Source organism: Chiloscyllium punctatum, chromosome 37 (assembly GCF_047496795.1).
Source record: "Chiloscyllium punctatum isolate Juve2018m chromosome 37, sChiPun1.3, whole genome shotgun sequence".
In the NCBI taxonomy this organism is placed as follows: domain Eukaryota; kingdom Metazoa; phylum Chordata; class Chondrichthyes; order Orectolobiformes; family Hemiscylliidae; genus Chiloscyllium; species Chiloscyllium punctatum.
The window spans coordinates 10,303,597-10,375,685 of NC_092775.1; positions in this window are offsets into that span (position 1 = coordinate 10,303,597).

Below are 72,089 nucleotides of genomic sequence, written 5' to 3' on the forward strand. Positions count from 1 at the left end.
CAGCAATCTCTGTTTTTGCTTGTAGCAAGTTAAGCTTCCCTGAGTTTGTGAACATGCATTTTTAAATCTGTCTGATGACCTTTCAAAATGCAACAAAACATTTTATACGAGATGACAAATCAGGATGAAATAGGACACAGAGAACGATGTATACTGTATTGTGCTGTTGTGAGGATGAAGAAACTAAACAAGTGACCACAAGATGGGGCTAATGTTAATGATAATGTCCTGACTGGAACTAATTGTCTTGTGTTAATAGGGTTTTACCTCTGACTGATGAACAATTGTACATATCCACAATCCATTCCAGCTATGCAGAAATGTAAAAGCAAAAGCTTCAAAATAAGGTTTACATTTTGTTGTGATCCCTGTCACAGCAAAAAACTATAAGACCTAAGTTTTCTGAATGATACCAAAAAGAAATTAGTAGATTAAAATTTCAGCATTATTTTAAACAAATAAATACGCAACTAACTAACAAACAATCAAACAAGAATAAAATAAATCGCGAATCAACAAGCAAATTATGATCAACTAAACAATAAATTACACTTTAAACAGCAGATGCAGAAAAAGATAGATCTCAAAGATGGTCAGCACCAATTAATTCTTCATACATGGCTCATGTAATGGGGTTAGTGGAATATTAGAGTAGAGGGTGACCTCCGTATTGGTGGGTCCGGTTTCCATGGTTTCAGTTACCTGTGGTTTACAGCAGCCAGAACATATTACAGGGAATGTTCTAGAAGCAGGGACCGGGGGCTGTCAGGAAGGTAAACTTCCCATTGAAATGAATGGGTTCGCTCCTATCCATGGTTTTGGCCTTTCGCGGTAGGTATTGGAATGTATCCCCTGCGGGTAAGGGGGGGACAACTAGAGTGTCCCTGTCTTTGAACCAGGAGGCCTGGGATCATGGCTTACTTGCTCTGGAGGGTTTGTAATAACATTGCTGAACATGTTGATAAGAAAGTATCTATATGGTACTTGTCAGGGAGGTGATGGCCTAGTAATATTAATGCGGGACTATTTAATCCAGTGACCCATGTATGTTCTGGGTTTGAATCATGCCATGGCCGATGGTGGAAATTGAGATCAATAAAAATTTGGAATTAAGTGTCTAATGATGACTATGAAAGCATTGTCAGAAAAACCCATCTGGTTCACTGATGCCTCTAGGGAAGGAAGCTGCTGCCCCTACTTGGTCAAGCCTACATGTGACTCCAGACCCATGGAAATATGGTTTGTTTTTAACTGTCCCCTGAAATGGCCTATTAAGCCACTTAATTGTAACAATTGTGAGACAGTCTAAAAAAATTGCTAGAATGGACCACCTGGCATCGACAATGGCAAGAAAAACACTGTTGAATCTCTTGTGGCACTGTGGCAATGTCCGTAGCTCTGAACCAGGAGGTCCAGGTTGAAGTCTCACTTGATCCTGAGGTGTGTCAAAGCATATCTGAACGCATTGATTAAAACTACCCATACAGCACTTGTGAGTGTTACTGTAACATGAGGACTACAGTAGCATGAGATGGTAGATCACCACCATCTTTTCTACGGCAATTAGGGACGGGCGAAAAAATGAGCTAGGCCTGCAAACCCCAAATCGCATGAACAAGTAATAATGACTTCATCCACAAAGTCCTTCAATGTTTTGAATTTCCTCCAGGGAGAATTCCAACTGCCTTTCTTTGAAATGTCAGCCACCAACTCCCATCCAACAGCAGAATGGCGTCAGCCAAGTTCCAGAAGTGTAATGGTCACCAAGCAACACAACGTTTCTGGCCTTTTTTTGGTTGTGTAATGACTTTCTCTTGCTCCAAGGTTTATACCTGAGCCTCATTTTCGTGCTGCTTAGGTTATGTCGAGATGATTTCTTCCTCTTCTTTGCTTTGCCAATGTTGCCTGATACTTGACCGCACACCACATTCTGAAGTGTGCAGTTACTCTTGATTCATTCATGGGATAAGGACATTGATGGCTAGCCAGCATTTGTTGTCCCTTCCTCATTGCCCAGAGGGCAGTTGAGATTCAACCACATTGCTGTGGGTCTGGAGTCACATGTGGACCAGACCAGGTAGAGATGTTAGTTAAGGACATTAATGAACCGGATGGGTTTTTCCAACAATTGACAATGGATTCATGGTCATCATTAGACTCTTAATTCCAGGTATTTATTGAATTCATATTCCATCATCTGCTGTGGTAGGAATTAGAACTAGGACCCCAAAATACTCCCTGGGTGTCTTGGTTTAATAATCCAGCGAAATTGCCTCCCCTATTTCTGTAGTTCTCAAATTAAAAGCCCATTGTGCACCCAATCAAGCACTGTCAGTCTAGAGTTACCCTGCACAGTTCCTACACTTGTCCCAGGCAAGGCAGATGGGTGGGGGTTGGAGGGGTTAGTATATGCTGCCCTGCTGTTTCAGCAGGGATCTTGAACTCCTACTGGACAGGGTGGTGTATAGGTGGGACCTCGTCTCCTCTCAAGGCTGGCAGTGGAGTCCACCACACCACACCATGCCAGTCTGGCCTGAGGTTGCCATCCAGGTTAAGGAGTCATCCATTTCAGGCACAGAAGAAGAGGAACTTCCTCTCTCAAAGGGTGGTGAACCTGTGGAATTCTTTAACTCAGAGGGCTGCAGAGCCTGGGTCATTAAGTATATCCAATACTGATATAGACAGCCTGTAAGGGAATCAAGGGTTACAGAGAAAAGGCGGAAAAGTGAAGTTGAGGATTATCAGATCAGCCATGATCTCACTGAATAGTGGAGCAGACTAGATGGGCTGAATGGCCTATGTCTGCTCCTGCATCTTAAGGGTCAGTGCAGTCTAGCTCTCTGGAGGAATACATAGCAGTGCAGGAAGAAAGTCAATGACCTTCTCCACTCTTCTAGGATAAGGATAGCTGCTGGTGTAGCCCGAGGTGGCATTGAAGTGCAGAAAAGTCCTGTTAAATGGATCCACATTGTACCATGTGGGGTCTTAGAGGCTGGCACTTGTCTGGTGCCAATGTCATGGATGTGGGGTGCACTTAGGCAGTACCCATGAATGTGCCTCATATGTTGGTGCCTGGTATCCAACATGGAGGTCATTCAGAGCAATTGGAGACTTGAATTCACCAGGTAGCCGGTCCGGTTTCCATGTTGAGATTTTATGATGTCCCGCTTGTTTGGGGATTTTGGTAAGATAGAAAGCTAAATATAAATGACATTGAGTTGGGCTACCAATGAGGCATTTAACAAGCTTTAATCACATCAATTTACGACTTGCTACTGCTTAGCGAGAATCACAACCCACTGGTGAAAAACATAAAAGATGATGCGATATGCTCCTAACATTGGGATAGTCCTCGCTGGACTTCTGGTCTTATTCTGCCCCAAATCTGACCATAACGCACATTGCTCAGAGCCTTGTAAGAGTCTGCCTTAAGTTTTCTGTTTGTGAGAGCTTGTTGTGTCTATTTTGGCTGCAATGTTTACCTTCAACAGCAATTACTCACTGCACATGTAGCTACTCACTGACTACACTTCAGGTGACATCCGAGTTGCTTTGTGAGCGTTCTGAGCACCTCGAGGGATTTTATAAATGCCTTATCCTTTCCATGTTTTCAGTGAGAGGTGAGAGAAGCGGAATAAGATTATTTATTTTGTCACCTCTGTTCTCAACAAACAACAATATTGTGAGTACAAAGCTTTTAATCAATATTATGAGTTTACTAACCTGTATCCTAGACACAAAATAAACAGGGCTTACAGTGGGGAACCTGTTTGCCTCAGCCTTTGGTTTTTAAGATAATTCCCCCGCCACCACCCCTAACACATTATCAGCTGGCTGAGTTTCCAACTGTTACAGTATGTTCCCTGGGCACCGTTGTGAAATTAACAACCAGATGTATGATGCCAGGAGGCCCTCTATTGCTTAGCTGTTCTGAGAAGGAAACAAACTTTTTGTCTTGAAAACAGTGCCTTATAAATCAAAAATTCTGGTCCTGCTGTGTGTGATGTGAAATGTTTTTTCACTTACTCGGAGTAGAGAATGTTGTCTCTCTTCTCTCCTCCCCTCCCCCCTCTGGGCTGACACAGTAAGCCATATGAGGAACACTTTCCAACACCGAAAACCAGAGATATATTACATATGCATATAAAATGCATGTGGTTTGATTGCTAGCACTTGAATAAAAAGCTTCTCAACACCTGCATACAAGATCTAGCTTGAAACTCAAGCGAGCGCTACACTGTCAGCCCTATTCCCTCTAATTTACAAATGTATGAACAAGGAACAAGAATAGGCCATTCAGCAAGTTCATGGCTCTGATTTTAACCCCATTTACATTCCTGCGTATCCCGGCAGGCCATTTGGCCCATCAAGGCCACACCAACCCTCCAAAGAGCATCCCTCCAAAGGCTGATGCCCCCCATTCGCCACACATTTCCATGGCTAACTCAGCCAGCCTGCACATCCCTGTACACTATGGGCAATCCACCTTACCTGCACATCCCTGTACACTATGGGCAATCCACCTTACCTGCACATCCCTGTACACTATGGGCAATCCACCTTACCTGCACATCCCTGTACACTATGGGCAATCCACCTTACCTGCACATCCCTGTACACTATGGGCAATCCACCTTACCTGCACATCCCTGTACACTATGGGCAATCCACCTTACCTGCACATCCCTGTACACTATGGGCAATTTAGCATGGCCAATCCACCTTACCTGCACATCCCTGTACACTATGGGCAATTTAGCATGGCCAATCCACCTTACCTGCACATCCCTGTACACTATGGGCAATTTAGCATGGCCAATCCACCTTACCTGCACATCCCTGTACACTATGGGCAATTTAGCATGGCCAATCCACCTTACCTGCACATCCCTGTACACTATGGGCAATTTAGCATGGCCAATCCACCTTACCTGCACATCCCTGTACACTATGGCCAATCCACCTTACCTGCACATCTTTTGATTATGGGAGGATACCCCCAGAGACACAGGGAGAACATACAAACTTCACACAGTCACCTGAGGGTGGAATTGAACTTGGGTCTGTCGTGCTATGAGGCAGCAGTGCTAACCACTGAGCCACCCACATTGCTCATGCTCTTGATAATCAATCATCTAACTACCTTTGCCTTCCAAATATTTAAAGATTCTGCATCCACTGCCTCTTGAGGGAGGGAATGCACAACTCTCTAAGAAAAAAAAATGTTTCTTCATCTATGTCTTAAATCAGTGATCCCTAGTTCTACATTCTCCCTCAACATGAAACATCCTTTCGACATTCCCCTGGACAAGTGTCCTCAGGATCCAATATGTTTTAATTAATTCACCTCTGACCCTTCTAAACTCCGGAAGGATACAGGACCATCTGGTCTAGCCTTTCCTCATAAGGCCATCCATTTATTCTTGGACTTCTTTAGCCTCTGAGGTATGTAGTGGCCGGAGAAACCAGAAGTGAATGCGTTGGCATGCCAATCAGCATGTACCTTTGGAGTAACCGTAAAGTTTAGACAGAACACTGAGAGTCAGAGGTGCATCTTTGAGACAAGGCCCTGTCTGGTGCATCTGAATACTCCCCAGACTTTATTTCAAAGGAGAACAATATTAATTCCTCAAACAACATTACAAGAATTACCCAGTCATTATTATATCGCTGCTTGCGTAGTGAGAACTTTGGCAGCCATGTTTCCTACATTGCAAAGAGTACTTCAATGGCCTTGTGGATTCTGAGGCCGAGCTGCTGCTGTTTCTGACTACTCTTGCCAGGCAATCTTCCGTCAACGTGCATTCACACTCATCTGTTTAGAAAGATCCTCATAAATCCACTCGCAGTTCTGAAGAAAAGTCACACCAGACTTACAACACTAAGTCTGTTTTATTCCCTTCACAGATGCTGCCAGCGATAAATTTCTCCAGCATTTTCAGTGTTTGCCCCAAAACGCCACTGTCTGGAACCACTTGACACCCATCAGCCAACACGCCAAAGACCCGTCTTTCTCAATCTCCTTCCAATTTGCCCTGTAGAAGGAATGTCTGTAGCTTTTCAGCTCTGACCAAATACTGACATTTTACTTATTTCTTTTTAGAGTTCCTCTCGCTTTTGCAAATTCAAACATCTTTTCATTTGTTTTATGGAATTTTAAATTTATGCTTCACAACCATTCCAAACAGCTCTGTTTTCTGGCATGGATCTTTATTCCTTGCCCAAGTTTCATCTGAGACCATGAAGGATGCTACATAAATGCAATTCTTCCTTTTTCCTGTATAAATAATTATTTTTCAATTCTGATGTCCCAAACAGTGGAAGCCCACAGTTCTCATACTTACTGTTCCCTAAACCTCTGCAAGATATGTGTAAAGCCAATGATTTAGTCTCAGAGCTTTATTTCTGTGCTCTCATTCCCTCTGGGAAAAGCCAGGCCAATTTGAAATTCCCTGCTTACATCAACATTGAGTTAATTAATTGAGTGGGACATCAGTCGAGCTTGACTGTGAAGATGGAGTACTATGTTAAGCAAATGAAGATAATTGGCACAAGGAGAAGAGGAAGGGTGAAAAGAATTGTTTGGTAAAGTGAATTGTTGTGATCTGGAATTTGCTGCTTATAAAGTTAAAAATCACACAACACCAGGTTATAGTCCAACAGGTTCAATTGGAAGCACTAGCTTTTGGAGCGCTGCTCCTTCATCAAGTGGTTGTGGAGTACATAGTTGTAAGGCACAGAATTTATAGCAACGTAGTCCACAGCCACCTGATGAAGGAGTGACGCTCTGAAAGCTAGTGCTTACAATTAAACCTGTTGGACTATAACCTGGTGTTGTGTGATTTTTACCTTTGTACACCCCAGCCCAACACCGGCATCTCCAAATCATGATTGCTTGTAAAGGTGTTGGAAACAGGTTTTGTAATAACTTCCAAATGGGAACTGATAAATATTTGGAAGAACAAACTGGGTTATGGGGAAAGGGTAGGGGGAAGGGAAGTTCAATTGGCGCAGACGCAATGGATTGACTAACCCTCTTCTGTGGGTTTCAGTTTGTGATTTCACACACCAGGAATCCAATTTATATTCTGCGCTTTTTAGGAGTGCCTCTTGAAGAACAGAAAGGGATTTCATGATTATTCGGCCGCACATTCTGCAAGATAAACAGCACTAATGCAGGCTTATGAACTCTGTGGAGACGTTTTACAGTGCATTGTATGATAGCTTAAAAAAGACAACTGAAATGTTGCCTGGAGACACAGAACTGTCACAGTGTATTATTTTTGGGCAGCCCAGTTCTCTGTAACCGTGATGCAAAGGCTGTTGTTTCTGAGGCAGTCAATCACATTGATATTAATTGCCACTTAGCACTGCCACAATCAGTGAAGCATAATTTGTTTAGTCTCAGGAATTAATTCAATTTTGTTTAGTATCTCCATGCTCTCTGACAAACAAAGGTTGTCACTGTGTTATGACATTAGTTCTGACCTTCCCAATCAATATTGCTTTGTGGTAGTGTATTCCAAGTTCTATCCTCGAACCCAAACAACATAGACATATTTTTGCCAAGAGTTGTGCCCTTTTCATTTCATTCACAAGGTGAGGGTATTTATTGCCCAGAGGGTAGTTGAGAGTCAACCACATTGCTGTGGGTCTGGAGTCACTTGTAGGCCAGACCAGGTAAGGATGGTAGTTTCCTTCCCTAAAGGGCATTAGTGAACCAGATAGGTTTTTACAACAATTGATTCATGGTCTTAATGTGCTGCTAATTTAATAGACTCTTAATTCCAGATTTTTAAAAATTGAATTCAAATTCCACCATATGCTGTGGCAGGATTCAAATCCAGGTCCCTCGAACATTATCTAGGTCTCTGGATTAACAGTCCAGTGATAATACCACTAGGCCATTGCCTCCACCATATTTAAGAAGCACCAAACACAGGGAATTTTGCAACAGTGATGAGATTAATTCAAAACTGTCCTTAATGGCCATTCACTTTCCATCCTCTGCTGACTGTATCCTATCTTGTCCTAGATGGCAGAAGAAGCAAAGCCAAGCATTGAAAGCAGAATATCATCAAAAAGTCAAAGCTAAGGGGCACACTCTTTGAATACACGCAGCTTTTGCAATAAGCTAGATGGCCTAAAGGCACAAATAGAAAGATGTGAGTCTGATCTAGTTGCCATTATAAAGAAACATAGTTGCAGGGTGACCAGCGCTGGGGAGTGAATATTCAAGGAGATTCGACATTTAAGAAGGATAAACCAGAAGGAAAAGGAGGTGGAGCTTCATTGGTAATAAAGCATAGTAAATGCCGATCTCGGATCAGAAGAACAATGTTTTGGGTAGGACTAAGAAACAACGAGGACAGCAGACACTGTTTGGAGTTATTTGCAGGCCATCACAGAAATGGTAGTGTGGGGAATGATAGTAAACAGGAGATGAAAGAGGCATGTAACATGGACAATAGTTAATTTAATTAACTATTTAATTTTGCATATAGACTGGGTAAACCAACTGAACACCAAAGCTGTGGAGGATGAGCTTCTAGAGTTTGTTTTTCTAGAGCAGTGTGTTGAGGAGCTAGTTAGAGGGCAGGCATATCCAATCTAACATTATGTAATTAATCGAGCTGAGTAATAATCTTATTGTAAAAGAGCCTTTAGGGATGAGTGACCACAAGATGATAGAATCTTACATTTTATTTAAAAGTGAGGTTGTTCATTCTGAAGCAAGATTTAAATTTGGATACAGTTAATTATGAAGATGTAAGGCACAATTTGGCTGAACTGGACTGGGAAAATACATTAAAAGGCATGACTGTACATAGGCAATGGATAGTTGTTAAAGAATTATTACACAACACACAGCAACTATGCAGTTATCAAGGTGCAAAAACTCAAAAAGGTCAGTCAATTGTGGCTAACAAAGGGAGTTCTGGATTGTATATGATAACACGAAAAGGCCTACAAAATTGTCAGAAATAACAATAATTCTGAGGATTTTGGAGTTTAAAGAATTCGGCAAAGGAGGATTAAGAAACTGATAAGGAAAAGCAAAATGTAATATAAATGTAACCCAGCAAAAAAACCACAAAAATGCTGTGTAAAAGCTTCTATAGATTTGTAAAAAGCAAATATTTGGCGGAACAACTGTAGTCCATGATAAGCAGTGTCAGGGAATTTGTAATGAGGAATAGAGAAAGGACAACTTACTATATGACTCTAAATGATTACTTTGTGGCTGTTTAATTACGAAACATAAAGACATCTTCAGAACTAGTTGTAGTGATTGTAACAAGTTCAGCGAGCATAGAATATGAGTTTTACCGACTGGGTCTGTGAATCTGGTCCAATCAGGGAGCCCTGGCTGACAGATATAAACAGGAGTGTCAGACGTCCTGTTCACTCTGACAGCTGGCTCTGCCGAAGCTGCATTAGTGTCAAGGACTCTCTGTGTGTAAATCAAGGGGGACTTGGTGACAGGATACCGGCCTCTGGAATTATTTCACTCATGGCTAGGGAGAAGAAAGAGTCAAAGTATATTAGCATCAGTAAAATGATTGTACTGATGAATTTAGTGAGGCTGAAAGTTATTAAACATCCCAGGACCTCATGGTCAATATCTCAGAATGCTGAAGGAGGTGCATCTGGAGATGTTCGAGACATTCTTCCAAATTTCTATAGATTCTGCAATGATTCCCACAGATTAGAAAGTAGCAATTGTCAGCCCCTCTATTTAAAATGTTGGTGAAAGATTAACAGTTCAGTTCGCCTTCCATCAGTAATCAGGAAAATGCTAGAATCTGTTATAAAGGATGGGACAAGTAGATGCCTATGTGATAATAATCTGATTGGGCATAGTCAGCAGGGGATTTGTGAATGGAACATCATGTTGATGAATTTGTTGGAGCTTTTGAAGATGTCACAAAATTGATGAAGGAGAGCCGATGAAGGTAATTTACTTAGATTTTCAGAGGGCTTTTCATAAATTTCACTACAGGAAGCCAGTTAGAAAAACTAAAGCACGTGAGAAATGAGATAATATACTGCAATGGATTAACAATAGGCTACCAGACAGAAAACAGAGAGTAGGAACGAATGGATCACCCTTGTGTTAACAGGCTGTAAAGGGGTACTGCAAGGATCCGTACTTGTGGATCACAAATATATCAACGATCTGGAGTTGGGGTCCAAGTGTAATAGTTCCCAACTTGTGAATGATACAAAGCTAAGCAGCATTGTGTGTTGTGAAGAAAATGAAAAGCAGCTTCAGGAAGATCTGGACAGACTTAGTGAATGGGCAAGCACATGGCAGATGGAATATAATGTGGATAAATGTGAGGTTATCCACTGTGGTAGGAGAGAGAGATGTGAAGAGTATTTCTTAAATGGTAGCAGGTTGAGAAAGTGGAGATATGCAAAGGAGTCCTTATCAATAGGTCACTGACTGGTGTCAGTGATTGAAGGGCAGGCATCAGGAAAGGATCCCACTGAGAACCACACACTGCTCTTACTGATGGCAAACCTCATTGCATAGCTTGCAAATCCCACCTGATGAATCTCCTCTTTGTGCCCTGAGTCCTTTAGTTCTCACAGGCCTTGAGTGGGTGCAGTATCCACAATAGCCACTGCCATCCAGTTGGAGTGGCAGTCAATGAGGAGGTGCCTGCCACTGATTACTCTCAATGGGGGAGTCCTTCCCTTAGGATCCTTGATGGAAAACTGCAGTTCAAGAGGAGAATATCAAAAATGTTGCTAAAGAGATTTAAAGAATGTCTTAAACGAAGAAAATGAGACAGGAGGGAATTCCAGAATTAGGGCCCAGGCGGTTGATGGCATGGCCAACCGACACATCTCCAGCTGATGGGCAAGACCCCCCCATCTGTTAAATATCGTCCGCTGAGATTAGGCTTGTACAACTGGAGGCTCCAGGGAAATATTCGAGGTTTTGCGACCTTAAGGTGCTGGTAGTCTCCCAACATTTCTGGAACTGCATCCCAGCAAGGAATATGTTTGGGATAGAAATGCAATCTGTGCCAAAGTGCCTCTTGGCTTGCAGTACTCATGTGACCTCAGCCATGACACTGATCAGGGGACTGCCAACTTGCAACCAGTTTCATAAAGTCACAGTACAGGTTGGACTGTTACTTGGAAACCTCATAAAATGGAGCTGTGTCAGAGAACTGTAAATATGTACAGCTAGTGACAGAGATACAGGTACGTTCCACACTGTGAAAGCTGATGCAAGCAATTGAAAAAAAAGAATAAAGAAACAAGCCCAGATAACTGAAACACGGGGCAAGATATAATGGCTGCAACCATTCTCTTCCCAGCTCCGACTGAAATGAAAAGTGATATGAAGCAGAATTAGGAACTTCTCCACATGCAATGGCAAAACTACAGAGTTGTAACAGAGCAGCTTATCAAACCAGAGCAGTTACAAATATCTGTACACTTATCACTGTTGTCAAGACACTGTTTCAGTGTATTACACACCAAATCTCTCAGAACTACAGAGAAGCAGACAGCAGAAATTTTGGAAGTCTCAAAGGCCCCAAGTGAATATAACTTATGGTACGTGTTCAATATTAGAGCTCAATATGTAAAAGAATCCATTGATCAGTATGTGACTTCATGAACTGAACTCACAGATTCCTGCAAATTTGCACAACCAAAAGGTGATCTATTTAGAGATGAGATTATAACAGGGATAAGAGATCCTGCAGTGAAAGCACATCCACAGAGAGGGGAGAAGCTTACATTCAGGAAAGGAATTGGCATGTGCAGAAGTCAACAACTAGAGCACATTCATTGCTGAACAGACGAGACTTTGCATTATTCTGTTAGATTTTCCAGGTCCAAAGCACAGGACAATGAACAGGTTGAAAATACTATGGACGACATCATGCAAAAGAAATGAAAACATGCCATGTTGGGTAAGCAGTGTTCTCACTGCAAGAAGCTGAGTCATTTTGTACACAAAGAATAGCTAGAAGGATGCACAATATACAGATACAGAGACTCATTGGAGAGATATCAGCTGAAGGTTCTGATAAATCACTTTACACTGTACAACAAGTTGGTTCAGTCAGACCAATAGGTGATAAAAAGCTTGCAACTACTGAAATGCTGGAATTATTGCAGTGTGACACCTGTGAGACAGTGCTGGAGCAGCTCTAATGCAGCACGGACATTCTGTTACATTTTCATTTAGGGCTCGGATGCTTACAACAAGAATGAATGCCTGGCCATTGTCTTTGCAAGTGAATATTTTCATCAATACCTATTTAAAAATAGACAGAATGACAGGCTAATCTGACCACAAGTCTCTTCAAAGCAATTTCCTTAAGCTACTGCTATCTGTTCGAAAGCATGTGAAATGAATGTTATTCCAGCTACAGAGATATCATTCAGATTTGACATATAAGCAAGGGGAAAAGGTGCACATCACCAACTTGCTGTTGAGAGCAGCATTCCCAATGAAAATGTAGAGAATGCTGTGACAGGGTGTGAAACCTTCCATATCTAACATGCAGTAGTAGTTCAACATACTCTGGAAGTCATTCACCAGATAGTAACATTGAATTCAAGAGATAGGTGCCTTGCTCAAATCAAATCCCAACCAAGGAGATGATGGCACTAGGCATGAAGCCCAGGTTAATGTCTGGAGACATGGCTTTGAATCCACCATGGCAGTTTGTGAAATTTAAATTCACTAGTATTTTGTCAATGGTGACAACTGTTAGAGTCATTGAGATGTACAGCACAGAACAGACCCTTTGGTCCAACTCATCCATGCTGACCAGATATCCCAACCCAATCTAGTCCCATTTGCCAGCACTTGGCCCATATCCCTCTAAGCCCTTCCTATTCATATACCCATCCGGCTGCCTTTTAAATGTTCTTTGTACCAGCCTCCACCACCTCCTCTGGCAGCTCATTCCATACATGCACCACTCTCTGGGTGAAAAAGTTGCCCCTTAGTTCCTTTTAAAATGTTTCCCTCTTACCCTAAACCTATGCCCTCTAGTTCTGGACTCCCCCCTCCTCAGAGAAAAGACCTTGGCTATTTACCATATACATGCTCCTCATGATTTTACAAAATCTCTATTGGGTCACCCCTCAGCATCTGACACTCCAGGTAAAAATGCCCCAGCCTGTTCAGTGTCTCCCTATAACTCAAACCCTCCAACCCTGGCAACATCCTTATAAATCGTTTCTTGAACCCTTTCAAATTTCACAACATCCTTCCGATAGGAGGGAGACCAGAACTTTGCCTTGGGAAAAAAAAACTAATGACTGCCATCCTTACCTGGCTTGGCCTACATGTGACATCAGATCTGCAGCAATGCGATTGAGACTTAACTACTCTCTGGACAATACTGTAAATGCTGACCTAGCCAGCATTGCCTGTATCCCTTGAATGATGAAAGTAGTGATGAAAGAATGCTGTAAAAGCATTAAGTTTTCAAAACGACACACCTGTGGCTTTAAAAACATAGTGGTCATATAGAGATGAATTGACATCCCAAGATGTCATCTTGATAAAGGAATCACAAAGAAATTGAATAAATCCAGCAGAAGGCAATCCTTGAGTGGAGAAATACACTTGTTGAAGGAGTGAAGAGTAGTCCAGTACAATGGCTAAGATCACACTGTCCCCGAGCCACTCTTCCAATAACAAAAATGTTACCTTTACCACAGGTAGTAACAAGCTTGAGTGATAAAACTATGGTGAAGCAACAGAAAAACAAATTTCATTTTGTTAAAGCTGCCAAATCATTGCCAAAGTTGAGCACTGTAGAGCCAGCAAGGGTACAAAGCTTCAACGTTCTCAACAAGAGTCAGTTTAAGTGGTAAGTTGACATTTGTGTAGAGCAGTTGTCACCTTAATCGTAAATGATAAAAGTGAACAACCAGATATACCTCTGCTGCTGTGGCCAATCAGGAAGATGTAGACACACCACCTGCATGGTACACAAATCGACCATTAGATCCGGAGGTCCACAATACCATAACAACAGAAATGGGACAACAGCAGATAACTTCAAACAACCCAGAACAACATATCCCTTGGAAGGAACATCATGTGCTATTCATATACAGGAACCGAGATACATTAATAACTGCAAATACATGAGCGCAGGCATGTGTATTGTGGGCAAATTGTATGACTTAAAATGCAGATTAAAGTGCATGCATTTTTTTCTTGTCATTTTCGTATGAAAAGGGGAATGTTTGTGTTAGCGATTTGTATCAATGTGCCTCCTGAACTGCCATCATCATATCACTTTCAACACGAGCCATTGACACGGTTGGGGTAGGAGGGCTGCCATCTTGCAACCAATTTAAATAAAGTCATACTAGTTGCCAGACTGTTATCTTGAAAGCTCTTTTTTGTATTCACTCGAGAAATATGGGTGTTGCTGGCTGGGCCAACATTTATTGCCAGTTCCCCAATTACCCTTGAGAAAGCGGAGGTGAGATGCCTCCTTGAACCACTGCAGTCCCGAACATGGTAGGTATGTACTCTGTGCCTTGAAGGAAAATGTTGAACTAAGACCATAGAATTCAACTGGTTTCCCTCTTCACATGTGACAAAAGTGAAATGATACCTTTGCTCTACTGACCTGCCTAATCTGCGCAGGATAGTACAAATCCTGAAAACTAATTTGCTGATCTTCTCAGCTCATTGTTCCATCTGGATAAGAGTATATTTGACCCAATATCCTCCAGTTCTTAATTTTATTGTATCTCTTTTCAACAGAAGTCAATTTAATGTACTGTGTTGTCACATTCCATTAAAGTATATGGAGTGTCCTAAAGTTATTAAACAATTTAACAGTCAGCCATTACTGCAGCATAACATGTGCAGTGGACATGCAATTTCCCAGAGCAATGAGGCTGAAATTATACTCCAATATATCTTTCACCAGCAATGTGTCGTCTAATACAGAGCCTGCCAAACCTATACCATGAGCTTCCGAACAGTGACAACATTCAGATGTCGAGCAGCCAAAAATTCAAAATATGGGCAAGGCCCAAAACCCAAAAGCATGCTTAATCGTATTTTTCCTAAATAACCCACTAAAGTAAAACAAATAGGAGGAACAGCACCACTTACTTTATACAGTGCCATCAGCATGATGAAATGTCTCTATTCACCACAAGTAAAGCAAAATATGATCCCTAGGGACATAAGGACATTAAGTCAGCGATAAAGAGGAATCCCAGAGCTTAGGGCCCAGGAAGCTGAAGAGATTCATGGCCCTGGCAAATTCAAAATTTACAGCTATGTGCTAATGGTTACATTAAAGCTTTGGGGTAGTTGTCATTAAGTGCAATGGCGAAAGGCCCCAATCTATTGAGGGACTCGTAACTGTCAGCTGTAAGTTTGTTATTCAATCCATACAGTAAATGTCCCTTTTTTAAATTCCTTCATGTGGTGGGCTGTTGTGCAACATTTATTGCTTATTTCTAATTGCCCCGACAGAAAGCAATAGTAGGCTGCCAATTGCCATGGATTGCAATTGTATTGAGGCCCTGCAGAATGCATCATTTTAATGGTAAAAAGTTGCACTTTGTAATATCCAATTTGAAATGTTTGGAATGTACTTTTAGTTATTTTATTTTGGCAAAAGATGGTGGAGTGAAGTCATGGGTATGCAAGGGAGCAATTTGAAAACTACCAATCAAATCATGGTGATCTGAAATGTTCTTTCCTGAGCCTCCCTTCCCCAATGTCTGTTTGGTTAGATTCCAGGCTTCACATGCTCACTTTTGCTCAATTCTTTTTTTTATCTAAGTGACCTTCTCTTCCAACTCTGTGGTTCAGATAATTTCTGCCTCCCAGAGTTAACCTGGTTCTGGTTATTCTTGTCTTCTGGTGACTATGTTTCAGAATTTCAGGGACTGCTTTAGGTCATCCTGAAGTCAAGAAACACACATCTTTCTTTTCTTCATGAATCCATCTCTCTGATTTTTAAATATCAATTACAAGTCACCCACATTAACAACTCACCCACCTCCCTTAACTCTTCCTGATCAGCTCCATGAAGTTAGGTTCTCCTTTTTGTCAGTTTAAACATTGAAGTCTTTGCTTCAACCAAGGCACTGTCTTAAGGTAATCTGGTGTTGGGTTTTGTGAAATCTCCCCTTACACCACAGAATGTGATAGTGTTCGCATCAGGAAAAAAAGCAGTAAAATTGCCCAATAATACTTGGAAATGAGTGTATTGGTCACAGTAGAGCATTGTTCTGTGGTATGCAAAATAAGTCAGACGAATGTCCATCATTCACACATTTCATTGGTTTCTCCTACTGGCTGATAGTTAGTTACGATTGGACTTTCGATTCTTCATTGAATATATTCAAGATTGAATGGGATAGATTTTGGATTAACTTAAGGTATTAAGGGTAGGGGGAACAGGCAGAAAGGTGCAGTTAAGGTCACCAAATCAACCATGACTTTAATGAAGGGAGTACCTGCTCCATTTTCTTATGTTCTTATGGTTATCCTCCCATTCCACCACAGAAATGGCCTAAATGATTTCAAAGCCCTGGCCTCCTTTGATCTCCCAGATAAGAGTTGGTTACTTAGTTGGTAGGACAGCTAGTGAGTGACACCAATAGCATGGGTTTGATGGCTGAAGTCACCATGATGATCTTGCCTTCTTAACATTGCTTCTCACCTTATATATAGTGACCCTCAGGGTCAAGTCACCACCAGTTGTCTCTCTTTAGTGAGAGAGTGGGACAATTGTGACTCTCCTTTAGGGGAAGGCAAAGGTGGTGTTATCACAAGACTATTAATTCAGAAATCCAAGGAAGGTTCTGAGGACCAGGGTTCAAATAGTGGCAGATGGTGGAATTTGAATTTAATGCAAAAAAAATCCATAATTAAGGTGTCTCATGATGCCCATGAAGCCATTGTTGATTTCCAGTAAAACCCATCTGGTTCACTGCCATCCTTACCCCTACACTGCCATTCCTATCCCTACATGTAACTGCAGACCCATAGCAATGCGATTGACTCTTAATTACCCTCTGGGTAAGTAAGGATGGGCAATAAATGCTGGCCTGGCCAGTGGTAGCCACATCCTGTGAACAAATAAAAAAAAAATTTCCTCTTGAAAGTTCAACGTCGACCTTTAAGGGGCTGTAGAACTGATGGCAGTTTATGGGGTGTCCAAACAATTACATAGAACATAGATCTGTACAGAACAGGAGTGGGCCCTTCAGTCCATGACATCATGCTAGAAATGACACCAAATTAAACTAACCCCTTCTGCTTGCTTTTGGACCTTTTCCCTCCATTCCTTGCACATTCGTGTGCTTATCTAAAAGTCCCTTAAATGCCCCAATTGTGTTTGCCTGCACCACAATGCCTGGCAGTGAATTCCAGGCTATCACATCTCCTTTGAACTTTCCCCCTCTTATTTTAAATGCATGCCCCCTAGTTTTCAACATTTTAGCTCTGGGAAAAAGATTCTGATGGTCAGCCTATCATGCAACACTACCAATTCCAGACTAAAATGGCAATTGGGACCCCATATGTTACTGGACCCTAATTCCCATTTATGCTAAATTTGCCAAGACCATCAGATGCATTGGACATGTGCACTCTGTGTTGCCACATTTATGAGTTTAGAATCATAGAGACCCTACAGCATGGAAGCAGGCCTCTGAAGAAGACCTTCACCCAGACCCAACCCTATAACCCCACATTTTCCATGGCTAATCCACTTAGCCTGCACATCCCTGGGCAATTTAGCATTGCCAGTCTACCTAATCAGCACATAGACTCATACGGCATGGAAACAGACCCTTTGGTCCAAACAGTCCATGCTGAACATAAGCCCAAGCTAAACTGGCCCCCACCTGCTTGCTCCTGCCCCAGGCCCATATCCCCCTCAATCCTTTCCTATTCATGTACTTATCCACGAATATTTTAAAATATTGTAACTGTACCCACATCCACATCCACCACTTCCTCAGGAAGTTTATTCCACATTTTTGCACTCTGGGAGAAAACTCACGCAGACACAGGCAGAATGTGAAAATTCCACATAGGCAGTTGCCTAAGGCTGGAATCGAGCCTGGATCCCTGTTGCTGTGAGGTATCAGTGCTAACCACTGAGCCACCGTGCTACCCTACTGGGGGGAGGGGGGGGGAGGAGGGGCAGGGGTGCTAATTCCCATTTTGAACTCATCAATGACCTGCTAAAGCTACATAAATCATTATGCACAAACTGGTAAATGGCAAATCAGGAAAGAGTTTAAGCTCAATGCAACATGAAGCTCAACTAAAAAACTTTTGCTCTCCAGCTGTTGCCTCTGTCCTCAATCACCGCATCCATCCTCCCCTCCCTCTCCCCCGTGCCACAATGGAATTATGTTTGAATGGAAAGAAACACACTGACTCAACCCATTGCTAGTAACATTGGTATGTGAGTGAAATCCAGAGCAAATTTCCACAGAGCACAGCAGATTGTGAAACTGGACCGGGTCCAACCACCATCTGGAAACAAAACTGAAATTCGTTGTTGTTTGGATTTAATTTCTGCTTGTCCTGGTGAGTTTGATAAAGATTTACATTGTTCACTCCTCGTATTAATCTGTTCAGAAATCTCTGAGATTGTGTAAATGACGTTATGGGCTTGATATCACATTGTCCCATTTTTAATGAGTCAATGACATGGTTTTTTTCAATACATAAGAAACAAGTGAGAGGCAAAAGTAGAGATTGGGCCACTCCAAATTGATGCAGGAAGGCTATTGATGGGAGATAAGGCAATAGGTGAAGAACGTAATACATACTTTGTGTCATGTCTTCACAGTGGAAGACATGAATAATAACCCAACAATTAAGGAGAGTCAAGCGGCAGAGTTGAGTATGGTGGCCATTAGAAAGGAGAAAGTACTTGATAAGCTAAAAAGTCTAAAAATTGATAAATCTCCTGGCCTGGATGGGCTACATCCTAGTGTTCTGAGGGAGGTGGCTGAAGAAATAGCGGATCTGAGGGAGGTGGCTGAAGAAATAGCGGAGGCATTGGTTGTAATCTTTCAAAAATCACTGGAATCAGGGAAAGTACCAGATGAATGAAAAATTGCTGTTGTAACCCCCTTGTTCAAGAAAGGATCAAGACAAAAGATGGAACATTATAGGCCAATTAGCCTAATCTCGGTTGTAGGTAAAATTCTAGAACCCATCATTAAGGATGAGCTTTCTAAATTCTTGGAAGTGCAGGGTTGGATTAGAGCAAGTCATCATGGATTTAGTCATGGGAGACTGTGCCTGATAAACCTGTTAGAATTCTTTGAAGAGGTAACAAGTAAGTTAGACCAGGGAAACCCATTGGATGTTATCTACCTAGACTTCCAAAAGGTCTTTGAAAGGGGCCTCATGGGAGGCTGCTGAGTAAGGTGAGGGCCCATGGTGATCGAGATGAGCTACTGGCATGGATTGGGGATTGGCTGTCTGACAGAGGCAGAGAGTTGGGATAAAAGGTTCCTTTTCAGAATGGCAGCTGGTGACAAGTGGTATCCTGCGTGGTTCAGTGTCGGGGCCCCAGCTGTTCATTTATATATTAATGATCTGGATGAAGAGACTGGAGGCATTCTGGTGAAATTTGCCAATGATATGAAGTTAGGTGGACAGGCAGGTAGTTCTGAGGAGGTGGGGAGACTACAGAAAGATTTAGAGAAGTTTAGGAGAATGGTCCAGGAAATGGCTGATGACATTCAATGTGAGCAAATGTGAGGTCTTACACTTTGGAAAAAAGAACACAGGCATAGACTATTTTATAAACGGTGAGAAAATCCATAAAGCCAAAGTACAAAGGGATCTGGGAGTGCTAGTAAAGGATTCTCTAAAGGTTCTCTTGCAGGTTAAGTGTGTAATTAAGAAAGCAAATGTAATGTTGTCATTTATTTCAAGAGGGTTGGAACATAAAAGCAGTGATGTGCTACTGAGACTGTATAAAGCTCTAGTTAGGCCCCATTTAGAATACTGTGTCCAGTTTTGGGCCCCACACCTCAGGAAGGACATACTAGCACTGGAGCGAGTACAGTGGAGATTCACACGGATGTTCCCTGGAATGGTAGGCCTAACATACCATGCACGGCTGAGGATCCTGGGATTGTATTTGTTAGAGTTCAGAAAGTTGAGGGGATAAGATAATGTGTCGCTTAGAAAGGGTGGACACTGGGAAATTGTTTCCGTCAGGCAGGTATACTAGGACTCGTGGGTATAGCCTTAGAATTAGAGCCGGTCAATTTAAAATGAAAATTTCTTCAGCCAGAGAGTGGTGGGCCTGTGGAATTCACTGCCACAGAGCACAGCGGAGGCCGGGACATTAAATCTCTTCAAGGCAGAGATTGATAAATTTTTAGTCTTGCAAGGAATTAAGGGAAATGGGGAGAGTCCGGAAACTGGAGTTGAAATGCCCATTAATCATGATTGAATGTTGGAGCGGACTCGATGGGCCGAATGGCCTTACTTCCACTCCTATTTCTTATGGTCCTATGGTTAAAATGATGAATGAAGAAATTTCATATAAACTGATAAACAAACAGCAGGCACTCAATAAATAACAATGAGGAGGTGGATTTTACATTACCATGGAAGATATCCTCTGCTCTGAACTAAATGTCTGTCAACACTATGCCAACCAGTCACCCTGCAATGATATTGCATTACAGTGTCCTGTGGAGCGTTTCTGTCCCTCAAGTATGAGACCTCAAGATTAAGGTCAGTCAGATTGACTCAAAGCTCTGTAGTTGCAGCAGCACGAGAGGACAATATAGTACTTATTAAAAATCTGTTCATGGGATGTGGGTGTTACTGGCAGGACCAACATTCTCGGCAGTAAGCTTCAAATGCAAATCACTCGCATCATCCACCTCGCTTTTGCTTCTTTTGCAAATCACTTTAAAGTTTGGTCTTTCTTTTTTGATTGTTTTATATGTGGGAACAGTTTCACCCAAGCTAATTCAGTATCTCTATGGCCTTTCTGATTTTTGAAAACTTCTATCAATTTTCTCTTAACTTTGTTTTCTCCAACAAAAATAGTCTTAACCCCTTCAATCTATCCTAATACTGGAAATACCTCATCCCTGAAACCATTTTGTCAACCTGTTGTAATGTCTTCTGCATGCACTCCAGTGCATTCTCATCTTTCCATAATGCAGAGTCCAGACTATACACAGTACTCCAGCTGAAATCTAACAAATGTCTTATACAAATTCAACATCCAATTCTTGCTCTTAAGCATTTATGCCCCATTAATAAAAGCGAGAATACTGTATGCTTTATTAACTCTCTACCTGCACTGCTACCTTCAGTGATCTGTGCATGTCCTTCTGCACCTGCACCCCTTTTAGAACTGTAGCCCTCATGTTATATTATCCATCCATGATCTTTCATCTATTTACCCCCTTCAACAACTTGCCTATATCCTTTTGGAGCTGCACACTATCCTTCTCACAGTTTATAATGCTTCCAATTTTCATACATTTTGCAACTTTGAAATTGTCCCCAGCATCAGGAATAGCAAAGATCTCTGCACTGATCCCGGGGGAATCCACTGCAAACCTTCTTTCAGCCAAAAAGTAAATCCATTGATCGTTACTCTGTTTCCTATCACTGATCCCATTTTGTATTCACATTGTCACTGTCCCTTTTATCCCATGAGCCTGAGGTTTTCTCACAAGTCTGTTGTGTGGAATTGTAGCAAATGCCTTCTGGAAACATGTACACCATATCAACAGAGGTACCCTCATCGTCCCTTTCCACTACCTCTTCAAAAAACTCTAGCAAGTTCTTTAAACATGATTGCTCCTTCAGAAATCTATCCCTGTCTTCCTAATCAATTCCACCTTTTCAACAAACTCTAAATTGTGAAAATTGTTTTCAGAAGTCACCCCATTGATAAAGTTGGAACTGACCAGTCTGTAATTGCTGGGCTTATCCTTATGTCTTTTTTGGAACATGAGTATGAAGTCTGCAACTTTCTAGTCTTCTGGAATCTCCACTGAGTCTTGGGAAGACCAAAGGATTATGGTCAGTGCCTCTACAATCGCACTCTCACTCCCTTCAATATCCAGATCCATTTCAGCCAGTCCTGGTAGCTTTGAGCATGGACAGTCTATCCAACACTTCCTCCTCTCATCAACTTTGAACTTTCCTCTGAGCCCATCGCACAGTTAGTTTTTCTCACCAATCTCTCTCCAGTCTGTCCTGCTCAGCTCCATTCTTGCCTGATTAAAGTCAGCTCTCCGCCAATTGATTTTTCTTACTCTGGATTGACCAAATCATCCTAAACCTTATGACACAATGATCACTGTCTCCTAAACATTCCTGTACTGACACTTGACCCACTTGGCCCATCTCATTTCCAAGAACCAAGTCCAACAGTCTTGTTGGACTGGACATTTAATAGTTGCAAGATATTGTCCTGCTCACAATCTAAGGGTACTTGCCCTTCACTGCCTTTTACCCCACCAGTATCTCAATCATTGTTTGAGTAATTAGAGTCCCCCATTATAACTATTCCATAATGTTGGCATCTCTCTGTAATTTCTCTACAAGAGTTGTTGCATGACATCCTCTTCATTAGTTGGCAATCTACAGATTGCACTACCTTTTTTGCTCCTCAGCTCCAGCCATATCAAATGTGTCTTTGAATCCTCTGAGACATCTTCTTTTTCTCCCAGTGCAATGCTCACTTTAACCAATGCAGTCACTCCTTATCCTTTCCTTCCTTTTCTTTTAGGAACACCTCATACTCAGCCATCTTTAATACTAAGTCTTGTCCTTCTTTGAGCCAGGTCTCTGTTATTGTCACAAATATTCTCTGACAAGATGTCAAATTTGTTGGCAAAGCCAAATTTTGTTGCCAATTCCTAAGTGCCTTTGAGAAAGTGGTAGTGAGTCACTTTCTTGAATCACTTCAGTTCATTTAGTACATTTGTTGTTAACAAGGGAGTCCCAGTGACAGTGAACGAATGGCAATATAGTTTCAAGTCAAGATGGTGAGTAACCTGGAGAGAAACCTGCCAGTTATGGTGTTCCCAAGCATCTGCTGCTCTGTTCCTTCTGGGTAGTAGAGGTTGTAGGTTTGGAACTGCTGATGGAGCCTTGGTGAATTGTTAGAGTTTTGTGGAAAGTACACATCGCCGCGACTGTATGACGATCGTGGGGTGAGTGAATGTTTAAGGATGGTGGATGGAATACCAATAAAATTGGCTGCTTCTTATTGACGGGAGGTGGAAGACCTGGAAAAACGGTGCACTGACAACAACCTAGCTCTCAATGTTGGCAAAACCAAGGAACTCATGAGTGACTTTCAGCGGGATGTCACTAATGCACCCCTACACATTAACAACAAAGAGGTGGAATAGGTGGAGTGTGTCACGCTCCTGGCAGTGGTCATCCACAACAAGCTTTCTTCATGTGGATGCATTCATTACAAAGGCCCAATAACGTCTCTTCTTCCTCAGGCAGCTGAGGAGATTTGGCATGACAGCGAATACCCTTGCCAACAATTAGACATGAGCCATCGAGAGCATTCTGTCTGAATATACCACTACCTGTATGGCAACTGCATCATTCAAGATCGGAGACGGTTACAGAGAGTGGTGAATTCAGCCCGGACAATCACAAAGGCCAACCTCCCATCTATAGAATCCATCTACCAGGCCCACTGCCAAAGAAAGGCTGCCAACATTCTCAAAGATCCATCCCACCCTGGCAATGTTTTTCGACAACCTCTACCATTGGGGAGAAGGTACAGAAGCCTCAACGCATGCACTAGCCAGTTTTGTAACAGTTTCTATCCTACTGTTGTTAGAATACTGAATGGACTCACAAACTCTTAACATTCACCTGTACCTGTGTTTTTGCTTTTGCCGCTGTTTACCTATTATTTACTATCCATGCTACTTAACTCTGAGATCTGCCTGTATTGCTCACAAGACAAACCTTTTAACTGTGCCTCGGTACACATGACAATAAATTTAATTCAATTCAATTGGTTTGTGTCAAACTTATTAAGTGTTGTTGGAGCTGCATGTAGCTAGGAAGTGTAGGGTTTCTCGCACACTATTGAACTGTGTTTTTGACAGACTTTGGAGTCAGGAGATGAGTTGTTCACTGCAGATCTCCAAGCCTTTGACCAGCATTTGTAATCATTGCTTTTATATAGTTGGTCCAATTCAGTTTCTAATGGGATGCCCCCATTAAGTTAATGGTGGGGAGATTGGTCAATGGCAATCCTATTGAATGCCAAAGGGAGATAGTTATATCCTATATGGAGATGGCTATTGTCTGGCACTTGTGTATGCAAATATTGCTTGGCACTAATGGAAGAAAAATTATTGATGATGAGAGGCAGGCTAAAGAACTCCATGTAGCCTACATTACACTAATAAGTAAACTTCAAAAATTTAATTGGCCATAAATGGTTTTCGGACATTTGGCAGTCATGAAGTCAGCTATATAAATGCAATTTTTTCATTCAAGATGCTCAGCCTTGGTCTAGTTGTCTGGCTGTGGTGATGATAGTGTCATTCCAATTAGTTTTCGTGGCAACAGTAAATCAGCACAGTGGCTCATTAGTTAACACTTCTGCCCCACGGCGCCAAGGACCTGGGTTCAATTCCATCCTTGGTCTGTGTGGAGTTTGCACATTCTCCCTGTGTCTACGTGGGTTTCCTATGGTTGCTCAGCTTTCCTCCCACAGTCCTAAGATGTGCACATTAGGTGGATTGGCCAAGCTAAATTGCCCATCGTGTCCAAGGATATCCAGGCTAGGTGGATTAGACATGGGAAATGTAAGGTTACAGGGATAGGGTGGGTCCAGGTGTGATGCTCTTCAGAGGGTTGATATGGACTTGATGGGTCGAATGCCTGCTTTCACACTGTAGGGATTCCATGAGTCCAATGTTTGTGATAGTGGGGATCTTTGTGATGATGGTGGTGGTTGGAGATGGCTGGTGTTTAATGTGTTGGAGCTAGTGGCTGTCCGACACTTACATGAGTCAGGTGTTACATGTTGGCTCAGAGTCCAAGCTTGATTTCCTGCTGAGTCTTGCTGCAGAGCTGTTACGTTATCAGGGGAGTTCAGAATGAATACTGTGGAAATGTCAATGGGTTGTCCCCACGTCTGACCTCAGAATGCAGGGAAAATGAGGCAAGTAGTTCTGCTGAATACAAAAGCACCCAATGAAGATATTTTCTGACCAACCTGCTCAGTGATGTTAGTACGCACCTCTTGAGCTGGTAGGAGTTGGACTCATTCTTCTGGCCCAGCATTGTGTAACAACAGCTCTGCCTAAAATCCAAATGCTTGTTTCTGGGCACTGATGGGGATAGATGCCATGATCTAGCCCTGTCTCCTGACACCTCCTTCTTCTTTGGTGTTATTGTATTGTCCTTAACAGGCTCTGTGTGTAAACTGAACAACTGGACGCACTGGTGATGTAATGGTGGTGGTTAATAGATGGAAATTGCAATAGGTGGTTTGGTGATGGGAAAAGCCATTTGGCTCTGTCAATAACACTTCTGGAGAACGATAAAAACAGTCCTCTGGTCTGGGGTCAATGGGAATCAAGGGCCGACTGCAGCTAGGAATGTGGAGTTTCATAAGATTCACAAGGGATGGAATGAGTAAATAAATAACACCTTATCAAGATGAAATGCAGGGACAAAATTGTTAATCAATAGCTGCAGTGTCTATTCTTTTTCATAAGGGTAAACTTTGCAAAATTCACTTTTCATGATTATTTTAGATATTTTGTTGTCAACTTCCAATTAACAGCAGAATTATCCCATAGATGCTTCATGTAGCAGTAACCTGGAGATTCCTACAGACTCCAGGAGAAGTGAGAAGGATAATGAATAAAAGAAATGTAAGTACATGGGGAGTGGGACTGGGGTAGCCTCAACATGTTATCAAAAAGTAACTCAGTTCAGTGCTGACTCCCTTCTGTGGGATCTTTCTTGAGCAGTGGGATGAGTAATATTGCAGCATCTACCTAGAAACTATAGACCAGTAAGCTTAACATCTGTGATAGGTAAGTTGCTTGAGAAGATTCTGAGAGATACGATGTACATGCATGTGAAAAGACAGGGTTTGTTTAGGAGAGTCAGCATGGTTTTGTGAGTGGGAGATCATGCCTCACAAATTTGTTAGAGTTCTTTGATGAAATGATCAGGAAGGTTGATGAAGACAGGGCAGTAGACATGGTCTATATGGATTTCAGTAAGGCCTTTGATAAGGTTCCACATGATAGACTGCTGTGGAAGGTTAGATCGCATGGAATCCAGGGCGAGCTGGTAAATTGGATACATAATTGGCTTGGTGGTAGGAAGCAGAGGGAAATAGTGGAAGGATGCATGCCTGACTGGAGGCCTCTGACGAGTGGAGTGCCTCAGGGTCAGTGCTGGGCCCCTGCTGTTTGTTATCGGTATCAGTTACTTGGGTGAGAATGCATAAGACATGATTACTAAGTTTGTAGATGACTCTAAAGTACCAGGTATCATGGACAGTGAGGAAGGTTATCAGAAAGTTCAGCAGGACCTTAAGCAGCTGTGGAAGTGGGCTGAGAAATGACAAATGGAGTTTAATATGGATAAGTGTGAGGTGTTGCATTTTGGAAAGTCAAATCAAGGTAGGAGTTTCATGGTGAATATTAGGGCCTTAAGGAGTGTAGTGGAACTGCGAGACCTTGGAGTTCAGGTGCATGGTTCTCTGAAAGTGGAGTCACAGGCAGACAGGGCAGTGAAGAAGGCTTTTGGTACACTGACCTTCATCAGTCAGGGTATTGAGCATAGAAGTTGGGAAGTTATGTTGAAGTTGTACAAGATGTTGTTGAGGCATCATTTGGAGTATTGTGTTCAGTTTTGGTCACCTTGCTGTAGGAAGGATGTTACTAAACTGGAAAGAGGGCAGAAGAAAGAACATTGCCAGGACTTAATGGTCTGAGTTATCAGGAGAGGTTGGACAAGCTAGAACGTTTTCCTTTAGAGCGTAGGAGTTTGAGGGAGGATCTTATAGGAGTGTATAAGATCATGAGAGGCATGGGTAGGGTGAATGCACTCAGTCTTTTTCCCAGGGCTGGGGAATCGAGGTTTAGAGGGTCACAGTTTAAGGTTAGAGGGAAAAGAATAAAAGGGACCCTGAGGGCAACATTTTTACACAGAGGGTGGTACATATATGGAATGAGCTGCCAGCGGAAGTGTTTGAGGCAGGTACATTAACAACATTTACAAGGCATTTGGACAGATACATGGATAGGAAAGGTTTAGAAGGATATGGGACAAGTGCAGGAAAATGGGGTTAGTGTGGATGGACATTTTGGTTGGCACAGACCCGTTTGGTCCAAAGGGCCTGTCTCCGTGCTGTGGGACTAAATGACTCTATCTTTCATGTGACAGTAACTCTTTCAGGCAGAGAGTCTTATGTTGCATAAGGCCACTGCTATGCTCTTCTCATCCTGAGATAGCTAATTTCAAACGTTTTCAAATAGCAGAAAGAGAAGGGCATACTGATAGAGTATGCTGCAGTAAAGTGTGAAGATGCTTATATGGACTGTAAGAACTAGCACAGACAATTTGGGCCAAATGGCCTGTTTCAGAACTATCGGCGTATGTGTTGTGATGCCAACCACTACCAGCTAGCAACTAGGGGTAATTCAATGCCACCATCTCCCTTCCTTGACTGGGGCCTACTAGATTTACAATGGCAGAGGAACAACTGTTGGTGAGTCTTAACAAGAAGAGGCTCCTGTCATTAACAAAATGTAATTTGTTGCATGACAGCAATCAGGAATGAGTTAGGCATTTTACTAAGATTGTGAGGAAACCTAGGGTATCTTCAGGTTGTCTTCACTCGACAAAATTCATTGCTCCCTTGTTTTTCCCTATCCAAGTCCTTGTGACACTGAAGGGTCTGTTTCCATGCTGTACATATGACATCTCCAGATGGGGTGGAGTTAAACCAAAAGAGAAAATGCTGGAAAATCTCAGCAGGTCTGTCAGCATCTGTAAGGAGAGAAAAGAGCTGACGTTTCGAGTCTAACTGACCCTTTGTCAAAGCTAAATGCTTGTGGAACTAAATGCTGTCTTCAGCATTAGCCCTTTCAGAACCTCATACAAGAGTATGTTTGACACATTTCTGTATAAGAGGACATGAATTTCACTATAAGCAGCAGCATTCCTTTCCAATTATCACTTGTCTACCTCTGTCCCATTCCTTGAACTAGCGGTGCAATTGATTAAGATGTTAGGATGGATAGAAGATTGGTTGGCTGACAGAAAACAGAGAGTATGCACCATAAGGGTCTTTGACTGATTAGTATGATGTGAAGAATAGAGTCCGGCATGGCTCTGTGCTAAGCTGTAGGACATTTCACAGGTGTATAAGAGGTAAAATGACACCTCAGACAGTACTGTACTAGAATATCAAGCTCGATTGTGTGTTCAGGCTTGAACCCACAGCCTTTGATATCAAAGAGAATTGAGGTACTCACTGACCTAAACATAAAAAATTGATACCACTGCCAAAGACTCATCTAGACTCGAAATATTAGCTTGTTGTCTCTCCATGGATGTTTCCTGATCAACTGTGATTTCCAGCATTTTTGTTTTCAGTTAAAATTCTCATCCTTGGCTTTGCTCCCTCTATGGCCTGGCCTCTCCGCATCTCTGTCATCTTCTCCAGCCCCACCATGCTGTGGGATATCCACATTCCACTGACTCAGGCCTCTGTGAATTATTAATGGCTTCATGAGAGGTGACCTGGCCTTCAGCTGCCAAACTGGATTCCCCTTCTCTGCTGCTCTATTTCACTTTCCCTTTTTAAGTACTGTTCAGACTTGCCTTTTTGATCAAACTGTTACTCATCTGACCATATCTTATTTAGCTCAGTGTCAAAATTTAGCTGTTGTCTTACTCCTATGCTACACCTTGAGTCATTTTATTACATTGAAGGTACGGGAAATGGGAACATGTCAGTCAAGGATAGTGGAAAGAGAAGGGACTTGAACTATGGCACAATGCAGTACTGTGGATATTAGAAACCTGAAACAAACACAGGGATTACTGGAGAAACTCAGCAGGGCTGCGGAGGAAGTAACAGTGAACATTTTGAGATTGGTATGACTCTTCCTCAGAACTGGTGCTGGAAAACCTGTTGAGTTTCACCAGCATTTCCTGAGTTTGATGGCTCCTCCTGAGAGCTGACACAGGCACTATAGGCTGAATGGTCTCCTACCGTACATGCATTTTTATATTGTTCACCGCACGCAATGTTGTGACACAAGCAAATTAGCCCTCACACTTGCTTCTGAGCAATTCCTTAAGCAGCCTATGTTAATTTAAGCAAATCATTTGTAACAATTCTTGGCCCAATGATCAATTCATCTAATTTTAATCAGACAGCTCTCTCAAACCAACATTGTTGATACTAAAAACGTCTCACAATCAGACACATTGGAGTGAGCAGATAACTCATTATCTGTCACTTCACCCCTGCTAATAAAAGCCTGTGGAAAGAATTATTTCTCAGATCTCTCCACACGTCGCCTGACTCCTATGAAGCTGTTAAAAACCTCCTGATGTCCTTTCCCTGGCTTCTGTCAGCGTGTCCTTTGTTTGAAGTGAGAAGGCAAGCTGTCCAGAATAGCAGGTCACCATGTAGCACTGTGCTGCAGAAATACAGCAGGAAGGTCAAGCTCTTGCCCTGGCTTCAGTTAACTGGCTTTACTCTGGGAAGCTTGGAGGTTCTTCAATGTCTCCAGCTGGACTAGTTACCTTCTGTACTTACCACCTATTGAGGGCTTCAGGACTCCAATCAGACAAGGGTTCTGAGACTGCGTTTGCTGGCAGTGAGACACCCAATTCGGAGGCAGTTTCTCACTTTGCCCCTTTCCCATTTAGTGCCCTGTTAAGGATGACAGACCCAGTGTTGCATGCCCAATCAGAGAACCGGCCACAGGTGAGACAGGTAGGTGCTGTTAAGGCAAGTCAGAGACCTGGAGGATGATCAACGTGGTGGTGTCCTTAGAGGGTCATCCAGAAATCATTTATCGCAGGAGCCAAGGCTGGTGCCTCTCTCAATGAATCATAGGATCATACAGTACAGAAGAGACCATTCCGCCCATCAGGTCTGTACTGCCAAAATTATGCTACTACTTACACTGGTCTCACTTTCCCACACTGGGCCTATAGCCTTTAATGTTATGACATTTCAAGTGCCCATCCAAGTACGTTCTAAATGTTGTGACTACTCTCCCAGAAAGTGCATTCCAGACCCTCTCCCTACATCTGGCTGAAGAAATATTTGTCGAATCCCCACTAAACCTCCTGCCTTTCACTTTAAAATGATGGCCCCTAGTTATTAGCAGCTTTCTTTCCGCCCTGTCCATGCCATTCATATCCTATACACCTCAATCAGGTCCCCTCTCAGCCTTCTCTGCTCTGCAGAAAACAGCCCAAGCTTAATCAGCCTCTGTTCATTTAGCCCGAGGGTGTAACCTTCCTGACTGCAGCCCCCCTGTTAGTGGATGGGCTGTCTGGATCTGATAAGTCTGCTGCAGGGAAAGCTCCTTCATTGAACTGGTGGCTTTTGTACTTGAGGTGGGTTAGTCATCTGGCAGCAAAATGCCATAGGATCACCACCCCCCCACCCCAACACCTGGGGCTTTAACCATGTTAACTGACTGCCTACCTTCGGCTAACTCGAGAAAAGATCTCAAACCAATTTAGTTTTACCCGACCAGCATAACCTTTCACTCCCCAACCAGATTTCTGCACCTTTTTCAACCTTCTCCTAATCACTGATCAAATATTCTGAGGTTGTCAGAAATATTGAGAAAGGACGATTTACCCAACCTTTGTGTCGAAGCTTTTGTCAGATTTTATTTTTATTAAACTGGATCTTTCAGGGATGTTGTCATGACTGGCAAGGCCATCATTTGTTGCCCCATCCCTCATTGTCCTTGGAATTGAATGGCTTGTTCAGTCATTTCAGAGAGTATTTAAGAGTGGGTCTGGAGACACAGATAAGTCAGACCAGGTAAGGATGGCAGATTTCCTTCTCTAAGTGAAACAGATGGGTTTTCCAACAATCAATGATCATTTTGGTGGTCACTATTGCAGAAGCTTGCTTTGAATTTCAGATCATTTATTAATTCAGTTTGGATCTCACTAGCTTACCTGGTGGGATTTCAACCTCAGCATTAGCCTGGACCTGTAGTCCATTCACACTCCCATTTGAGGCACGCCGAAGTACCAGAAGCAATTTGAAGATCCAAATCTTTCCCATTTACCTCCTCCCTCCTCACCATCCAAGGCCCCCAGACACACCTTCCAGGTGAAGTAGTAATTTACCTGCACTTCATTCAATCTAGTCTGTATTCACTGCTAGATTGAATTTGTTGGAGAAACTCAGCAGATTTGGCAGCAAATGTGAAGAGAAAGCAGAGTTAGCTTTGTGAGCCCAGTGACTCTTCTTCAGAATTGATCCTAGAAGCTTGGGATAATTTTTATGGAACAGGACATAGGTGTTTCTTGAAGTGGTCGCCCAGTCTGCATTTCATTACCTCAATGTAAAGGAGACCACCTTATGAACAGTGAATACAGACTAGATTGAATGAAGTGCAGGTAAATTACTACTTCACCTGGAAGGTGTGTCTGGGGGCCTTGGATGGTGAGGAGGGAGGAAGTAAATGGGAAAGATTTGGACCTTCTGAGATTGCAGGGAGTGGTGCCGTAGGGGTGTGGGGTAGTATTGGAAGTGGAGGAGGAGTGGACCAGGGTGTCCCTGAGGGAACAGTTCCTGTGAAAGGCTGACAAGGGAGTTTGATGCATCTTGAAACAATTTGCAAGGGCAAGGTTCCTGATACAGCTTCCTTAACCTTTCGACTGGTGATTGGCCAAGGGCGCCAGATCTCTCTCAGTTGTGTTGTTTTCATAACACCTTGCAAAATAATGCTAAAAACATGTAACAAGTTCAACAAACATCAGAAATTGCTTTATTACTGCAATGTAAACACTTCAAAACTAAAAAAAGACCGTTAACAAATGATTAATAGATTAAACAATAATTAAAACATCTGCTGTTTCTTTTATCTTCATTACTTGGTCTCTATTTAACTTTTTTTTTCCACCTGACCTACATTTGTTTCTGAACTTTGGTCTTATTTTCTGTCTATCTGGTTAAATCTGCCATAAATGTTGATTGAATTATGAGCAAGGAGACTATTCAAACCATCGTTCATCATCTAGTTCTTTGCAGGAACTTGCCAGTTGGTCTCAATTCCCTTTCTCTTACCATGAAGGACTCTCCTTCTCAATCTGCCCCCTGCCTGAGACTTGGTGACCCTCAGGTTAAATCACCAGCAATTTGCTCTCTCTCTCTCATTATGAGAGATCAGCCCCATGGTCTGGTAAGCCTGTGGCAACTTTATCCTTTGCTCCGTAGCCCAGTTTTCTTTCCTTTGCAATCATTTGTCCACTTCCTTTTGCAAATTTTAGAATCTGCTTTACTCATCCTTACAGACAGTAGATTACAGATTACAATAGTTTAGATCAGAGTGGTGCTGGAAAAGCACAGCAGGTCAGGTAGCATCCGAGGAGCAGGAAAATTGACGTTTTGGGCAAAAGCCCTTCATCAGGAATAGAGACAGGAAGCCTTCAGGGTGGAGAGATAAATGGGGGTGGGGCTGGGGAGAAGGTAGCAAAGAGTACAATAGGTGAATGGGGGTGAGGATGGAGGTGATAGGTCAGAGAGGAGGGTGGGGGAAGATAGCAAAGCGTACATTAGGTGAATGGGTGTGGGGATGGAGGTGATAGGTCAGAGGGGAGGGTGGGGGAAGATAGCAAAGCGTACAATAGGTGAATGGGTGTGGGGATGGAGGTGATAGGTCAGAGGGGAGGGTGGGGAAAGTTAGCAAAGCGTACAATAGGTGAATGGATGTGGGAATGGAGGTGATAGGTCAGAGGGGAGGGTGGAGTGGAAAGGTTGGATTGGAGATTGGCAGGTAGGACAGGTCATGGGGATGGTGCTGAGCTGGAAGAGATTACAGATTACAACAACTTGGTGCATAAAAATAATCTTCTCATTTCTCCATCTAGCTTTTTCACAAAACAGTTTTGGTTAGCAAATTAAATATTTCCACAATACAAACTCTCTTTTTGCTCTTACCTTTTATTTTGGAGGCGGTTAGACCACACCCTGAGCCCTGACATTTCTAGTGTCTTTACATCAGGAAGGAAATTGGAAGGCTGTTATTAAACTGGAAAGGGTGCAAAAAGGTTTATAAGAATGTTACTGAGACTGGAGGGTTTGAGTTACAAGGAGAGGCTGGATGGGCTGGGACTCTTTTCCCTGGAGCATTGGAGACTGAGGGATGGCCTTATAAAGGTTTATAAAGTCTTGAGGGGCATGGATAGGATAAATAGACAAAATCTTTTCCTGAGGTGGGGGAGGCCAGAACTAGAGGGCATAGGTTTAGGGTGAGAGGGGAAAGATTTAAAAGGGACCTAAGGGGCACCTTTTTAACACCAAGGGTAGCGCGTGTATGGAATGAGCTGCCAGTAGAAGTGGTAGAAGCTGGTACAATTACAACATTTACAAGGATGGTAAAGGTACAGAGGGTATGGACCATACGCAAGCAGATGGGGCTAGCTCAGTTTAGGCAAACTGGTCAGCATGGCTGAGTTGGACCGAAGGGTCTGTTTCTGTGCTGTATGAATCGATGATTCTATGATATTATTGGCACAAAGGGTTAGCAAATATGCTCCTGGGATGGTAGGACTTTCCAACCAAGAGAGATTGGGCACACGAGCCCCATATTCTCCAGAACTTGCAAAAAATACGAGGTGATCACATTGACACCTACAAAATACTAAAAAGGAATAACAGAGTAAATGTAGGCTAGGTGTTTCTCCTTGGTGCGGGAGTCTGGAATCAGGGAGAACAATTCACAGTAAGGAGGCTGCCATTTAGGGCTGAGGGGAAACCCTTTTCCTTAGTGCGAGGTAAATCTTTCGAATTTTCGACCCCGAAAGTGCTGGGGAAAGTTCAGTCTTTGAATGTTTTTAAAGTAGCCTTCGATATATTTTTGATTATCAATGGTATAAAGGGCTCCTGAGAGAGTGTTGCTAAAAGACAATGTTTATTCAGCCAGGATTGTGTTGAATCAGTTCATTGGGCTGAATGGCCTGCTCCTGTTCTTATGTTCCTATGCCGACGAATTTTAAAAAAGCTTCTTGAGGCAATTTCTGCAAAGAAAGACGTGCTGCTATCTGGTGCCACGCCTAACAACCATCTGAATTGTAGTCACTGCCGGAATGCAGGAAACACGGCAGCCAATTTGCACACGGAAAGCTCCCACAAAATGACAGTGTCATGGCAATGATACTGAATTTATAACCGACAGGCCTAGACTAATGCTATGTAACACAAGTTCAAATCCCACTATGGTAGCTGGTGGATTTTAAATTCAGTTCATAAATCTGGAGTGAAAAACTAGTCTCAGTCTGTGAGAACAATCATCCATCCTTGCAAAAGCTTTTTGGTTTACTCACATTATTTAGGGAAGGAAATCTGCTATCCTTATGTGGTGTGGTGTAGATATGGCTCCAGACCCACAGCATGTTACTTGACTTCTTGAAGGTACTTGGTCCATGGGTACTTAGGGACTAGCAATGAATGCTGGATTTGCCAGTTATGCCCACATCTCATAAAGAAAGAAATTGTTGGTTACTCTGTTTTTATTGATGTTGGTTAAGGGACATACATTGACAAGGAGATGCAGAAAAAATCTCTGCTGTTCTTTGAATAACACCATGGGAGTTTTTGCACACACCTGACCCATCAATTGGGGCCTCCATATGGAACTCATCCATGTCCCATGACTGTTCCATTTGTGCCTGCTCTTGTGTGAAGCTCCAGTAATGCTTTATAAGGTCTGCAGTTACACAGGCCTGTGTGTTCATGTGCATCCATTGTGTACGTCTGGGCCTGGGTGTGAGATAAGACACAGCTTCTCCTGGTGTCCCATTAATAACTCCATCATGCACTTCTCTTATTCTTTCACAGAGATGGCTGGCCAAGGCAGCATTTATTCATAGAATAGAATCCCTACAGTGTAGAAACAAGCCTATTGGCCCAACAAGTTCACACTGACCGTCCGAAGAGTATCCCACCCAAACCCATTCCCCTACCCTATTAGCTTATATTTACCACTGACTCATGCACCTAACCTACACATCCCTGAACACTATGGGCAATTTAGCATGGTCAATTTACCTAACCTGCACATTGTTGGACTGTGGGAAGAAACCGGAGCACTCAGAGGAAACCCACATAGACACAGGGAGAATGTGCAAACTCCATACACAGTCATCTGAGGCTGGAATTGAACCCGGGTCCCCTGGTGCTGTGTGACAGCAGTGCTAACCACTGAACCACCGTGCAGCCCCATTTGTTGCCCATGTATAATTGTGCCTTGAGGCAGTAGTGGTGAGTCTGTCTGGTTTAGATTGACCTATAGTGCTGTTAGGAAGGGGGTTCCTGCATTTTGATCCAGTGCTGGTGAAAGAACGCTGATCTATTTTCAACTCTGGATAACGTGTGGCTCGGAGGGGAACTTGCAGGAGCTGGTGTTACCACGTATCTGTTGCCCTTATTTTTCGAGATGGAAGAGAGTGTGGGTTGATGCTATTGAAAGGGTCTTTGTGAATTTCTGCAGTGCATCACGTAGACGGTACACACTGCTGTTTCTGAGCGTTGGTGGTTGAGGGAATGGATGGTTAAGGCTGTGGATGGGACATCAATCAACGACGAGCTTGAGCTGCTCACTTTGGTCTTTTTAAACTGGGCTTTCAGGAACATACCTTTACCACAGCAATGTGACCCATTTGTAATAACTCAGGAACTAGGAGATGGTGAGGAATGCAGATGTTGGAGAGACATTGTAGATAGAGTCTGGTGCCGGAAAAAGTGCAGCAGGTCAGGCAGCATCCAAGGAGCAGGAGAGTCAATGTTTTGGGTAGGGCCCTTCATCTGAACCCGATGAAGGCTTATGCCTGAAGCGTCGACTCTTCTGCTCCTCAGCTGCTGCCTGACATGCTGTGCTTTTTCCAGTATCAGTCTCTATCTACAATGACTCTGGAAATGGGAAAGAAACATAATTTATTGTTGAATGCCAAAATGCAGCCAACCCTATAGGCTAGTTCCAACCTGGGAAGGACCATTTTGCAGACCAATCCCTGGATCTGTTTTTTTAAAGACTTTAACGTATACTTCTAATCCACCTGTTCAGAGATGTTATTACACGGCTCTGGAGCAGATGGGTCTTGAACCTGGGTCTCCTGGTTCAGGGATAGGGATCCCTCCATAGCACCATGAGTTCTGGCTGGGCAAGACATTGCTGATACCAGGGGAACTTGTACTTAACCTCCACATGGAGCTTAATTAATGATTTGCCATGGGGCTTGTAGGGATTATTGCACAGCTATAATCAAAGTAGGTTCACTGCATCATTTTGTTTGCCTTTGCATCTCTCTAGCTCTATTTGAGCTCTTAGCTGTGTGTTGAACTGAGCTTCCTTCACTTAGTAAGTCAACCATAGTGAGTTGAAATTGAGTTATGCTACATACAGCCATAAAAGCTGAAGCCAGTTGTATAATATCCCCTTGTCTGTTAGTGTTATGGGTTAATGCCTGTTAAAGTAGAATACAATGGAATCGCATATGAATATGCTCAGATACCACACTAACATCTGTCAGCTCCACTTCACCCTTATAACATTACTCAATGCATGGGGTTTTGGGATGAGTAACATTTGGGTATCTGTGGAAGTGTGCTAGCAAACAAATGCTTAATGTCATCAGAGACAAGACATTAAAACAAATGGGTTAATGTCTCTGTTAAACAGAGACAACCCCTTGTCGTGTGGATGGGTTGTGCTGTGTGCTAAAAATGTAGTTAAATTTTAGTCTTGCCCTGGGTGATCTTTTCCTTAAACATAACCTCCAATATTTCAGGCTTGTTGGAAATTCTTAGGAATGCTTGCTGGTGGACAGGCTCCAATCAGAATATTTATAGACCGTAAACAGGCCTGGTCGATCCTCTTTACTGACCCGAGTGACATTTCATATTTCACATGTTTTCCATTTTAAACAACTCGGGTTGGAAGTGCCATCAATCTGTTGATGGAGGTCAAGAGTGACAAGGAATGACATTCTTTACTGTTTGGAAATCATGTAGGCAAGCCTGGTTGCTGCAAGGACAATATCTGCTGCATTTCGCAACATGGGAAATCTCAATCAATGTCAATCAAGGAGCAGAGTACAGCATCCAATGATTTTAAAACACTACAATTAAAATGTTTTTGGAACCTGATTTTATTTTCTTTCTTGTCCATTTTCTACTTGTTGACTGGTTATGATACACTGGTGAAGTAAAGGCCAGAGCTGATGTCCCTGTGGGCGTGCCTGATTCTGACACTGGGCAAAGTCCAACTGGAGAAAGGTGCGCTGCTCAGCATCAGCATCCACTGTCTGGTCACATCAAGAACCACAAAGGGTAGTTCTCACTGGAATGGAGTGTGGCAAGATAATAAAGTTACCGAATATAAACAGTTGTTTGATGGTGCAGAAGTTGATTATTCTTCTGAAAAAGAACAGGATCCACGTACACATACACCACACTGCAAATAATCCACAATTGGATGTCAGCATATTCTTCACACATTTGGGATTGTTTTACAAATGTTGTCCGAGGATTGTCAATCAGGCTCGATGCCTGGGTTACACCAGAGCTGTATATATCGATTCTCAGTACCCTGTCCTTTGCAGACAGGAAAACTATGTACACATATTGGATCGGTTTTAACTCAACGAAACAAGTGATAGCCATTTGCTAGGGCATTGCATTGACCAATCAGTAAACCTTCCAGGTTCAAAATATACTTAAAAGCTTGGCAGTTACCTGTCAGTCATTATCTATCTAATCTAAGAAATCTAAGAAACTGGATGCATTCTCCATGACAATGTCTCTGCCAAACAAAGTCCATTTGCAAACCAATCAGCGCCCTCCTCTCATGCAGCACAAATTTTGATTTCCTTTTACACTGGCTTTCCTGCAAATTGTCTTAATGAGTACAAAATGGAAAGCTTAATTTCAGCAATGAATTAATGACCTTGTGTAATCTCCTGATTAGGCACATATAACTTTGTGGGCTCAGCATTGGCTTCAACTACTTCAGAATATGAACTCTCTCCTCCATTTCGATTGGCTTGGTTTGCCAAGTGCCAGTCTAAATCTAGTTTTCATGCTGTTGCGTGCGCACAGGGCTGCTCCTTACTCTGACATTAACACTCTCCCTGGACCAATATTTGTTTCTTTACTTCAACCACTTAATTGTGTCTGTGTGGAATTATCTTTCCCGGAAAGTATTGGAGGCTATGTCATTCAAACAGGATTGGACAGACTTGGAAAGACAGAGGAGTCGATAAATTTGGGATATGGGGTGGGGGCCTGAAACCACAGCTAGACCAATCATGATGTTATTGGCTGAGGGTCGAATAGCCTAATCCTGCCTACAAATCTTATATTCCTAAATTATTCCATGACTGCAGCAAAGCAAAAACACTGACTTATAGAAGACTGCTGGGGCAGGAAAGAGTTAATTGGAAAGAAGTGCAAAGGACTACACTCGCAACTCATCCTCTTCCTCAACAACATTTATTGTACAACACTTTTCTTTAATGTGTTTAATATCATACTTTCCATTGGCTTCAGCAGTCTGCTCCAACTTTCCGTAATTAGTGTTCCGATTTCTCAGCATTCAGCAGCAGCAAGGGACCAGCTGTAAACTTCTCCAGAGTATTTCTATAGTTTAAACATATGAACCATCTGGAGGGCTTAGCAATCCTGACACATAACACAGAGCAGTCAGCAATTGCAGAGGTAGTCCATGACCCACCCAAAGTAGTGATGGGAAAGGAGGAAAACAGACATGGAAACCAAGGGTGCTCAACAGGAAACTGAGCTGTACAGACCGGGGTCAGTCCAGGGTTTAATTTATCTTGTAAGCAGGGGCTCACTCAGCTGATCCGAACAAGGGATTTCTATGCAGTCCCTGCTAGAGCTATTGACACAAGGATAAGATTAATTGTTGCTGTTAGGTGATAGTCTATGTGGTTGAATATCTCATTGAAGCACTGTCTAAAGGCCAAATAATCGTCATTTATATTTGAAGTACAGAGTGGACGTATGGTACCGTGCTCCAGTAAAGAGCAAAGGAAATGAAGCACAAAAATAGATCAGATGGGAAAGATAAACAATAGCAAGAGCTACTTAAGGAGTTCCTGTGGTGTGATGGGTAGCATTCCTGCCCCTCAGTCAGATATACTGGGGCTAGTTGGCCAGTGGGAGTGCATCTGTAACACAGCAAACGGGTTTAATATCAACATTTAAATCCTTCCAACGCACACCGATGACAGGCAGGAAGAGGAGAGATTCTTAGTCAGATGTGTGATGGAAGGCATTTAGAGTTTGCACCATCGCTACAGGGTACATGATGAGTTGTTAAGAAGACCTCACAGTTAATCGTTTTTGTGACTTGGTATTTGAAGGGATGCGGATTAACTGGTTGGTTTATTTAAACGGATCAATGAAGAGTTTTTTTAACAAGATGTTTCTTGAAAGTCACATGCCTTGTGGTAGCTGCTTCCTTATTGGCTGGTTTATGCCTGTCAGGTTGCAGCTTCTGCGGTGGAGACATTTGGGATTTTCAATTGGCGGCCCCTGGTGAAGTTGAAGACCCTCCTAACAGGCTCTTTTATTTCTGGAAAAGTTATCGTTATGATCTGGTCCAGTTTGAACCTTCGTTGTCCTCCTGAGCAACATTGGAAAGAATCCTTGATATTGTGTTTCCATTTGCTTTGAAAACAATCTTAGAACTTGCATATTGTGACACATGTGTCAGAGTGTTAGACCACTGTCAGTCATTGGAACATTCCACAGCTTAGTTTCTTTTTACCTTCACAACCTAAGACTTATTTGGCCAAAGTGCTTTTTTTCCCAAAGTGAATCTTTGCAGAGAGAAATCCTATATTTCCCTTTTACTTAGTGCATGCTCATCTTTGTTAGGTTTTGGGTTATTCAAAGGTGACAATGCTGTGGCTTGAAGAAGTTATTTAGTCCTGGTTTGTTTGTGAAAAGAGGTCGTAAGGCAGAGGAATGGAGCTGTTTAACAAAACCACTACAGTAAACATTTTGTGAGGCATCGGATTTTTGTTTAAAAGTTGGAACAATAGAGGCAGCATGGCTGGGTGTAAGCTCACACAGACCAGGCTTGCAAGTTTATTTTAATTTTTAGGTTTAGCTTTAAGTAGTGGCCTTGAAGAAGTAGTAGCTATCTTTTCCCTCTCTCGGTTACAGCTCGAAGCTGGGGTTTCTTTCTGCTGCTGGGTTATCTGGGAGACAAATCTATTTTTCTGAATTTTCCTTTTTGCCAAAGGGTTGTGTTATTGGGATGTTACTATATTGGAACAGTTAATTAGTAATAGTTTATGTATCTATTATTCTGTTAAGTTTTCCAATAGCGTTGTTATTCTAAATTCCTTTCATTTGCTGAATTTTAACTATCGTGTTTAAATAAATTGTGTTTTGCTTAATGTTGAGTTGTTTGACCAGTCACATTGTATCACACGGCACTTTACGTTTGTCTTTAAAATAAAAAAAAGGTAGGGTCTAGGCGACCTTCTTGAAATATTTTGAGGGGGTCTGGTTTGGTCCATAACAACACATTTATATTCTCATATTACAAATTCAATGTCCTAAAGAAAATTATTTTTAACTAATCTGATCAACATTCATAACACAGATCTCTGGAACAGGTAAGACTTGAACTCAGGCCTCCTGGTCTAGAAGTAGAGACACTACCACTAAGCTACAAAAAGGCCCTGCTACAGAGCCCAGTGTTCCCAGATGGTCTCCCATCCAGGACTGGGTCTGCTCAGCTTCTGAGATCATTCAGGGTCGGGTGTTTTCAGACTAATTTGGCTTTGTACAGGTCGCTCTGCTATAACATGCATTTCATCAATGTGAATTCACTGCAATGCAATTGACAAATTGGGGACGGTGTTTCTGAAGCGCAAACTTCCAAAACATGTTTTCGTTGTAACGCGATTACATCGCCAACACTTTTAGCGCTGTTTCTAAAGCACAGTTTTTTCTAGAACATGCGATTGCACAAGAATGCAACCATCGCGTTATTGAAGAACCGACTGTATCATTGAATATGCTTTGGGTTTGCAACAAAATTATTGTTTTGCGTTTATTGAGGAAACTTGATTGATAGATCTTTTCATTTTAAAGCTTTTAGAAGGAAAATATGGAATTGACCGTACCAGGAAGCAGGTAAAATAGTTACATTTGTATTGTGACTTGGTGGGATTGGGTGTGGGGTTAGAGAACGACAGTGCGCTTTTCCGATGCTGGTTATGGCTACACGTAAAAGTCTACAACAGCACAGAATCTTTTCGACCTTATTGTTTTGGCTAGAAGGCCAGTGCAGATCAGATTGCACCAACACACCAGCCAAACACTTGCAGGGTGAAATCGTATGGTGGACTGTCAGCATTCATGTTTTTGCAATTGTTCATACCTTCCATGGGCAGTCAGCTCTGGAGGATGAGAGAGTTGTTCATGTGATTGCCTAACATGGGCGCTTGGAATCAGCTACGCTCTTGATCACAATATAAATCACTAATGGGGGGAACATTAGTAAGTTCATCCATCCAGGGAAATCCAAATTACCCTGTCTTTGTTGCATTGATTTTTTTCTTTTTTTGTCTTTTGTGTCTAATGTCAATATACAAAAATGACAGCAGACTCCCCAACTGAGGGAGGAACAACTTGAATGGAGGTTGGAGATCATTCTATGTGGAAATTTACCAAAAATTTGGAAATTGAAACATATCATGGCACAGGGCATTATCCATTTTGGTTATTGACATCTTGGTGATATCCAGGAGTTTGCTTACAACCAAGAAATAAAAGACTATTAGATTAGCATCCCTACAGTGTGGAAACAGGCCCTTTGGCCCAGCAAGTCCACACCGACCCTCTGAAGAATAACCCACTCAGACCCATTGCTCTGACTAATGGACCTAACACTATGGGCAATTTAGCGTGGCCAATTCACCTGACCTGTACATTTTTGGACTGTGGGAGGAAAGCCACGCAGACATGGGGAGAATGTGCAAACTCCACACGGACAGTGACCTGAAGCAGGAATTGAACCCAGGTCCCTACCACTGTGAGGCAGCAGTGCTAATCACTGAGCCACCGTGTTTTTGAAATAAGAAGTTAAAGTGTAATAATTTTCATAGAGATGTTTAAAAATGTATTCATATGCTGGACAGGGTGGGTTTGGGAGACAGGAAATGTAAACTGACCAAGTCAGAGTGTGGAGCAGCATTACTGTTTGGGCAACTGCTTGCATAATGATACTATGAATAGGACAGGAAGGGTCCACCTGTACAAACAGAAAATATATTGCAAAATGTTCAAAGGAGGAAGACATTGTAAAAAGGCAAAATGGATGGCTTGTCATTTGAATGCACCTAGTATTCAGAAATGGCACAAATTAAGGTTATATGGTACAATGTATAACCATTCCAAAGACATGGTTACAAGGAGATCAAAGCTGGAAGCTAAGCATTTTTGACTTTTTGAAAAGGCAGTCAGGAAGGAAACGTTCATGGGGTAGGGTTGTCAATATGCAATGGAATAACTCCAATAGGAAGAAATGATCTTGGATCAGAAGATGTAGAATCGATATGGCTGGAGGTAAGAAATAAAAGGGGAAAGAAGACCCTGGGAGGACCAGTCTATAGATTTCCTAACAATACCAAACAGTGGGACAGAGAATACATAGAAGATAATGAGGGCATGTAACAAAACCAATCATGGGTGACTTTAAATTTCATGTAGATTGGGATAGCCAAGTTGACAGAGCAAGCCATGAGGAAGCATTCATTGTGTGTATCCAGGACAGTTTCCAAGAATAATATGTTGCTGATCCACTGAGGGATCAGGCTATTTTGGGGGATCTGGTGATATGCAATGAGGCAGGTTTAATAAGGTATGTCAGAGTAAAAGATCCCCTAGGCAACAGTGACCATAACGCGGTAGAATTTAGTAATCAGTTTGAGAGGGTGGATGCTGGGTCAGAAACAACTATGCTAAGCTCAAATAAGGGTAATCACAAAAAGAATGAGGGTGGATCTAGCTGAGCAGACTGGGAAAGGAGGGTAGCAGCACTGGTAAGAAACAATGGCAGCTGTTTAAAAACAAAGGTCATAGGTCACAGCAAGGTCATACTCCAGTGAGGAAGAAATCAGCCATGGTTAAACAGGGAAGTTAATGATAAATTCAAATAGAAAGAAGAGAAAACATACAATGTGGTAAAGGTTAGTGTTAAGCTAGAAGAGGTTTTAGAAAGCAACAAAAGAAGACTAAAAGAAAATAAAGAGGGAGAAAATAAACTTTGAGGGTAAACTTGCAAGTAATATCAAGAAAAACAAAATGTATAAAATGGAAGAGAGAAGCTAAAATGCTTCAGAGCAGAAGGCTAAAGAAATAATAATGGGGAATCAGGCAATGTCAGACAAGGTGAATCATTCCTTCACTGTAGAAAACACTAATAACATTCCAAAATTATTAAATGGTTGACTTAAAAAAAGGGAGGAGAGGAAATAAATATGAGAACAATCACTAAGGGAAAAGGTGCTATGGAAACTAATAGGATTAAAGACTGATAGGTTCCTGGGCTTGATGGGATGCATCCGAGGACATTAAAGATGGAACTGCAGACTTAATGGATGTATTGGCAGCAATCTTCTGGAAATCTGGAAATCCTGAAAAGGTCCCAGACAGAAATGAGGAAGAATTTAAGCTTTCAGAAGGCTGAGATAGACTGATTATGATTTGGTAGTGGAATCAAAGGTTGTAGGGGAAAGGCAGGAGAGTGCAGGTCAAAACCAATCACCTAATTATTCTAATCCAATTTTCCAGCACTTGGCCCATAGCCTTACATACCTTGGCATCACAAGTGCACGTCTTAATACTTCTCAAGAATGTTATGAGGGTTTCTGCCTCTACCATCCTTACAGGCAGTGAGTTCCAGCACTCTTTGAATGAAAAAGATCTTCCTCACATCTCACCTAAACCTCTGCCCTTTACCCTACATCTATTGCTGATCCTTCCATAGAGGGTAAACATTTCTTTCTCCCTACCCTATCTATGTCTCTCATATTTTATACACGGTTTTAATGGTTAGAATCATAGAATACAAGGAGAACTAGCCATTTGGATACAGAATTGACTCAAAGGTAGAAGACAGAGGGTGGTGGTGGAGGATTGTTTTTCAGACTGGAGGCCTGTGACCAGTGGAGTGCCACAAGAATCGGTGCTGGGCTTACTACTTTTCATCATTTATATAAATGCTTTGGATGTGAGCATAAGAGGTACAGTTAGTAAGTTTGCAAATTACACCAAATTTGGAGGTGTAGTGGACAGCGAAGAAGGATACCTCAGATTACAACGGGATCTTGGTCAGACGGGCCAATGGGCTGAGAAGTGGCAGATGGAGTTTAATTTAGATAAATGTGAGGTGCTGCATTTTGGGAAAGTAAGTCTTAGCAGGACTTATACACTTAATGGTAAGATCCTAGGGAGTGTTGCTGAACAAAGAGACCTTGGAGTGCAGGTTCATAGCTCCTTGAAAGTGGAGTCACAGGTAGATAGGATAATGAAGAAGGCATTTGGTATGCTTTCCTTTATTGGTCAGAGTATTGAGTACAGGGGTTGGGAAGTCATGTTGCAGTTGTACAGGACATTGGTTAAGCCACTGTTGGAATATTGCGTGCAATTTTGTTGTCCTTCCTATTGGAAGGATGTTGTGAAACTTGAAAGAGTTCAGAAAATATTTATAAGAATGTTGCCAGGATTGGAGGATTTGAGCTATAGGGAGAGGCTGAATAGGGCTGTTTTCCCTGGAGTGTCAGAGGCTGAGGGGTGGCCTTATAGTGGTTTATAAAATTATGAGGGGCATGGATAGGATAAATATACAAAGTCTCTTCCCTGGGGTGGGAGAGTGCAGAACTAGTGGGCATAGTTTTAGGGTGAGAGGGGAAAGATATAAAAGAAACCTAAGGGGCAACCTTTTCACTTAGAGGGTGGTACGTGTATGGAATGAGCTGCCAGAGGAAGCGGTAGAGGCTGGTACAATTGCAACATTTAAAAGGCATTTGGATGGATATATGAACAGAAAGGGTTTGGAGGGATGTGGGCCAGGTGCTGGCAGGTGGGACTAGATTGGGTTGGGATATCTGGTTGGCATGGACGGGTTGGACATTCGCACTGTTTGGACAAAGAAGTTTCTCTTGAACCTCCACAAACAACAAGACCTGATAGAAACAGAGTGAAAAACCGTGGATGCTGGGAATGTGAAATGAAGAGAGAACACGCTGGAACTAAATGGCATGAACTGTCAGCTTGGTTAAGTTAGCTCGAGTCTACAGGACAGTCAGCCCAGCACAAGAGGTTTAATTGCTACTATCCATTATCTCACACAATCAGGACACTGCACTTGAAGCACTGAATATTTTTTCCAAATAGTCTGCCAGCTGTGCAACACAGTCAGGAGATGGAAGCCTTTAGGCATTTAGAATCATTTTGTTTAATTGTTGTTAGAGTTAAATTGAAACAATCACACAGACTACGCTCCATACGGCATGTGAGCATCAGAGAACTAGACTCGGCTAGAGTAGAGTGGCTTTTTATTTGCCATTTGTACCATATACAACTGATACAGTAAAAACGAGACAGCATTCCCCGAGGACCGAGGGTGCTACATGAACAGCACAAACTACACAATCGTACATGACATAAAGTGTTTAAGAAGTGCAACACATGCAAGTTACAGTGTAACAGAAGAACGATGAATAATAGACATTTTTCTAGCAGCAATATGGAAGAATTTCAGATGGGAAAGAATCCGATCATACTATGTTAAGGAGCCTGATGACTTCGGGGAAGAAACCGTTCCACGCTCAGGCCAAGAGAGACCGAATGCTCCAGTATCTTCTGCCAGGTGGCAGGAGGGAGAACCCAAACACAGATCACTGATTGTAGCTTTGCTTTCTGCATCGGTCTTCCTTCCTGGGGTGGATTTAAACTTCCTATCCACCTTTGTTGAGGAATCCAAACTCAGGAAGAAAAGATTTAGGATGGGAAGTGAGGTTTAGAGGCAACTCAAGGGGAAATCTTTACATCTAGATGGTGATTGGGTTTTGAATCTAACTGTTTGAAAAGTTGATGAGGGCAAAAACACTCAAAATATTTGAAAAAGTTAAACATTGTTAAAAAGAGAGATGACATAGAAGCTTTCCGTGTCGACCTTAACAGAACTGAAGCACAAACAAATCAACTTTCAAAGGGATCAATCATTTACACAGCATGGGAAGATGGTGCCGATTGGTTGGCTGTTTGTTGGGGTCATCAATGCAGCTGGACCAATTAATTGTCAATTTTAGTTGACCAACTAAATCCAAACTGGGCAATAAACTCTGATTGGTCAGGGCTTTACCATGAAGATGCAGTAGGGATTAGCAAAGTCCCTTCTTCATTGAAAAGGATGCAATATGTGAGCATATTCCCCTTGGCTACTCGGATATGTACAAGAAGTACCGTAACCTAGGAACCAAGAATAGAAAAGCAGAATTATTCAAGGCAGAGACAGACAGATTTTTAATCAGTAAGGAAATCAAGGATTACAGAGAAAAAGCTGAAAAGTGGAGTTGAGGATTATCAAATTAACCATCATCTCATTGAATGGGAAAGCAGTCTTGGTGGGCTGAATGGCCTACTTCTACCCCGATATATTATGTTGGATGGCTATTTGTTGATCTGCACAAACACAGTGATCTCTTTCTGTGCCATACATTTCTGAAATTCTATGATTTGACTTGCTCGGGATGCTGCAAATTAAAGCAGAAGAAGTTCATAATACAAACTGAATTACCAGTGGTAAAGTCAGTAAGAGTGTAATGGACCAAATGGTCTCATTCTCTGCACTACTATCCCCATGAGACAGTTTCTAAAGCTCCATCAGGCCTGTTAGGAGCTGCTGGTTAAGCTGGTGCATGGCCTGATATGAATCGTAATCAGTGTCTTAGAATTGTTGTGGTCTCTCTATTTTCACACTAACGCAGCAACCCCTTTTCTCCCTCCTGCACGGTCTCAGACAGGAAGATCACAGGCCTGGTTGTTGTTCCTCTGCCCTTGTCTGTTCTCAATGGTCCATCTTTTGGTCATTTTCTAAGCAAAGAGCAGGTGATTAGTGTGTGAAAATGCCTCTGAGTCAGTGTTCTTTATGATCCAGAGTTCACCCTCATTGTAAGTTTTCCAGTCTGATCACAGCATGGCCCAAAACATTCTAACAATGAAATTCCTTGTAACGTGAGATGGATGCTGTATATCTAGCTCCATGTGTATGCCGTGCCCCCAGTCCTGGACAATAGAGTGACAAACACTCTGGGCAAATAAGCAAAATTGTGAATCAACATACTTTTTGTTTTACCTCAATTGGATGAATATTCATAGGTTTTTTTTTTAGTTAATTCATAAAACTCCAAATTAAGTCTTTCAGAATGATATTGTGCATTAGGAGATTAATTGGACCACAGTTTGTGAACTGTGTTCAATTTATCCGTATCTTCCTTTTTATCCCTTTAAACTTTTCCTTTGCATCTGTAAAAACTTCAGCTTGAGAGTTATGACTGAACCTGTTTCCACTGCACTTTCAGATCACGCATTCCAAATCTCAAAAACCTTCTGAGTGACATAACAAAGTGCCTTCCGTTCACCACTGGAGGCTGTTCCTTCTTTTGCCTGGGCTCAAAAGTCTGGAATCCCCTCCCTTATCCTGTCTGCACACCCCACTGTTCAAACCTACTTATCGGTCCTAATTTATCCTAATGTTGGCACTATTCTGTTTGATCAATGCTTCTGCAATCATTTGGGGATGTTTTACAGTTGTAAGGATTTGTGCTTCTAAGAGGGATTTGTTTTGTTCAGCTTCTCTTGAAGAGAAGTGTTGTAAACCTGGCGCTGAGTGTCTGCTCCATGGAAAGCAGAGGAAATACTTTGGGTTTTTAAAAATTAGACAAAAGAAGCATGGGTGGGTAGACTCAGGGTTGTGGTTTTTCTTCCAGTCGTTGACGGTGGTGTTTTGGAATTGAAGCTGCAAGATGCAACTCTCTGCTGCTGCAAAAAAAATTGAATTGTCTTGCTGCCGTTTGATTCACTCTGCCAGTTTTCCTTCTCCTGGACTGGAGAAGATTTGCTGAATTCGCCTTTGCCAAGGGTCTGTTAATGGGATGTTGCTATGAGTAGTTGATGAGTAGTTGTTAAATAATATATTATTTTCATAAACATTTTGACAGAGTTAAAGTTATGCCAATTTTTTTTTGCTTTTTGATTTATCTTTGCGTAAGAATCAAATGTGTTTTGCTTAAAGCCTAATCGTTTGACCAATCATAGAGTCATAGAGATGTACAGCATGGAAACAGACCCTTTGGTCCAACTCGTCCATGCCGACCAAATATCCCAACCCAATGTAGTCCTATCTGCCAGCACCCGGCCCATATCCCTCCAACCTCCTATTCACATACTCATCTATATGCCTTTTAAATGTTGCAATCATACTAGTCTCCACCACTTCCTCGGGCAGTTCATTCCACACACGTACCACCCTCTGCGTGAAAAAGTTGTCCCTTAGGTCTCTTTTATAACTTTCCCCTCTCACCCTAAACCTATGCCCTCTAGTTCTGGACTCCCCGACCCCAGGGAAAAGACTTTGTTTATTTTCCTTATCCATGCCCCTCATGATTTTATAATCCTTTATAAAGTCACCCCTCAACCTCTGATGCTCCAGGGAAAACAGCCCCAGCCTGTTCAGCCTCTCCCTATAGCTCAAATCCTCCAACCCTGGCAACATACATGTAAATCTTTTCTGAACCCTTTCAAGTTTCACAACATCCTTCCAATAAGATGGAGACCAGAATTGCATGCTATATTCCAACAGTGGCCTAACCAATGTCCTGTACAGCCGCAACATGACCTCCTAATTCCTGCACTCAATACTCTGACCAATAAAGGAAAGCATACCAAATGTCTTCTTTACTATCCTATCTACATGTGGCTCCACTTTCAAGGAGTGATGAACCTGTACTCCAAAGTCTCTCTGTTCAGCAACACTCCCTAGGACCTTACCATTAAGTGTATAAGTCCTGCTAAGATTTGTTTTCCCAAAATGCACTACCTCACATTTATCTAAATTAAACTCCATCTGCCACTTCTCAGACCTTTGGCCCATCTGATCAAGATCCCGTTGTAATCGGTGGTAACCTTCCTGGCTGTCCACTATGCCTAAACGTTTGGTGTCATCAGCAAACTTACTAACTTATACTTCTGATGCTTACATCCAAATCATTTACATAAATGACGAAAGCTAGTGGACCCAGCATGGAGTGGCATCCTTGTGGCACTCCACTGGTCACAGGCCTCAACCACCACCCTCTGTCTTCTACCTTTGAGCCAATTCTGTATCCAAATGGCTAGCTCTCCCTGTATTCCATGAGATCTAACCTTGCTAATCAGTGTCCCATGGGAAACCTTGTCGAACACCTTACTGAAGTCCATATAGATCACATCTACCGCTCGGCACTCCTCAATCCTCTTTGTTACTTCTTCAAAAACTCAATCAAGTTTGTGAGACATGATTTCCCACGCACAAAGCCATGTTGAATCACATCTGGAATGCAGTGCCTTACACTTGCCGTTAAATAAGATAAACATTAGGGTCTAGCTACATTGATTTAGCCACCAGCTCAGAGTTGTCCTGACTTGTCCGACCTGCCTATCTCCTTTTCCACCTATCCACTCCTCCTTGACCTATCACCTTCATCTCCTCCCCCACTCACCCATTGTACTCTATGCTACTCTCTCCCCACCCCCACCCTCCTCTAGCTTATCTCTCCACGCTTCAGGCTCACTGCCTTTATTCCTGATGAAGGGCTTTTGCCCGAAATGTCGATTTCGCTGCTCGTTGGATGCTGCCTGAACTGCTGTGCTCTTCCAGGACCACTAATCCAGTATTTGGTTTCCAGCATCTGCAGTCATTGTTTTTGCCTCGTTGATTTTAACCCTACTGCAAATCCTCTTGCAAGGATGCCTGCCTTGAAGAAGTTTTCCTCCTCTCTCTACAAGAATCTCAGGGAGTCCCTCTCCCATTGCAACTCCCAGGTCATTTCCTCTGCTCTGAAGCTCTTCAACCATGTCGTGAAACAAACTCGGTACCACAGCCACATTTGCTTCCTCAGTGCCTGCCTCCGTAACCAACTCATCCCACACGGACTCCTGACCATACTTTCCCAACATTTCAATTCACCCTCCCACTCTGCCGAGGACATGGAGGTCCTGGGCCTCCTTCACCGCCGCTCCCTCACCACCAGACGCCTCGAGGAAGAACGCCTCATCTTCCGCCTCAGAACACTTCAACCCCAGGGCATCAATGTGGACTTCAACAGCTTCCTCATTTCCCCTTCCCCCACCTCATCCTAGTTTCAAACTTCCAGCTCAGCACTGTTTCCTTGACTTGTCCGGACTTGTCCGACCTGCCTAGCTCCTTTTCCACCTATCCACTCCACCCTCTCCTCCCCGACCTATCACCTTCATCTCCTCCCCCACTCACCCATTGTACTCTATGCTACTCTCTCCCCACCCCCACCCTCCTCTAGCTTATCTCTCCATGCTTCAGTCTCTCTGCCTTTATTCCCGATGAAGGACTTTTGCCCGAAACGTTGATTTCGCTGCTCGTTGGATGCTGCCTGAACTGCTGTGCTCTTCCAGCACCACTAATCCAGTATTTGGTTTCCAGCATCTGCAGTCATTGTTTTTACCAGCTCAGATATGCCTGTCGTCAATTGAAATCCATTGAAATCACAGTTCCATTAGACCTTTATTTCTGTCTTTCCAGGAACTTAGATAAACTTTGCTGTCTTATAATTGCTAATGTAAAATATCTTTCTTCTGAGCTCAGTAATTTTCTTATTGAAAATGTGGTTGAATGATTTTCAATCTTAGGTGCCAGGCAAAATTTATCATCCCCTTGGAGATTTAGGAGGAGCTCACGTTTATTGATACCTCCAGTTGTAATGAAATCACAGCAGTTTTTAATCTCTAAACTGAGAGAGTTTCTTCAATTCTTCTGTGGTATGTGGGTGTCACTGGCAAGGGCAGTGCCCATCCCCAATTGTCCTTTGACCTGAGTGGTTTGCTTGCCCGTTTCAGGGTGAATCCCATTGCTGTGGGTCTGGACTCACGTGTAGTCAAAGCCAGGTAAGGATACCTCGTCTCCTTCCCTAAAGGTGGATAGGTTGGGTTTTTAGAAAGGTCACAATTGCTGAGACCAGTTTTATGTCCCAGGTTTACTATGTGAATGTCACCAGCTGCCGTTGTGGGATTTGAAACCATGTTCCCACAGCATTAGCCTGAGCCTCCTGTAATCCAGTCAGATCACTGTTTCACCACCACTCCTCGAGGGAAAGGCTGAGGAGGGTCAGAAGACTCCGCCTCATTGAGCCATACATATTCAGTGGAAAACCTCCCAACAACACCACCACCCCCACCCCACCCCACCCCACCATAGCTCCCAGTCTGGCCATTCACATGGAAGATCCCACAGTGTAATTGCAAGAAGTTGCACCTAGATTAGATTTCGATAACTTTAGGTGTGGGAACAGGCCCTTCGGCCCAACAAGTCCACACCGACCCATCGAAGCGCAACCCACCCAGACCCATTCTCCTACATTTACCCTTTCATCTAACACTACGGGCAATTTAGCATGGCCAATTCACCTAACCTGCACATTTTTGGACTGTGGGAGGAAACCAGAGCACCCAGAGGAAACCCAAGCAGACACTGGGAGAATGTGCAAACTCCACACAGTCAGTCGCCTGAAGCAGGAATAAACCCGGTCTCTGGCGCTGTGAGGTGGCAGTGCTAACCACTGTGCCAACGTACCGCCCACCTTTGCATTGTCAGGCAGTACATTCCAGAGTGTAACCAAATGCCATGTGAGAAAGTTTCTCCTCGTGTCACCAAGCTTCTTTCACCAACGACATTAAAAATCACAACACCAGGTCATGGTCCAACAGGTTTAATTGGAAGCACTAGCTTTTGGAGCGCTGCTCCTTCATCAGGTGGAAGTGGAGTATATAGTTGTAAGACACAAAATTTATACCTATATACTCCACAACCACCTGATGAAGGAGCAGCGCTCTGAAAGCTAGTGCTTCCAATTAAACCTGTTGGACTATAACCTGGTGTTGTGTGATTTTTAACTTTATACACCCCAGTCTAACACCGGCCTCTCCACATCATGTTCACCAAAGACCTGATATTTCCACCCTCTCATTTCAATCCTTTCACCAATGGGGATAGCTTTCCTCTCTTTTCTCAATCCAGATCCATCACGATATCGATTAGACTCTCAACCTACTCTTCTCCAAGGTTAGTAGTGTCCATTTGATTCATGTAAGTGGGCTTTTGGGCTCAAATTAACATTAGTGAGTGTGGCCCCGATGACAGACTGGGGGAAAGGCACCACCCGACTCCTTGACCATTTGTAGGAGCCCGACCCGAGTGGGTAGATGCCAGGCAATTAATCACCTCATGTTGGAATGCCTGTCCCTTTACGGGCTGAGGGTCCACGATCAGGACAATGGCAGTTTTTCAGTCCCACTGCTGCCACTGCGTATTGTGGCCACTGCTGGTACTGCTGGAGCAACATTATCAGTGCTGCTCCAGAAGAGGAGTGAAGTTGTGATGGTGGGAGTGTGCCTGACAGGTATTTCTGCGGGGGCAACCGTTGCCTCTAGAGATGCTGGGACTCTCCCCAAGCCCACAGAGATGCTACCAGGTGAAGACTTGAGCCAAACTCACATCATAACCTCTTCAATTCACCGTGTCATCTTGCACAGTGACACCTTTCAGAGTCTGCGACTTGGTGAACTGTGCAGATGAGATCGTCATCAAATTAACTCATTAGATATTTACAGAATCTGTCAGCCTATTGAAATAATTTTATTTGATCCAATCCATTGTTTGTCTAGCCTTGGTTTTTATCACCATCACACCATCTGTCTCACTATACCCAGGCTACTCTTGGTGTCTAATTCAAACATCAAGAAAGCTTGCCAAATACTAAGCAACCCTATCCCTGGTTTTGTTTCAAGGCTATAAATTATAGAGCAGGTTACGGATGGAAAAGGAATAGACTGGAGAGAAAGAGAGTGAAGCAATTGCATTGGCATCACATTTTTCTGACACTAGTAAACTTTTCTTTTAACTCATTCATGGGATGTAGGTGTTGCTGGCTGGACCAGCATTTATTGTCCAGAGGGAATTAAGTGTCAACCACATTGCTCAGAGGTCTAGAGTTACATGTAGACTAGACTAGGCGAGGGATGTTAGCTTGTTCCCCTCATTAGTGAACCTCATAGGGTTTTTAATGACAATGGTTACATTTGATGTGGAAGAGTCGGTGTTGGACAAAGTTAAAAATCAAACACCAGGGTTGGAGGATTTGAGCTATAGGGAGAGGTTGAATAAGCTAGGGCTGTTTCCCCTGGAGCATCAGAGGCTGAGGGATGACCTTATAGAGGTTTATAAAATCATGAGGGGCATGGATAGGGTAAATAGACAAAGTCTTTTCCCTGGGGTGGGGGAGTCCAGAACTAGAGGGCATAGGTTTAGGGTGAGAGGGGAAAGATATAAAAGAGACCTAAGGGGCAACGTTTTCACGCAGAGGGTGGTAGGTGAATGGAATGAGCTGCCAGAGGAAGTGGTGGAGGCTGGTACAATTGCAACATTTAAAAGGCATCTGGAGGGGTATATGAACAGGAAGGGTTTGGAGGGATATGGGCCGGGTGCTGGCAGGTGGGACTAGATTGGGTTGGGATATCTGGTCGGCATGGACAAGTTGGACTGAAGGGTCTGTTTCCGTATTGTACATATCTGTGACTCTACAACTCTGACCAGGTTATAGTCCAACTGGTTTATACCTGATGAAGGAGCAGCGCTTCGAAAGGGAGTGCTTCCAATAAACCTGTTGGACCATAACCTGGTGTTGAATGGTTACATAGTCACCATTTGACCAGCTTTATATTTGAATAAATTTCAACGTCTGCATCCCATGGTGAGACTTGAGTCAGTTTCAGTACATTAGCTTGGCATTCTGGATTACAACTACCCCAGCAGCTCCCCTGGTAATGAATCAGCTGAATCAATAGTAAGAAATTCCTCTCCTAGTGAAGGCGCTGGTCTGGGCAATCACATCAATTAGTCATAAGTCAGGCGGATAGATTTCAGAAGAAAACTAATAGAGAAAGTGCTGAATATTTACAGGGTAAATAGCTCACCCCTGCATCCACTGCACCTGATGCAGTGCAAGAGTGCAAGACTGGTGGAATGGTAATGTCAATAGACGAGTGATCCAAACGCCCTGTCCAATGCAGTGGTTACATGGAATCAAATCTCACCATAGATAGTCAGTGCAAGTTTAAATTCAATCGCTAAATGTGGAATATAAAGTGAGCATGACAGCGCCCATCAATTGTTGTAAAAGCCCATCTTGTTCACTAACACATGGAATTTCAGACTTACAAAGGCAATTCCATACAGGAGTGTAATTTTAAAAATCTGACATACAAATGTTTCCTTTATTTACGAACAACTCTTTTATGTTGCCCTACACTGTGTTCTCATTCTTGCTTGGAGAAAGTGAGGACTGCAGATGCTGGAGATCAGAGCTGAAAAATGTGTTGCTGGAAAGTGCAGCAGGTCAGGCAGCATCCAAGGAGCGGGAGAATCGACGTTTCGGGCATAAGCCCTTCTTCAGGAATGAGGAAGGTATGCCAAGCAGGCTAAGATAAAAAGTAGGGCGGAGGGACTTGGGGGAGGGGCATTGGGAATGCGATAGGTGGAAGGAGGTTAAGGTGACGGTGATAGGCCGGAGAGGGGGGTGGGGGAGGAGAGGTCAGGAAGAAGATTGCAGGTCAAGAAGGTGGTGCTGAGTCCGAGGGTTGGGACTGAGATAAGGTGGGGGGAGGGGGAATGAGGAAACTGGAGAAATCTGCATTCATCCCTTGTGGTTGGAGGATTCCTAGGCGGAAAATGAGGCGCTCTTCCTCCAGGCGTCGTGTTGCCATGGTCTGGCGATGGAGGAGGCCAAGGCCCTGCATGTCCTTGGGGGAGTGGGAGGGGGAGTTAAAGTGTTCAGCCACAGGGCAGTAGGGTTGGTTGGTGCAGGTGTCCCAGAGGTGTTCTCTGAAACGTTCCGCAAGTAGGCGGCCTGTCTCCCCAATGTATAGGAGGCCACATCGGGTGCAGTGGATGCAGTAAATGATGTGTGTGGAGTTGCAGGTGAATTTGTGATGGATATGGAAGGATCCCTTGGGGCCTTGGAGGGAAGTGAAGGGGGAGGTGTGGGCACAAATTTTGCATTTCTTGCGGTTGCAGGGGAAGGTGCCGGGAGTGGAGGTTGGGTTGGTGGGGGGTGTGGACCTGACAAGGGAGTCGCGGAAAGAATGGTCTCTCCGGAACGCTGATAGGGGAGGGGAGGGAAATATATCCTTGGTGGTGGGGTCTGTTTGGAGGTGGCGGAAATTACGAAGGATGATACGATGTATCTGGAGGTTGGTGGGGTGGTAGGTGAGGACCAGTGGGGTTCTGTCCTGGTGGCAATTGGAGGGGTGGGGTTCAAGGGCGGAGGAGCGGGAAGTGGAGGACACGCGGTGGACAGCATCATCAATCACGTCTGGGGGGAATTTGCGGACTTTGAAGATGGAGGCCATCTGGGTTGTTTGGTATTGGAATTGGCCCTCCTGTGAGCAGATGCGGCGGAGGCGAAGGAATTGGGAATATGGGATGGCGTCTTTACAGGGGGCAGGGTGGGAGGAGGTGTAATCTAGGTAGCTCTGGGAGTCGGTTGGTTTATAGTAAATGTCCATGTTGAGTCGGTTGCCCGAGATAGAAATGGAGAGGTCTAGGAAGGGGAGGGAGGAGTCTGAGACGGTCCAGGTAAATTTGAGGTCGGGGTGGAAGGTGTTAGTAAAGTGGATGACCTGTTTTCAATCTCAACTTCTCTTTACAATCCTCTCACTTCCTCCAAACCAAAGGAGTAGCCATGGCCACCCACATGGGCCCCAGCTATGCCTGCCTCTTCGTTGGATATGTGGAACAGTCCATCTGCCGCAGCTACACTGGCACCACCCCCTACCATTTCCTCCACTACATCGATGACTGTATTGGCGCTACCTCGTGCTCCCACGAGGAGGTTGAACAGTTCACCCTGCCCCCTGTAAAGACGCCATCCCATATTCCCAATTCCTTCGCTTCCACCGCATCTGCTCCTAGGAGTACCAGTTCCAATACCGAACAACCCAGATGGCCTCCTTCTTCAAAGACTGCAATTTCCCCTCAGACGTGGTTGACGATGCTCTCCACCACATCTCCTCCACTTCCCGCTCCTCCACCCTTGAACCCCGCCACTCCAGTTGCCACCAGGACAGAACCCCACTGGTCCTCACCTACCACCCTACCAACCTCCAGATACATCGTATCATCCTTCATCATTTCCGCCACCTCCAAACGGACCCCACCACCAGGGATATATTTCCCTCCCCACCCCTATCAGCATTCCGGAAAGACCACTCCCTCCGCGACTCCCTCGTCAGGTCCACACCTCCCACTAACCCAACCTTCACTCCCAGCACCTTCCCCTGCAACTACAAGAAATGCAAAACTTGCGCCCACACCTCCCCCTTCACTTCCCTCCAAGGCCCCAAGGGATCCTTCCATATCCATCACAAATTCACCTGCACCTCCACACACATCATTTACTGCATCCGCTGCACCCGATGTGGCCTCCTCTACATTGGGGAGTCAGGCCGCCTACTTGCGGAACGTTTCAGAGAACACCTCTGGGACACCTGCACCAACCAACCCTACTGCCCTGTGGCTGAACACTTTAACTCCCCCTCCCACTCCCCCAAGGACATGCAGGGCCTTGGCCTCCTCCATCACCAGACCATGGCAACATGACGCCTGGAGGAAGAGCACCTCATTTTCCGCCTAGGAATCCTCCAACCACAAGGATTAATGCAGATTTCTCCAGTTTCCTCATTCCCCCTCCCCCCACCTTATCTCAGTCCCAACCCTCGAACTCAGCACCGCCTTCTTGACCTACAATCTTCTTCCCGACCTCTCCGCCCCCACCCCCTCTCTGGCCTATCACCCTCACCTTAACCTCCTTCCACCTATTGCATTCCCAATGTCCCTCCCCCAAGTCCCTCCTTCCTACCTTTTATCTTAGCCTGCTTGGCACACCTTCCTCATTCCTGAAGAAGGGCTCATGCCCAAAATGTCGTTCTCCCGCTCCTTGGATGCTGCCTGACCTGCTGCGCTTTTCCAGCAACACATTTTTCAGTTCTCATTCTTGCTTACAAATCAACTTGCCGAATGGACTCAAGAACAGATCTCATTCACAATCTGAGCCCATCATGTACTCTTTGGGAAGAAAAGGTTACCGTTACCTTGATTGGCCAACATCAGCAATGGGAATCACGGTTCCACACTGCGGTGGCTTGTGATTGGGCTATTGAACTTCCACCAATCTACGTTCACTATAGTATTTCCTGAACATTTCAGATCTCTTAGGTCTATGCACGGTAGTGGCTTCCAGAACTGGGAGCGAATTTATCCACATGCCAAACGGCACATGCAGACAGCCAGAGTGATAGTGCAGTCTTACAGGGAACATTGCTACCATGCCTCTTTTCTACTATTGTAAATTGTAAGCCGTTACAATAAAATAAGAAGAACTAGAATCCCTACTGTGTGGAAGCAGGCCCTTCGGCCCAACAAGTCCACACTGATGAGAATCCCACTCAAACCCATTCTCCTAACTCATGCACGTAAGCTACATGTACCTGAACACTATGGGGCAATTTAGCATGGCCAATTCACCTAACCTGCACATCTTTGTGGGAGGAAATCCATGCAGACACGGGGAGAATGTGCAAACTCCACACAGACAGCTGTCCGAGGCTGGAATCGAACTCTGGTCCCTGATGCTTTGAGACAGCAGTGCTAACCACTGAGACACCATGCTGCCACTCAAAGGAAACTCATTGTATTTAAACTGAAATAACATTTTGAGGATGGACCATGTAACACAGCCCCCATGCTGCCCACCATTCATTCCCTCTCAGGCAACACCTTGGTGACAACATAACCATAGAGCCAGCAGTCAGGTGCACCAACCATCTCCATGGCCCTCTGTTATTGGGCATCCTTGCTAGGCCCAGGACTAAGTCCTCATATCCTTGCCCTTCTCTGCATTGGGTACCCAATGATCAGATTCAGGGGGCTGAAGTATGTTAGGATCTGAGCTGATTTTACTGCTGAACAAGATCCTAGAATGGAATCCAGCTTCTATTCTGTTTAAATTTAATGCTTAATGCTTTAAGCTCACTAGGCTGCAGATTTTGTTTAACAATAAAATAGACATTTATTACACTAAAGAATTTATAGAAATCACTCATCTATTTAAATATAACACAATGTGAAAGAGTTCCAAACACACAGCAAAACAAAATCCTATCCATCCCCCAAACCCATCATTTTATAGTTAACGCAGAGGAATTTTCATTCTCTGTGGTTTGACTGAATTGTTCCTTCTCAGGCCCTGTTCTGAGAATCACAACAACTTCTCCCTTGAGTAATCCACAACAGAGAGCTTAGACTTTCTTAGATGTTTATTAATTTGCAGAATTCTAATCAAACACTCCTGGTCTGGCTATTTCAGCTGCACCATTTAACTGAGGGAACATATTCTCTTAACTTCTTAAAACAATTTTTTTTTCTGTCAGAGATCATACTTACCTTAATCAGCGAACATTACCTTAATCAGCGATATGTTTCACTCTTAACTGCCCTCTGAAACGCCCTAGCAAGCCACTCAGTTCAAGGGCACTTAAGGATGGGAAAAGAAAAAGTATCGACATTTTTTAAAGAAAATGCTACCAAACCTAATGGTTTACTGTGTTTTTTTCTCTGGTTGTAAATATTCACAGTATTAACAAACTTCCAAGGGCATTATGTGGGTCCTTATAGTCACCTGCTCTTTGACACATATTAGTTTTAAAGTCACTGTGCTGGAAAGGCTGACCTAACCCAGCCAAAATCCTTCACAAACATAAACTAACAACATGTCACTGGCTTGAAATCCAAACTCTAAAACTTCCATCAAAAATGTCAAGATTAAGTCAAAACCCCTTTGAAAAGTAGGGAGGGGTCTTAAGCCTATAACAACCTTTGGAAACATGGACCAGGAATTCCTGATCACTGCATAAATCAATACGCTTTACTGATGACTCCCAGTGGAAAAGGGGAGGACTCCCATTACAGAGTCCCCCCACTGGGGACCTCTGTCAATGCTGGATGGCAAGATGGAATATTGTGGCATATCTGATTGGTGGATTGGGAATTGAGGGGAGTTTATAGTTTTAACGTGTAGAGTTTATTTAAGTCCTGACTTCAGGAATAGTGGAGCTTGATTTCCAACATGTTATCTTGGTGAGGGGACATTGATGCATCCTCCACAGGTCAGCTGGGTCTGAGGAACACTTACTCAGCAGAAATTGAAAAGACCACCCCTACACCCAGCCAGAACAGAGTCAACCCAGCAGGCCCTTAGGTCAGAGCAATAGGAATGATCCTATACAAATGGAGTGAACTCACCAGACCTGGGGAATCCCTGACACCTAACACAGAGTCAGAGAGTCATAGGGATGTACAGCATGGAAACAGACCCTTCGGTCCAACCCGTCCATGCCGACCAGATATCCCAACCCAATCTAGTCCCACCTGCCAGCACCCGTTGACTCGTGAATTAGAAACTCCTACAGCATAAGAATCCATGTGATAAACTGAGTCCAGACCTTGAGTGCTGAATAAATACTCATGATCTATCCTGTGGAATATCTGCTTCTCATTGTTCAATATATTGTTTCAGTTGCATGACACTATAATCTTTTGCTATAAATTCTGTGTCATATGACCCTGCTCCACAACCACCTGATGAAGGAGCGGCACTCTGAAAGCTAGTGCTTCCAAATAAAGCTGTTGAACTATCACCTGGTGTTGTGTGATTTCTAACTTTGCTCTTTGTTCAGACATAGGAGAACGGCTGGGAGATCAGTCATCTGGGGAAGGTGGATCAGGTCCCAGACAGGTGAATGTTCCTGTTTATATGGCCTGGGACAGGGACAGCGTAAGACTGGACGGATGAACTGTGTGGTCCAGCACAGGAAGACATTGCCCTGACAAAAATGTTATAATCCGTGTTGAGGAGGGAGATCAGTTGTAAGACGGTGTAGATCACCAGCCTTTAGCAGCAGGACAGGGCTGTCTCCCCGGTCCCTGAACATTCCTCTGTGTGCCTCTGACAGAAGTCATGGGAGGGCAGCCATTTTGCTTCCAGCTCCAGCCATGATGGAACGAGTCCTGGAACTGCTCGCCCTCTGACAGCAGCTTGTTATAATTCCAATATGCAGATCCCCACCCTAGAGCACAGAATGGAGTATCATCCACCCATACCAGCCTGTAGTCTGAGCTCAGTGCCTGTGTGTAGAAACTGCTGGAATGTGGGAAATACAAAAGCAGCTGATTCCAGAGCCTCTGACTCCAGGCCTCTCACAAGTGCAAGTGACGAGTCAAGATCACTTTGTGACATCATCAGATTAGGTGGAGCTTAATGCCAATTCAACATTCAATGTTCCAGAACATTACCTTAATCAGCGATATGTTTCACTCTTAACTGCCCTCTGGAATGCCCTAGCAAGCCACTCAGTTCACGGGCAATTAAGGATGGGAAACAAATCCTTAATTTGGTGGCATGGTGGCCCAGTGGTGAGCACTGTTGCCTCACAGCGCCAGGGACCCGGGTTCGATTCCAGCCTTGAGTGACTGCCTGTGTGGAGTTTGCACATTCTCCCCGTGTCTGCATGGGCTTCCTCCGGGTGCTCCTGTTTCCTCCCACAATCCAAAGATGTGCAGGGCAGGTGTATTGGCCATGCTAAATTGCCCGTAGTGTTAGGTGCATTAGTCAGGGGTAAATATAGGGGATGGGAATGAGTCTGAGTGAGTTACTGTTTGGGCGGTCAGTGTGGACTTGTTGGGCTGATGGTCCTGTTTCCATACTGTAGGAAATCTAAGCTAAATGCTGGTCTTAGAATGAAGATCACATCCTTTGAAAGAATGAAACACAATACAATCAAGCAATATACATGCAGAGTCTGTTATGTATGGTGTACAGCATGGAAATAGGCCCTTCGGTCCAACTTGTCCATGCCGACCAGATATCCCAACCCAATCCTACCTGCCATATCCCCCCAAATCCTTCCTATTCATATACCCATCCAGATGCCTCTTAAATGTTGCAATTGTGCTAGCCTCCACCACTTCCTCTGGCAGCTCATTCCATACATCTTGCCCCTCTCACCCTAAACCTTTGCCTTCTAGCTCTGGACTCCCCACCCCAGGGAAGAGACATTGTCTATTTATCTTATCCACGCCCCTGTTGATTTTATAAACCTCTATAAGGTCACCCCTCAGCCTCTGACGCTCGTGGGAAAACAGCCCCAGTCTATTCAGCCTCTCCCTATAGCTCAAACCTTCCAACCCTGGAAACATCCTTGTAAATATTTTCTGAACTCTTTCAAGTTTCACAACATCTTTCTGATAAGAAGGAGACCAGAATTGCACACAATATTTCAAAGGTTCGGGCACTTTTGGAATATTAAGTGCAATTCTGGTCTCCTTCTAAACAGTAGAAGTCACAGGTTACAAAGGTGCTGTCAGAGGAGGCTTGATAAATTGTGGTGGTACATCTCTGAGATAGTGCACTCTGCTGCTCCTGAACATCAATGGTGAAGGGAAGTGACTACCAAAGTTCTTTTTTCATCATTCATGGAATGAGCGCGTTGTTGTCCAGGCTAGATTTATTGCCTAACCCTAATTGACCAGACAGCAGTTAAGAGTGGCACGTAGATTTCCCTCTCTAAATGGCATTAGTGAACCTGGTGGGCTTTTCCAATGATTGACATCAATAGACTCTTACTTGCAGATTTTACTGAGTTCAAATTCCACCATCTGCCATGGTGAGATTCAAACCTGACTCCCCAGAACATTCACTGGATCTCTGGATTAACAGTCTAGTGATAATACCTCTGGACTATTGCCAGGAGTGAATGTTTGCGTATGGGGTTTCAATCAAGTGGGCTGCTTTGCCCTGAATGGTATTGATCTTACAGTCATAGAGTCATAAAGATGTGCAGCACAGAAACAGACCCTTCAGTCCAACTTGTCCATGCTGACCAGATATCCCAACATAATCTAGTCCCATTTGTCAGCACCTGGCCCAAAACCCTCCAAACCTGTTTTATTCATATACCCATCCAAATGCCTTTTAATTGCTGTAATTGTACCACCACTTCCTCTGGCAATTCATTCCATACACATACCACCCTCTGTATGAAAAGGTGCCCCTTAGGTCCCTCTAATATCTTTCCCCCTCACCATAAACCTATGCCCTCTAATTCTGGACTCCCCCACCCCAGGGAAAAGACCTTGTCTATTTACCCTGTCCATGTCCCTCGTGATTTTATAAACCTCTATAAGGTCACCTCTCAGCCTCCAACACTCCAGAGAAAACAGCCCCAGCCTGTTCAGCCTCTCCCTGAAGCTCAAATCCTCTAACCCTGGCAACATCCTTGTAAATCTTTTCTGAACCCTTTCAAGTTTCACAACATCCTTCTGATAGGAAGGAGACCAGAATTGCATGCACTATTTCAAAAGTGGCCTAACCACTGTCCTGTACAGCTGCAACATGACCTCCCAACTCCTGTACTCAATACTCTGACCAATAAAGGAAAGCATATCAAACACCTTCTTCATTATCCTATCTACCTGCGACTCCACTTTCAAGGAGTTATGAACCTGCACTCCAAGGTCTCTTTTTTCAGCAACACTCCCTAGGACCTTACCATTAAGTGTATAAATCCTGCTAAGATTTGCTTTCCTAAAATGCAGCACCTCACACTTATCTAAATTAAACTCCATCTGCCACTCCTCAGCCCATTGGCCCATCTGGTCAAGATCCTGTTGTATTCTGAGGTAAATGTCTTCATTATCCACTACACCCCCAATTTTGGTGTCATCTGCAAACTTACTAACTATACCTCTTATGCTCACATCTAAATCATTTATATAAATGATGAAAAGTAGAGGACCCAGCACCAATCCTTGTGGCACTCCACTGGTCACAGGCCTCCAGTCTGAAAAACAACCCTCCACCACCACCCTCTGTCTTCTACCTTTGAGCCAGTTCTGTATCCAAATGGCTAGTTCTCCCTGTATTCCGTGAGATCTAACCTTGCTCACCAGTCTCCCATGAGGAACCCTGTCAACCGCCTTACTGAAGTCCATATAGATCACATCTATCACTCTGCCCCCATCAATCCTCTTTGTTACTTCTTCAAAAAGCTCAATCAAGTTTGTGAGACATGATTTCCCACGCACAAAGCCATGTTGACTATCCCCAATCAGTCCTTGCCTTTCCAAATACATGTACATCCTGTCCCTCAGGATTCCCTCCAACAAGAGCTTCACTTATCCAGGCAAGTGGGGAGTTTGCCATCACACTCCTGAACTGTGTCTTGTAAATGGTGAACAGGCTTTGGCAAGTCAGGAGTGATTTACTCTCTGCTGTAATCCTAACCTCTGACCTGCTCTTGTAGAATCAGCTTTTATATGTCTGTTCCAGCTCAGGTTTTGGTCAATGGAAAAACTGGAGGATTCAGGATAGTGCCAGAATAGGAAACCAGAAAGCTGAAGGGGAATGTAATAATAAAAAGATAATGTTGCAATAAAACAACATGTTCAAAAAGAATCTTGCTAAGAGTTAAACACAGAACATGGAAAAACCCTGCTGATGTATAATGGACATGTTCTGTGTCTTCAAAATTACATCTGTTTCTCATCTGACATTTATAAGCTGTGGCCATTTTAAAAAGACACTGGGGAAAGACTTTAATATTTCCGAGGAGGAAGTAATCATATTAACCCGTTAGCAACTGAATCACAGTTACCTCCGGGTCTTCCCTGTGGGTTAAGTCAATATTAAGTTGGGCTTCTCCCAATATCCTCATTGGTCCTTGAATCTAAACATTCCACTGTCAGACGCAAACCTCTTACACTCAGTGTGAGGAATCTCTCCTCAGTGTTTGAAGATCCTTGAGTGTTTTTGGAGCTGCACCCATCCAGTCAAGTGGGGAGTATTCCATCACACTCTTAACTTGTGCCTTGTAGATGGTGGACAGGCTTTGGGGAGTCAGGAGGTGAGTTACTCCCCACAATATTTCTAGTGCCTAACCTGCCCTTGTAGTCATTATGTTTATGTGGCTGGTTCAGTTTAATTTCTGGTCAATCGTAATCTCCAGATGCTAATAGTGAAAAATTTAGTGACAGTAATTGTCCATCTTCCAAAATGTCCTAATGAGTGCAGATAAAAAGCTTTGACAAATCCATGCAGGGCAAAGACACCCAGCTTACTATTCGAGTTCCATTTTCTCTGGATGTGCCAGGACCACATCCAGCCTGAGGGAGTGCTACACTGTCATAGATGTTGACAATCTTTCAAATGGTACGTTCACCCAAAGCCCCCATTTCCCACAAAAAAGTCCCATGCCAGTATTTCAAAGAAAGACAAGAGGGTTGTTCTAGTTCCCAATATTATCTTGCACCCAATCTCATTAAAAAAGCTGATACATTCAGGAATATGAGGGTGGGGAAAGGACTAGCTATACAGCTGTTGCAGAGGGCCAGCATAGACCTGATGGATTAAATGTCAAGATTAGAGTGGTGCTGGAAAAACATAGCCGGTCAGGCAGCATCCGAGGAGCAGGCAAATCGACGTTTCGGGCAAAAGCAGGAATGAGGCTGGGAGCCTCCAGGGTGGAGAGATGGATTAAATGGCCTACTCCTGAGTCCTAACTAATCTGTACTTAGTTGTTTGGTAGTACAGAACTTGAGTCAGGAATCCACATTATCGGAGGGATGCGATAGCACTCGAGAGGGTACAGGGGAGATTAACTAGGGTGCTGCCTGGGCTGAAGAGGTTGTTTTGATGAGAGATTGGACAGACTAGAGTTGCCTTCCTTCAAACAGAGCAGATTGAGAAGGGACATGATTGATTTATGTAAAATTATGAGGACTGTAGATAGGGCAGATGGGAAGAAAGTTTACCCTTGATGGAGGATCATTGACCTGCGGAGGGTAGATTTAAGGTCAGGGACAGAACGTTTAGAGGGGATGTGAAGAAAAACCTTCTCGCACAGAAGGTGTTGAGAGTCCGGGACTCACTGCCTGTAACGGTAGAAGAGGCAGAAACCCTCATTTTTTGGAGAAGTATTTAGACATATACTTGCGATGTCAATACACCCAAAGCTGTGGGCCAAATGCTGGAAAATGGGATTAGAATACTTAGGTGGTGTTTTTTTCCCTGTATGGATTTGTCAAAGCTTCTTATTTTGCACTCATCAGGACATTTTGCAAGATTGACAATTATTGTCACTGAATTCTACATTATTAACATCCTGGCAGTTACCATTGACCAGACATTAAAGTGGTCTAGCCACATAAATGCAATGGCTACAAGAGCAGTTCTAGGTTAGGAATACTGTAGTGAGTAACTCACCTCCTCACTCTCCAAACCTATCCACCATCAATAAGGCACAAACGAGGAGTGGGATGGAATACTCCTCACTGTTCTGGATGAGTGCATCTTCAGCAACACTCAAGAAGCTTGACACCATCTAGGACATCACATTCACAACAATCTACTCCCTCCACCATCGAAGCTCATTAGCAGCAGTGTGTACTATCCACAAGACGCACTACAGGAATTCACTCAGGCTCCTTAGACAGCATCTTCCAAGCTCACAACTACTTCCATCTAGAAGGACAAGGGCAGTAGATACATGGGAACTCCACCCCTCCAAGTTCCCCTCTAAGTCACTCAGCACTCAATATCCTTCACTGCTGCTGGTTTGAAATCCTGGAATTCCCGCTCTAAGGGAATTGTGGGTCTACCTACAGCACACGGACTGCAATGACCAAAGAAAGAAAGGCAACTATGGATGGGCAATAAATGCTGATCAATCCAGATCCCTTAAATGAATTAAAATATTCCTTCCTAGAATTGTACATAATTTTTTTTTCTGTTATCTGACTACAGTTCAATAGTTCAATTCAGTTCCAGTATAACCTGTTATCTTGCCTAATAAAAGAAAGAAACATTACAATTTGTAGTCATAGAGTCATAGAGCAGTTCAACACAAAAACACACCCTTCAGTCCAACTCATCCATGCCAACCAGATATCCTAAATTAACCTATTCCCATCTGCCAGCATTTGGCCCATATCCCTCTAAACCCTTCCTGTTCATGTTCCCATCCAGATGCCTTTTAATTGCTGTAATTGTACCAGCCTCCACCACTTTCTCTGGTATCTCATTCCATACACACACCACCCTCTGTGTGAAAAAGTTGCCCCTTAGGTCCCTTTTAAATCTTTCCCCTCTCATCCCAAACCAATGCCCTCTGGTCCTGGACTGCCCCAGCCTGGGGAAAAGACCTTGTCTATTTACCCTTCCAGTCCTCAGAAGTTGCGTATTAGCAACCTTGTAAATGTATTCTTGCTGTTCTACAAATGCTGAATTGTGATCCTGATTCTGTGAGAGTGGGAAAATGTCTGGATTTCCTTAGAATGTCAAAAGATCAGCAACATGAGAATGACTGGATAGTCTGGTGTTGGCTGAGGAACAAATATTAACCAGGATACCAGGGAGAATGGTCAAGCGTTTCTTCAGAATTACACTGTGGGATCTGTTCCATTGACCCAAGAGGAGAGACAGATGGAAATTACTGTGTCCCTTGATTCTGATTGATCATAGAATCCCTACAGTGCAGAAACAGACCATTCAGCCCAACAAGTCCACACCTACCCTCCGAAGATCATCCCACCCAGATCCATCTCCCTTCCCTTTCTCTGTAACCCTGCATTTCCCACGACTAATCCATCTAGCCTGCTCATCCCTGAAAGCTACGGGCAATTTAGCACGGCCAATCCACCCAACCTGCAGATGTTTGGACTGTGGGAGGAAACTGGAGCATCCAGAGGAAACCCACACAGACACGGGGAGAATGTGCAAACTCTACACAGACAGTCACCCAAGGCTGGAATTGAACCTGTGTCCCTGGCACTGTGAGGCAGCAGTGCCAACCACTGAGCTGTGATGACAGCAGGACTTCAGGGTGAGGATTAGGGTTAGGTTTTGGTTAGGGTTGGGGTTAGATTCGGTTTAGGGTTAGGGTTAAGGTTAGGCTTAGGGTTAACCTCTTGGCCAAATGCGCTCACAGCACAGCAACAAGGGTAAACACCGATGGTGTTTCTCTAGGAGAAAATATTGATAGTGTGAGGCACCACAGGAACCTGATCACATGCGTACTGCAAGATATTTTCAGTAACATGGTCTTTCATGTTCTTTTCAGATTCTTTTCATGTGTTGAAGTGTTCTCACAGCTAAATATAAAGACAGATAACGTCTACAACACTTTGAAGACAAGCACAGTGAATTTTTTTAAATCTGTGCAGTTGTCAATGATTGATTATATTCAGTCTTATCTAAAGAGTTTACTTAGCAACTGTTGGTGTAAACAGCAGTATAATCACAGGAATGGTTGCTAGTGGTTGTGTTTCTACACAAACAGAAGCCCTGATTTAGAGGTCTCAGTCTAATGCCCATCATCATTCGAGACTTACTTAATAATTATCCAAATGAATGGTGACTATGTAACTCCTGGACTGTCATCCAAAGTCATCTACTTCATCAAAGTCCTGGTCTGGCCTTTATGTGACTCCAGAACCATCACAAGGTAGTTATTAAAATATATATACTTTCTAATCAACCTGGTCAGAGATGTTATGACATCCCTCTGAAGCAAATGGTTCTTGTAGCTGGCTCTCCTGGCTCAGAGGTGGGACTATACTACTGCTGTCAACACCTGTCCCTTCCCCTCCTCCCTGCTCACCATCCAAGGGCCTAAACAGTCTTTCCAGGTGAAGCAGCATTTTACCTGTACCTCCTCCAATCCTGTGTATTGTATGCACTGCACTCAATGTGGCCGACACTACGTTGGAGAAACTAAACACAGATTGGGCAACTGCTTTGCAGAAAATCTCCGGCCCAGCACACACATAGCCCTGCCCTTCCCATAGCCAGTCATTTTAACACAGCGTCCTGCTCGCATTCCCACATATCTGTCCTCAGCATGCTGCAATGTTCCAGGGAATCCCAGCGCAAACTGGAAGGACAACATCTCATCTTCAGACTCGGCACTTTACAACCTTCTGGACTTAATATTGAGTTCAACACCTTCAGATTGTGAACCCACTCCAATACTTTCCCTTTCTTTTAGCTTTATTTGTTCGATTCTCTGTCACTATATCCTTTCTGCACTCCCCCCACCCTCAATGGGACTGTCTGTTCTTTCCAGTCTGGCAGTTAGACCATTGTTCTGCCATTCCCACATCCCCATCACACTACCTGAACTATCAACATCCTTTCTCCCCACCACTCTCAAACTCCTGCCTCCCCCCCAACTATTCCATAAATTGCCCCCTCCACACTTCAGTTCTGATGAAAAGTCATCTCGACTCGAAACATTAGCTTGCTCTCTCTCTCTACGCATGCTGCCTGACCTGCTGTGACCTCCAGCATTTGTTGTTTTCAGTACAGATTCCAGCATCTGCAGTAATTTGGTCCTATCCTGGTTCACGCTTAACTTGCTTGTGAAAGGGCCTAAAAAGCCACTTAGCTACCAAGAGGACGGCTCTCCACCACTTTCTCAAAGGAAATTAAGAACAGGTAATACATGCTAACCTTGTCAGTGATGCCCATTCCATGAACAGATAAACAGTAATTTTCACACCAATGACCACCTCCAACAAGACAGAATCTCACTATTGACATTACCATCAAAGAATTCCTCATTGTCAACATCCCGGGGGTTATCTTTGACCAGAAAGTCATCTGGACTGGCCAAATAAATACAGTGGCTACAGGTGCAAGGAAGCTTGCAGTGAATAACTCACCTCGCAACTCCCCAAAGGCTATCCACCATCTGCTAGGCCCAAATCAAGATGGAATACTCCCCACTTGTTTGGGTGGATGCACTTCCACAACACTCAAATGTTTGATACCATCCAGGGCAATGAAGCTTCTTGGTTAGTGCCGCATCCATAAACATTCATGTGACAGTGCAGCACACCCCCAGTACTGGCAATCAGGGAGGGTTAACCTGGAGTCAAGAGAGTGGTGCTAGAAAAGCACAGCAGGTCAGGCAGCATCCGAGGAGCAGGGGAATTGACGTTTCGGGCATAAGCCCTTCATCAGATTCTCTAAAGGTCAACATGCAGGTTGAGTCTGTGATTAAGAAAGCGAATGCAATGTTGTCACTTATCTCAAGAGGGTTGGAATATAAAAACCCCGTTGTGCTACTGAGACTTTATAAAGCTCTGGTTAGGCCCCATTTGGAGTACTGTATCCAGTTTTGGTCCCCACACCTCAGGAAGGACATACTGGCACTGGAACGTGTCCAGCGGAGATTCACACGGATGATCCCTGGAATGGTAGGTCTAACATATGAGGAACGGCTGAGGATCCTGGGATTGTATTCTTTGGAGTTTAGAAGATTAAGGGGAGACTTAATAGAGACGTACAAGATAATACATGGCTTGGAAAGGGTGGATGCTAGGAAATTGTTTCCGTTAGGTGAGGAGACTAGGACCCGTGGACACAGCCTTAGAATTAGAGGGGGTCAATTCAGAACAGAAATGTGGAGACATTTCTTCAGCCAGAGAGTGGTGGGCCTGTGGAATTCATTGCCACAGAGTGCAGTGGAGGCCGGGACGCTAAATGTCTTCAAGGCAGAGATTGATAGATTCTTGTTGTCTCGGGGAATTAAGGGCTACGGGGAGAATGCGGGTAAGTGGAGTTGAAGTGCCCAGCAGCCATGATTGAATGGCGGAGTGGACGCGATAGGCCGAATGGCCTTACTTCCACTCCTATGTCTTATGGTCTTATGGTCTTATGGTCTTATCAGGATTTCTGATTCTTGATGAAGGGCTCATGCCCGAAACGTCAATTCTCCTGCTCCTCGGATGCTGCCTGACCTGCTGTGCTTTTCCAGCAACACACTCTCAACTCTGATCTCTAGCATCTGCAGTCCTCACTTTGTCCCAGTGTTAACCTGGAAACCTATAGCCCTCGCCCTGAAAGAGATGGAAGTGTAACATGAAGAAAGTCATGATTTGGAGGCAGACCTCTACAGACCGAGCAGAGGCTACGACAATGGATGAATGAGCACCGCACAACTATCAACAGACAGGAGGGTTCCCTCCCAGTCAAAGAACACTTCAGCAATCTGGGACATTCGACCTCGGACCTTTGAGTGACCATCCTCCAGGGCGGACTTCGGGACAGACAACAACGCAAAGTGGCTGAGCAGAGGCTGATAGTCAAGTTCAGTGCCCAAGGGGATGGCCTCAACCTTGGGTTCATGTCATACTACAGGTGACCCCATTGCACTACATAGGCAGACAGACACACACAGACAGACAGACACAGACACTCCTACAGACCCATACACTCACGCAGACCGTCTCTCATACACAAGCTCTCTCTCATACGTTCACACACTCCCACACTCACACACACACGCACACCCTCTCTCAGACGTATACACCTTTACACTCACACTCACATGCATACACATACACACTCTCTCACAGACACTCATACCCTCCCTCACACCCACACCCACATGCACACACACAGAGTGTAGGCATGGTATCATGCTAGCATGTTTAATGTTTTAACGGTTTTACGCATTAAATAAATAAAAGTCCATTCATCATGAGGAATAAATCACTTGACAGAAATATTAAACATTTACTGGAGTCCCTTCAATTGATTGACAATGAGTGGGCAAGAGACTTGTCCATCCTGGGACATCTTGGGTTAATCAATCTGGACTTACATACCCCATAGTTAACATATTTTGTCCTGCAGGCAATGTACTACATCACAACATCACCAAAACATGGTAAAAGTGCCATTACAATCAAATCATTATGCCACTGAGATGCCAGGAGAATTGTTCTAAACATGCACAGGTTCTTAAAACAGCAGTGTACATTTAAGCAGAGTACATCTTGGCTATTTGTGTGCCATAGAAATTAAGATTGAACATTTATTTATAGTTTTGGATGAAAAAGCACTTCCAATTTGTCATGTTTTGTCAAGTGCGTTTCTTACTTTTAACTAGTTTGTGTGGTCACCTTCTTGCTTCTATATATTTCATCAAGAGATAAATCTGACGAGGTATTTTTGGCCTGTATGCACTGGGGTGGTGACAACATTTTGAATTTGTGGTGTGGGAAGATGGAGTGCAAAAGGGCAAAGTGAGTGTATCACACACTCCAAAAACAAATTTATCACAGTGAAAGATTCAGGGTAAACTTGGAGACATTGACCAACATATGACAGCAAGTACATAGTCTTTTCTCATTAAAGAACTTGTTCTGCTTGTGGAATCTAGTGTTTCAAAGTGAAGATGGAAAGGCTGCAAGAATGATATGAAGACTTTGGAAAAGTTGAAAAATCAAATTTATGTGAATGGACCCGGTGGTAAGGAATTCCACTATGAGGATAAACTGGAGAAACTGGGTCTGCTCCATTCCTGATG